General features: G+C 42.7%; 3 protein-coding genes across 3 annotated transcripts; 2 read left to right on the plus strand and 1 right to left on the minus strand.

The window, feature by feature from the left end:
- Positions 1 to 2346: 2346 nt before the first annotated feature.
- oaz1a (ornithine decarboxylase antizyme 1a) lies at positions 2347 to 27906 on the plus strand. The gene is given in 6 exon segments (XM_034180223.1): positions 2347 to 2551; positions 20868 to 20934; positions 20936 to 21022; positions 21271 to 21446; positions 23925 to 24010; positions 27768 to 27906. Coding segments are annotated over 6 exon segments (666 nt in total). The 5' UTR covers positions 2347 to 2432; the 3' UTR covers positions 27899 to 27906.
- Positions 27907 to 30546: 2640 nt separating this feature from the next.
- Positions 30547 to 37181, minus strand: peak3 (PEAK family member 3). Its single transcript, XM_034179185.1, has 4 exons — positions 36977 to 37181; positions 35261 to 35391; positions 34166 to 34692; positions 30547 to 31599 (listed from the first exon to the last, which is right to left on the minus strand). The coding sequence occupies exons 1-4, from the start codon at positions 37039 to 37041 to the stop codon at positions 30547 to 30549; spliced, it is 1776 nt and encodes a 591-aa protein (XP_034035076.1). The 5' UTR covers positions 37042 to 37181.
- Positions 37182 to 48964: 11783 nt separating this feature from the next.
- On the plus strand, positions 48965 to 70710 carry org (oogenesis-related gene). Its single transcript, XM_034179186.1, has 5 exons — positions 48965 to 49237; positions 51223 to 51442; positions 68867 to 69021; positions 70485 to 70592; positions 70675 to 70710. The coding sequence occupies exons 1-5, from the start codon at positions 48965 to 48967 to the stop codon at positions 70693 to 70695; spliced, it is 777 nt and encodes a 258-aa protein (XP_034035077.1). The 3' UTR covers positions 70696 to 70710.
- The last annotated feature ends 1379 nt before the right edge of the window (positions 70711 to 72089 follow it).

Below are 72089 nucleotides of genomic sequence, written 5' to 3' on the forward strand. Positions count from 1 at the left end.
CTCACCGTGTACTTCATTGATCCCAGAGCTCACAATCACTACGACCAGTGCCAGCACCAAGCATCGGTTCAAAGTAAATCCTTTCCATGGATTTGGAACATCACTTAGATTTTCAATAGAGAGAATCCGGTCATACGACACTATGGAAAACACAAAAAATAATCAGCTACACAAGGTGTGGTAATAATCATAAAAATTGCTCAGCAGTTTATTTAAGGTATGTCTTACTTATGATGCATTCAGATTTTATATCACCCAAAGTCCTGCAGACAGAAAACAGCAAACTTAATCTTTACATAAACATAAATTGGTAATTTGAGAAAAATATATTTTATCATGAATATAAACGGAAAATCATTTGCAATGTACATGTCATCGACTAATACAGTCAGCAAACATGGGCCTCTGCAGCTCGTTACAAAGTACCTGAAGAAGGATTAGAATAGTTGTTGGTGTAAGTGTGTAAAGAAGGAAAAACTAACGTACCCGTGTTGAGCTGTTGCAGTATGGATGTTGGTTTGTATTCTGCAGACAGTCTCTCTCTCTCTCTCTCTCTCTCTCTCTCTCTCTCTCTCTCTCTCTCTCTCTCTCTCTCTCTCTCTCTCTCACACACACACACACACACACACACCCTGGACCATGCTCCTTTGCTTCCTGAATGACAGGCACAGATGGGAAGAGTTGAAAAAAGAAAAATGACATCAGTGGTCAGTACATGTGGGGACTTACCAAAACTGCTCAAGGAAGAGAGGAAGTGCTGCATTCAGAGGTTTGCATACAGTCAGCATGGGCACAAATGTCAATGCAATATTGGGCAGTGTTGATTTTCTGAAGCAGAAAGAGTGTACAATGGAACTAATACAATAAAAATTTGAAATCTTCATTCATTGTCTGACCCTCTTATTCCAATAAAGGGTCACAATGGGGCTGGAGCCTCTTCCAGCATTCATAAGACGAGAGGCGGGGTTCACCCTGGACAGTCCGCCAGTCTGTCACAGGGCCAAACTCATTCACACCTACGGTCAATTTAGAGTCACCAGTTCATCTATCATGTGTATGTGGAGGTGAGAGGAACCTGGAACACCCAGAAGGAACTCACAACAAACACAGGGAGAACATCCAAACTCCTCACAGAAAGGACCAGCTTCTTACAGTGAGGCAGCAGTGCTAACCACTAAGCTACTGTGCCATTCTGAAATCAAGACAAGGTCAAAATTATTCATATGCCCATTTAAATTATTAGTTCAGTGGTGGTGAAAGTTACACAGCATAGTTTAACTTGAAAGGTTCTCTTAACATCTTATTAGTGATTATGATTGACTACTATGGAGCTAAATCCAGGCCAAAAGTTTTGTAATCTGAAAATAAAAAACCTGCTGGAACACCAGTATCACGGTGTACCATCTAACTGTATATCACTGTGGACTGAAAGGTTGCCATCCCAGAAAGAAGCGCCTGTTCCAAAAAGCAATACCTTCAAACTGGACTGAAGTTTGCAACTGACCACACAGACAAAGAAAAAACTTTCTGGAGGAAATTTTTATGGACAGTGGAAAAAATCCATCCATTTTCTATACCTGCTTACTCCAATTAAGGGCCACGAGATGCTGGAGCCTATCCCAGCAGTCATAGGGTATGAGGTGGGTTCACCCTGGACAGGATGCCAGTCTGTCACAGGGACACATGCAGACAAACACATTCACACACTTACGGGCAATTTAAAGTTTCCAGTCCACCTAACCTGCATGACGTTAGATGTGTTAGGAAGTCAACGCAAACACACAGAAAGGACCAGGTGGGAAATGATCCCACGACCTTCTTGCTCTGAGGGAACAGTGCCTAACCACGAAGCCACCGTGCGGCTACAGTGAAGAAAGTGTTTGTGCTTTTTTTGGCCATAATAACCAGATGTATGTTTGGAGGCGTAAAGGTGATGTTGTCAACCCTAAAGAACTCTGTACCAACTGTTAAGCAGGGTGGCAGCAGCATCATGCTCTGGGACTGTTTTGCTACCGGTAAAGTACCTCAGGATTCTCAGTTAAATAAGTCCCTTTCAGCTCCACCTACTTGTTTTTCCACTCGGGGTTGCAACCAAGCCCGCACACAAGGACAAAAGGAACCTCTGGTGGACTGCATGATGGGCTGGACAGGGGCGTAAACCCACAGGAACTGACACTAAATTCAGATGGTTCTTGTGAATTTTTGTTTAATTATACTTTGCTACCTCTACCAAGGATCGATCAAGATCTATCTAATTAAACCTGGTGAAAACGTAGTTTAAAATTGCCCTAAAGTGCAGGCATCGATGTGACATCATACTTTGAGTTGGTGATGTCAGAGCAGGCAGGACACGCCCTTCTGTCAGTGCTGCGGTTGGGCCAGTGGAGGAGCGCAGGACGACAGGGCGAGTTGTGGGTTTGGAGACTGGCCGGATGGTTAAATCTAACCTACAGACGATTTTGAATAGTCATTGTTTTGCTAGAGAAAAAGAGAGAAACTTAACCACGATGCCTGTCATTGAGCAAAGCAGCAATAAACCAGAGTGTGAAAGGTATGTTGTGACCGTTGTAAGCTAATGTAGCTAGCCGAGTTGACAAACAGCGGCCTAACGTAAACCAGCCGACTAATGTAGCCATACATTAGCACCGAGCTAATGTATGGTAGATTACGCTAGCGAAATAGCAAAACACAAATAAATGGAGAATTGCTCGAAAATATTTTAACGTAAGTTAAGCCTTTGGGTAGTTTATTCTCTAATTAGTTTATTTGTCCCTTCTTGGTGTAATTTCTTTATGGAAAGTCAACGCAGAGTTTTAACTCGCAAACATTATGTAATCTAACTAGCTCTACCACGCAGCCTGTTTATTTACAGTCGGCACGACATTTTACTTGAATTTAAAGCAGTTCCAATAATTAATCGTAAGCATCCGTTAATTTATTAGTGGGCGGCAGTTTATTCGATTATTTCTAAGTCTGTGAGGTTTGTTTTTCTTTACGCCCTTTAAGCTAAAGTGCTAACAGCTAACTTGCTTTAAGTCACCATGGAATCTCTTCAAACGTCTACTTTGGGTTGTTACATGGTGGTTATACGGATATTCGGTGTTTAAAGTAAGTCGTTTGGATTTAATAGTCAGTCTACCAAGTATTGGTAGACTGACTATTAAATGTTCAATTCTGACTAAATATGATTTTGTGTGTGTGTGTGGGGGGGGGGGGGGGGGGTGGATGTTGGGGGAGACTGGGGAAACTAAATTCATAATAAAAAAAAACCCATGGTCTGTCGTCGAGTTGTATCTTCATCACAACCGTGTTCTAACTTGAGGCTGTTTGTCTTGATTCGAAAGGAAATTTCCACTCTACGCTGAGTGGGCGGACCCACGGAGAGCCAGGAGTCCTTTCAGAAGCACACACAGTGGAACCTCGAGATACGAATTTAATTCGTTCTGTGACCAAGCTCGTAAGCCAGTCTGCTCGTATTACAAACGAATTTATCCCATTGAAAATAATTATAATTTTAATCCGTTCCAGCCTTGTAAAACATTCACAAACCACTCTAAATACATTTTACAAATAGACATGTATACTTTACCTGTGCATAATAAAATATATACAATAAAAGAAAAAAGTTTTATTAAGTGTTCTTACCTTAGAAACAGACAAATGCGGTTAACAGAGGTGGAGAAGGAAGGGAGGGAGGGAAGGAAGGGGGAATGTTTGCACACACTGTAAATATAAACTGTAGATCCTTTAAAAGATCATACAGATGTAACTTTAATTCTAAACTTACAGGTCTTTTGGATAAAAACCTATCCAAGGAGGTTTGCTTCTGCCTGCCTTTCAAAATGTTGCGGAAATGTGACAGACAACTGTCATTAAAAAGTGCTGAAGCACAACCAGTGGACACTTTTTCTGGGTGTTTCTTTTCAGTGACGCAGCCTCTTCTTCTCTGCTGTTATATACGTCCTCCATGGCATTTTTTTTCCCAGAATAATCCAGTTTCATCTAGGTTTCGGTATCGAGAACCGGTTCTTTTCGGGTATCGTTAAAGTAGACCTGCATTGAAATAAATGGTCAGATCTCAGAAAGAAATAGCTGATATGTATTTATAAGCCCCTTATGAATGCAGTAAAGTAAATCTGCAAGCCCAAATTTGTAATTCAGCGGAGAAATCTTCGTTTAAAAATTACAAATTTGCAGCTAAAATTTGGCCCTCCTTGAAAACTGTTTGTACATCCGGGACATTGCCGTGACGCCAGGGAGAAGATTTCTCCGTAGAATGACAGATCTGAGCTTGCAGATTTACTTTACTACATTCAGAAGGATCTTATGTGTAAATATAAGTCATTTTTTGGTCCAAAGATCTGACTGCATTTATTTCAATGCAGGTCTACTTTAAGAAATGATTCGATCCACCGATATCAGTAGCCTTTTTGCTTAACGATTCCCTTCTCAGTCCTTCAGAGCAGCCGTTGTTTTTGGGGGTGCTTGTCGGGAAAATGATGGTGTCTCTACGTTGATTACAGAACCCCTGCAGGGTAATCAATTGTTTCTGCAGTGCTGTTCTTCTTTGATGCTTGAAGCAATGATCCGACCCGCTGCTTCAATGGTTCTTTCTTTTATTTTGCTTTATCTTAATTTTTCCCCACTAAAACCCCAAAGAGCATATGTCTGTGAGTAATATTTACCTTTTTTATGTTAAACCAACCTGTTATGGTCTCCTGAAACCGTTGATAGATGTATTTTATAACTTAAAAACGGGACAGATGCTAACGCATTAGCATATCTATGGCATTTTCAATGTTAAAGTTAGCTTTAAGCTGTTCGCATCTCAGCACATTTATGTGCATTTGTTTTCTGTATAATAATAATAATTAATGGCTCAGCGTTTGTTGTCGTAAAAAGTCAAATGTGTTACAAATTGTAATATTTTTAAATTTATTTTGTTTATATAATAATAATAATAGCAACAACAATAAAAGTAATAATAACTAATAATGCTACAATACAGTTTTAGAGAAAGAGATGAAAAGAACCTGATTAAAAAAACCCAGAAAAAATATAAAACCAACTAACGATGAACATAAATGTTTCCTGTGAACACCTAGTAACTCTTACACCTCCACTTCATCCCTGTTTTATTTAAGTTTAATGACAGTTTGTTTCGGTCAAACCATATTTTCAATTTGTTCATTTTTTTTCAGTGATTTCCTCCAGAACTATTTGCCAAGCTAGAAAACTGCTGCATCCTAGTGAGGGCAGAATACTACTGGAATGAATTTGAATAAGGAAAGTTGGGGTTTTTTCCTCACCAAAATGGATGCTGCACTCACTGCAGTTTATTGTCTGGAAATGACCCAGCTTGCATTTCAGAGCTTCTAGAATTAATAAAAAAAAAAAACAGTTGTGCGGGTGCTGGTGGGGTGTAGTCTTGGGTTACAGCTTTTTTTTATTTTTCACCACCTTCATCCCCGAATATGTCAATCGTGAGTCACTTTTGTGAGGATTAAACTCACTAACTGGACTCCTGTCTTGTTGCGAGAAATAAACGAGAATCTTTTCCTCCCAAAATGAGATGTCCTGCGCTGACGTGCAGCAGTCCATTGAGCTCAGAGGTATGGAGAGACATTCATGCCAAAATGTCTGAAAGGTAATGCTTTTGACAAAAACTACAGATTTTGTTTTTATTTATGTCCAGAGATCAAGGATCCAGTGACCAATTTCATATTTATTTACTTTAATACTCAATAAAATGTTGCTGACATAGAAAACCTGTAAAGCCTACTTTTAATACACAGAAAACTCACATGAGGTATTGATAAGGAATCAGATCGATAAGCAGAATTGATAATGGCATCAATATCGATAAAATCTTATCAATACCCATCCCTAGTTTCGTCAGTTAAACACTTGTTGCGGGACATAGCCTTCCTTTGCCACAAGTGCAGGAAAACGTGTTACGTATTCTTCCACCGCCTTAACCGTCCGCAATAGAAGCTTCTCCTCCTGTAGTTTTCTCTGGGCCCCTCCCCAATCGGACCGGGAGTGACATGTTTAGCCGCATGTTCTCCTTGAATTGCTGTCTGTCTGAGTGGTGTCCAAAAAATGAGGTCGGCTTCATAGATAATTGGCAAAGCTTCTGGGGAAAACCTGGTTTTGTTAGGAGAGATGGCATCCATCCCACTTTAGATGGAGCAGCTCTCATCTCTAGAAATCTGGCCAATTTTATTAAACCCTCCAAACCGTGACTATCTAGGGTTGGGACCAGGAAGGAGAGTTGTAGTCTTACACACCTCTCTGCAGCTTCTCTCCCCCTGCCATCCCCCCAATACCCCATCCCTGTAGAGACGGTGCCTGCTCCCAGACCACCAACAACCAGTAAAAATCTATTTAAGCATAAAAAATCAAAAAGAAAAAATAATATAGCACCTTCAACTGTACCACAGACTAAAACAGTTAAATGTGGTCTATTAAACATTAGGTCTCTCTCTTCTAAGTCCCTGTTAGTAAATGATATAATAATTGATCAACATATTGATTTATTCTGCCTTACAGAAACCTGGTTACAGCAGGATGAATATGTTAGTTTAAATGAGTCAACACCCCCGAGTCACACTAACTGTCAGAATGCTTGTAGCACAGACAGAGGGGGAGGAGTAGCAGCAATCTTCCACTCCAGCTTATTAATTAATCAAAAACCCAGACAGAGCTTTAATTCATTTGAAAGCTTGACTCTTAGTCTTGTCCATCCAAATTGGAAGTCCCATAAACCAGTTTTATTTGTTATCTATCGTCCACCTGGTCGTTACTGTGAGTTTCTCTGTGAATTTTCAGACCTTTTGTCTGACTTAGTGCTTAGCTCAGATAAGATAATTATAGTGGGCGATTTTAACATCCACATAGATGCTGAGAATGACAGCTTCAACACTGCATTTAATCTATTATTAGACTCAATTGGCTTTGCTCAAAATGTAAATGAGTCCACCCACCACTTTAACCATACTTTAGATCTTGTTCTGACTTATGGTATGGAAATTGAAGACCTAACAGTATTCCCTGAAAACCCCCTTCTGTCTGATCATTTCTTAATAACATTTATTTTAATGGACTACCCAGCAGTGGAGAATAAGTTTCATTACACTAGAAGTCTTACGGAAAGCGCTGTAACTAGGTTTAAGGATATGATTCCTTCTTTATGTTCTCCAGTGCCATATACCAACACAGTGCAGAGTAGCTCCCTAAACTCTGTGAGTGAGATAGATTATCTCGTCAATATTTTTACATCCTCATTGAAGACAACTTTGGATGCTGTAGCTCCTCTGAAAAAGAGAGCCTTAAATCAGAAGTGCCTGACTCCGTGGTATAACTCACAAACTCGCAGCTTAAAGCAGATAACCCGTAAGTTGGAGAGGAAATGGCGTCTCACTAATTTAGAAGATCTTCACTTAGCCTGGAAAAAGAGTCTGTTGCTCTATAAAAAAGCCCTCCGTAAAGCTAGAACATCTTACTACTCATCACTAATTGAAGAAAATAAGAGCAACCCCAGGTTTCTTTTCAGCACTGTAGCCAGGCTGACAAAGAGTCAGAGCTCTATTGAGCCGAGTATTCCTTTAACTTTAACTAGTAATGACTTCATGACTTTCTTTGCTAATAAAATTTTAACTATTAGAGAAAAAAATACTCATAACCATCCCAAAGACATATCATTATCTTTGGCTGCTTTCAGTAATGCTGGTATTTGGTTAGACTCTTTCTCTCCGATTGTTCTGTCTGAGTTATTTTCATTAGTTACTTCCTCCAAACCATCAACATGTCTATTAGACCCCATTCCTACCAGGCTGCTCAAGGAAGCCCTAACCATTAATTAATGCGTCGATGTTAAATATGAACAATCTATCTTTATTAGTTTGCTATGTACCACAGGCTTTTAAGGTGGCAGTAATTAAACCATTACTTAAAAAGCCATCACTTGACCCAGCTATCTTAGGTAATTATAGGCCAATCTCCAACCTTCCTTTTCTCTCAAAAATTCTTGAAAGGGTAGTTGTAAAACAGCTAACTGATCATCTGCAGAGGAATGGTCTATTTGAAGAGTTTCAATCAGGTTTTAGAATTCATCATAGTACAGAAACAGCATTAGTGAAGGTTACAAATGATCTTCTTATGGCCTCAGACAGTGGACTCATCTCTGTGCTTGTCCTGTTAGACCTCATTGCAGCTTTTGATACTGTTGACCATAAAGTTTTATGACAGAGATTAGAGCATGCCATAGGTATTAAAGGCACTGCAGTGGTTTGAATTATATTTATCTAATAGATTACAATTTGTTCATGTAAATGGGGAGTCTTCTTCACAGACTAAGGTTAATTGTGGAGTTCCACAAGGTTCTGTGCTAGGACCAATTTTATTCACTTTATACATGCTTCCCTTAGGCAGTATTATTAGACAGCATTGCTTACATTTTCATTGTTACGCAGATGATACCCAGCTTTATCTATCCATGAAGCCAGAGGACACACACCAATTAGTTAAACTGCAGGAATGTCTTACAGACATAAAGACATGGATGACCTCTAATTTCCTGCTTTTAAATTCAGATAAAACTGAAGTTATTGTACTTGGCCCCACAAATCTTAGAAACATGGTGTCTAACCAGATTCTTACTCTGGATGGCATTACCCTGACCTCTAGTAATACTGTGAGAAATCTTGGAGTCATTTTTGATCAGGATATGTCCTTCAATGCGCATATTAAGCAAATATGTAGGACTGCTTTTTTGCATTTGCGCAATAATCTCTAAAATTAGAAAGGTCTTGTCTCAGAGTGATGCTGAAAAACTAATTCATGCATTTATTTCCTCTAGGCTGGACTATTGTAATTCATTATTATCAGGTTGTCCTAAAAGTTCCCTGAAAAGCCTTCAGTTAATTCAAAATGCTGCAGCTAGAGTACTGACAGGGACTAGAAGGAGAGAGCATATTTCACCCATATTGGCCTCTCTTCATTGGCTTCCTGTTAATTCTAGAATAGAATTTAAAATTCTTCTTCTTACTTATAAGGTTTTGAATAATCAGGTCCCATCTTATCTTAGGGACCTGATAGTACCATATCACCCCAATAGAGCGCTTCGCTCTCAGACTGCAGGCTTACTTGTAGTTCCTAGGGTTTGTAAGAGTCGAATGGGAGGCAGAGCCTTCAGCTTTCAGGCTTCTCTCCTGTGGAACCAGCTCCCAATTCGGATCAGGGAGACAGACACCCTCTCTACTTTTAAGATTAGGCTTAAAATGTTCCTTTTTGCTAAAGCTTATAGTTAGGGCTGGATCAGGTGACCCTGAACCATCCCTTAGTTATGCTGCTATAGACTTAGACTGCTGGGGGGTTCCCATGATGCACTGAGTGTTTCTTTCTCTTTTTGCTCTGTATGCACCACTCTGCATTTAATCATTAGTGATTGATCTCTGCTCCCCTCCACAGCATGTCTTTTTCCTGATTCTCTCCCCTCAGCCCCAACCAGTCCCAGCAGAAGACTGCCCCTCCCTGAGCCTGGTTCTGCTGGAGGTTTCTTCCTGTTAAAAGGGAGTTTTTCCTTCCCTCTGTCGCCAAGTGCTTGCTCACAGGGGGTCGTTTTGACCGTTGGGGTTTTTCTATAATTATTGTATGGCTTTTGCCTTACAATATAAAGCGCGTTGGGGCAACTGTTTGTTGTGATTTGGCGCTATATAAATAAAATTGATTTGATTTGATTTTTCTCTCTACTTTCCTCTTTGCTCTGGTGGCAGCCCGAAGCGTGACTCGTAACTCAGATTTCCGCTCTTATTCCAAACAACAATATGGACCAAGTGATGGCTCGTATTTCAAAAAACTTATATGTTGAGTCGCTCATATTTCGAGGCTTCACTGTACTAGAGTGCCTCGATTAGAGAGAATAGAGACGTGACGAGTCAAAAAAAATTGGTCATGTGACCCATGGTGCATCTTGGGTTCAAAATAGCATTTGCTGTTAATCTGTCTGCATGTAAATCTGGCTTTTTGAAAATTTATTTGCTGAAAATGATGGGTTGCTGTGCATTTGGATGCACAAATAGACACAGCAAGGGCTTCAACATGTACAGATTCCCTTCAGATACGAACAGAAGAAACATTTGGGAAAATAAAGTCAGCCGTGTGGGATGGAGGTCGACATCATCGTCCAGGCTCTGAGAGATAAATTTATTGTTCAGTCCCATGTACAGTAAAACTCACCTAAACCGTCATCGTAGAAACCAGATATTCATAGTCATCGGATAAAAAAGTCCCAAAGTTTTTGTATTGTTTTCCATGTAATAAACATCATATATAACTTTAGCAATTTTGTGTAACGGATTTTTCACTCGCATCCAAAAAAATGTCCCGTCTGATCGCAGTGTATTTCCATTAAACCCCTCGTATGTGGGACTGGAGTCTTTTCCATGATTAAAAGCCTGACCGTTCATTTTTTTCACACCACACCGCAGCCTGATGTGCACCTGTTAAATCAGACACAAAAGGCTGTGATTTGACACTTTTCAGTTTTTAATTCTTCATCTCCCATCATATTATAATAGTATTTATAGCGCGCATGCTGATAAATGGATCAGAACAGTCTGCACATTTATAGCACGAAGTCAGTAAAAGAGGAAAATGTTCATCTTACCTTTGAATTGGAGGTGATGATAGTAGAAAAAAAAAGCTCGTTGAGGGTCAAATTAGTCCAGAATAAAGTATAAACCAGAGATGGAGAACTTTAAAACCGTCACGCCTGTCATTGCATGACACGGAGTTACAGAGCTGCAGCTGCATAAATTAGGCTTTGAATTAATTAAATAAATCATTATAAATTGTAAATTCATATAAATTTGTTAGCTTAACTATTTTAACCCATTTTATAAAGGTGGCATCCAGTTGTCCACCTCCAAATTTTGGGGAGTACACTGGCCACACCAAAACTCTACAATCACCCTCAATCCCAGGTCTATTCACCACATCCCACCAGATTTCCGGTTATATCTTATGTTTTTCACCAAGTCTCGTTTGTGGTTGACAAGTATAGTAATTTAACTCAATTTGTTTCCATTTTGATTCATTTTCTGGTGAACACCAGTAGGCAATGTATCTTAGCTGAGCAGCCAGAAAATAATTTTTAAAATTTGGGAGGGCCAGCCCACCCTGTTTTTTCTCAAGTTGGAGTGTTTTTAAATTTAATCCTGGGCTTTGTTCCCCTCCAAATAAATCAACATACAAGTTTATCCCACTTGGCAAGTTGTTTATCTGGAATTTGAATTGGTAAGGAGATGAATAAATACAATAGGCGAGGCAGCACATTCATTTTTATGACCTCAATTCTAGAACTGAGATCCATAGTCAGTGTTGCCCATGTTGTCAGATCTTTTTGAATTACGACATTAATCTTATAATAATTCTCCTCATACAGTTGGTTTGGATACTCCAAGATAATTCAGTTTATCTAAGTCCCATTTTAGTTTATATTTTTGTCTGATTGAATCTCTAGGGCTGTATTTGATACATAGGATTTGAGTTTTTGAAATATTTAATTTGTACCCAGATTTCCTTCCAAAATATTTGAGAATTTTTAGCAGCTGGGGAAATGTATTATCAGGATTCTGGAGGAATACAATAACATCATCTGCAAATAGACCTATTCTTTGTTCTTCCCTCGAAACCCTAATTCCCTCCAGCTTACTGCTTTGTTGTATATGTTGAGCCAATGGTTCAATAAACAGTGCAAAGAGGGAGGGGCTTAAGCAACAGCCTTGCCTAGTGCCTCTAAATATTTCAAAGCTGCCCGTCAGATCTCCATTTGTTTTGATCCTGGCCAATGGTTTTTGATATAATGCCTGAATACACTCAACTATGGCGTCATTAAAAACAATTCTTTTTAGGACTGCAAAGAGGAATTTCCATGATACCCTATCAAAAGGTCCTTTTAATATAAGCAGATCTTAATTTAGGTAGTTTTTAAGCTGTGGTTTGATGTGGCTTTGAGCACTTTTATGAATGTGTCAGGTCTTTAGTTATGTCAGTGTTGTTCTTATATGTTTTAAGTTGGATGCTTTCTGTGATTGCAACACAAATCTACCTACGGGTATTATTAAAGTAACCTGAATATGTGACTTAGTATCATTCCTGCTGAGCACATAGCTGAAAGTAAAATGATTGACAGCACTCATTGTGCAACAACAGAAACATTGTCCTGTGGCAAAGAGCACAATGGTAGGTTTTGGACCAACCTGTTTGGTTTCCAGTATGTAGCTGTGACTGAGTATACTTTACTGCAAAGAATACAATAAAGTGCACTGGGGACTGGATGGAAAAAATGTTTGTGTGTATTTGAATGCAGTGCAGATGAAAGTGATGGCACAAAAGGCTTTATAAGAGAATTCACTTTTCTACATATTCTCACCATTCATGCTTCAAGTCGTCTTTGTATAACTGTTACTTGATCAGGCAATGGGTTAATTCTCGCATAGGGCGTGACCATCATTTCTTGTTTCTCACGTCGCTCCTCCACGTATACTGCAGCAGTTTGAGTTATGTAAGTGTTTGCGTCACTGTGGCAGCAGTTGTGCTGTTGCTCAAGGGGTTTGTTCCTGTGAGGAGCCCAGACAATAAAATGATGCTTAGAGCTGTAATTCTAATCCATTTACATTTTTTCCACAAATCTGATTCGTTAATCGTGTGAGATTTCAGACTTTATAATATCAAATCAAAAATCAAATCAATTTTATTTATATAGCACCAAATCACAACAAACAGTCGCCTCAAGGCGCTTTATATTCTAAGGCAAAAGCCATACAATAATTACAGAAAAACCCCAACGGTCAAAACAACCCCCTATGAGCAAGCACTTGGCGACAGTGGGAAGGAAAAACTCCCTTTTAACAGGAAGAAACCTCCAGCAGAACCAGGCTCAGCGAGGGGCAGTCTTCTGCTGGGACTGGTTGGGGCTGAGGGGAGAGAATCAGGAAAAAGACATGCAGTGGAAGAGAGCAGAGATCAATCACTAATGATTAAAAGCAGAGTGGTGCATACAGAGCAAAAGAGGTGAATAAAAAGAAACACTGGGTGCATCATGGGAAACCCCCCAGCAGTCTAAGTCTATAGCAGCATAACTAAGGAATGGTTCAGGGTCACCTGATCCAGCCCTAAATATAAGCTTTTTCCAAAAGGAAAGTTTTAAGCTTAATCTTAAAAGTAGAGAGGGTGTCTGTCTCCCTAATTCGAATTGGGAGCTGGTTCCACAGGAGAGGAGCCTGAAAGCTGAAGGCTCTGCCTCCCATTCTACTCTTACATCTTAATATTGGGGTAACTGTGGCAAAATATTTGACTGTTTCACATTTGAATGTGTTACGCTGCACCCTGACCAGTGTTCTGATGAGATACTATTCTTGTCGACAGGCCAGCCCTCCACGCAACTGCACATGCGTAGTATTGTCGAGACATGGAACTGTTGATTTGTGCGACGAGATGCACAATTTCTACAGAACACCAGCCACGAGTGCTGTTAGCTGTTAGCGCTGTTAGCTGAGAGCGAGAGAAAGTCGCGTACCGACGCTGCCACTGAAATGGGGGAATTTAAGCTACCATACGAAAGTATTGATGTGGATTCTGATGCAGAATTACAGTTTCACATTTGATGGATTACTCTGCGCCCTGACCGCTGTTGGAGCGTCGTGCCTCACGGTAAGCCTCGCCGACTGAATTACCTACAGAAAAATAAATTGTGCAAACGATGGAATTGAATTAGAATGAGAATAAAGCCCCTTTCACAGCGGGCCCACTTAGAGTTGTGTCGTGCAGCGTCATGGCAACGCCACGTGGAAGCAGCCCAGTGCTGAGGCGATGTAGCTCAACACCACAACAGCGTGAGGGACACAAAGGATGAAGCGAATTGGACGCCAAAAATTTAAACGTTTAATTTTTTGTGTACTGTGCTTGATTCAGAAATTAAGTGGTTTCAGCGCAAGTCAGGGCTACGCGGCGGCACTCAACGTGACTGGAAGCCACACCCTCACAATACAACATTACCTGATGCCAATTTATGATTCCTGCCATGTTCCATTGTTCCCGCAGTATAAATCACACAGGCTTGTTTTTAAACTGTGTACACAATGCAGTAAATCTACATGCTCAAAAAGAGCACAGGGGAAAAAAAATGCTGATTGCAACCTGACTGCTGCTGCAGCTACTTCTCTTAAATTCTCTCACAGCTGTGAGTTGTAAAAGTCCTGCTCACAGACTGATTGCCAGAGACAGGACATGTCCACATTTACACACGGACGGTTTGTTTGCGCGCGCAGCTCGCGATCAAAGGAAGAAAGATAAACTATAACAACTCAGAGCGCAGACCTGCACAAGAACAAATATAAACTAGAAGAGAACTCTGAGTGCACAGTCTGATTGCAGCCAAACTGTGCACTCTGATTTCTCTATACAGAGATCCTGCAGGCTGCGTCCTCACCTCCTCTCTGCCCCTCTGCTGCGCGCACCTGACGCAGACATTCCTGCATCTTCATGATGCCACATGAAGCAACTCGAAGCAGCCCCAATGTGAAAGGCGCTTAAATGTATGCAACTGCACACTCAGACCTAGGGATGGGTATCGATAAGATTTTATCGATACCATTATCGATCCGATTCCTTGTCGATACCTCTTGTGAATTTTCTGTGTACTAAAAGTAGGCTTTACAGGTTTTCTATGTCAACAACATTTTACTGAGTCTTAAAATAAATAAATATGAAATTGGTCACTGGATCCTTGATCTCTGGACATAAATAAATAAAATCTGTACAGTCACTGGATCCTTGATCTCTGGAAGTACAAACTCAACAGTTCTTGTTTAAAAAGATAAGCATATTTGCTTTTTCGGGAAGGATCCTTGATCTTTCAGGGCTGATTATGTCTCCAGTTGTAGAAAAGACCCTCTCAGATGGGGTTGAAGATGCCTGGACACATAGATAAGTAGCCAAAAGTGCTGAAAGCAACGGCATTGTTTCCCATTTTTGCTACCACCAGATAGTGGGGTTAGCAGACACAGATACTGGAGGTAGGGTTCTGTACAGCTGGACCTCATGCTCCACTCTGTCAAGGATTGACTGGTTGGTCTGCAGCTGTTGGACCTTCTGTTGCAGCTGCTGGTCCTCCGCTGCAAACAGCTCCTCCAAGACAGTCTTTGATTTCTTTACTGGTATGATCTGAAATTAATTTGACCATAACCAAATTAATTTTAATTTCATATACATGAACAGTGAATTGCTGTGACAGTGATTTGATACTATTGTCATAATGGACTGCGCTTACTTCCTCTTCCTCCTCCTCTTCATCATCACACCGTGGCCGTTGACTCTTCTCTTCTTGCGCAGGTGGCTTAAGGAGAAAATAACGATGAGTATCAGTGTATGGAACATGAGGAAATCTCACAATAGAAATGTGCCACAATTAAATCACTATCATACCTTTTGAACCACTGGACTATTTACTGCTACTGCTGCTGCCCTTATTTAATCGGTCCCAGATGTCATCCGTGTCCTTTTTTAATTTGAACCGTGGGTCTATTGCAGTAGCCTCCTCCAGGAAGGTGAGGACTTCAGCATCCTTCAAAAAAGAGAAAAGGGAGACACATCAGTACTCATGTTGCTGGGAACTAGTGCAGCAGATAAGTGAATATTTACTGAGGGATCCTTCAAATGGTGATGCAAGCACCAAATTTGGAACACATACTCCTTAGACATTACTCTTTTAAGAATGCCGGGTACCCACGTGAACTTTCAATAGGCGGCCAAGGAGGGGTCAATTGAAGTATTACACAGGGGTCAAAATTAAAAAATGCTCCAATCATATTGAAACGTATTCCATATTATTTGTCTGATCACAAAGATTCCAAAAAGGTATAGTTTGGACTATCTGTGACTGACTGTTCTGGAGTTATGGGGTAAAAACAGCAAGAACAGTGACAAAGGTCAATTTCAATTTGTACAGGGGTGAAAAGTTAAAGTTGCTCCAATTTTTGTAAAAAGTGATGCAAATTATTAGTTGGGTGAATACAGGTTTAAAAAGGAATAGTTTGCATCATGTATCATGCTTAGTTATCATGTTACAGGTAGCATATGTCACATGTCATAGAATCCAATGGATGCTGATATTGTTTAACCTTTACTTTGCAAACCAAGCACGCAACACAGTCAAAACTATTCCATTTATTAATCCTATTAGCTCAACCAGTAATTTGCACCACTTTTTACCAAAATTCGAGCAACTTTAACTTTTGACCCCTGTACAAACTGAAATTGACCTTTCTGTGTTCTTGCTGTTTTTACCCCATAACTCCAGACCATTCATTCACAGATAGTCCAAACTATACCTTTTTGGAATCTTTATGATCAGACAAATAATATGGAATACCTTTCAATATGATTGGAGCATTTTTAAATTTTGACCCCTGTGTAATACTTCAATTGACCCCTTCTTGGCCGCCTATTGAAAGTTCACATGGGTACCCGGCATTTTTAAAAGAGTAATGTCTAAGGAGTATGTGTGCCAAATTTGGTGCTTGCATCACCATTTGAAGCATTTTTTTCAGTTATCCGCTGCACTAAACCATGACTTTTAGTATTTGTGATAAATGTCATGTTGCACAATACCTGGTATCATGTGGAGAGATCGGTCCAGATCTTTTCCTTTATGTTTCTTGAAAATAAGAAAGTCCCGCACTCCGTCTTACCTGCTGTGTGGGGCCCCACCCTTTTTAAGATGGCTACCTGGAGCTCAGTCTTCATTTGCCTGATGAAGGCCACAGTGCCGAAATGTTGGTGCTACAGTCCTGAATAAATTTTTCTACAGCAAGTAAGACGGAGTGCGGGACTTTTTTATTTTGACGTTTAGCTGGGCTTGTCCCTTATCTCCTACGCACCCGTTTGAGGAGTCTGATGTGTCAAGTTTTCTCTCCCATGTTGCCTTTATGTTTCTTGAAAATGGAGAGTCCTCCCCCTGAACCATAAAGGTGCCCTCCACTTTTTCAAGAATAAGAAGTATCTGCCTGCAGGTTGGATTTGTGTCATTTGAGACACACAGGGTGGAGGACGCGCATCAGCTTCACAAATTCCTCTGCCTTACTGAAGTCCTCCCCATCCAACTTCTCCACCACTCTGAACATTCATATTTCATAATTAACACAATCCTTCCATTGCATAGGAATAATAGCCACACAACCCCATCCTTACTTCTCCTAGCCACTCAGCTTCTTCAGCCGCGGGTCCATAGATGCAGCCTGAATGGCAGGGAACTGCTCAGAAAATCTCTCCACCATTAAGTTCCATCGTGTCCTCACTTCCAGGAGGAGCATATGTTGGGGCAGGTCTGAAAAATAGAAAATAAGATAAGTTAAAAAAAAAAAACACACCTGTAGTGTAAGTAAAAGTGCATGTACATCACAGCCATAACACCACAAATAATATTACATAATAATCATTAGTTTGTTTACAATTCAAGCAATCTGGAGGAATTTCACCACCAGGGTGCGGCAGCCCAAATGTTTGCGTGTCACTGCCAAAAATGTTTAATGTCCCAGGCCAGGCCAGCATTAAGCACCAAAAACAGTTCTTTCACCTTCAGGTTCAAAAATGGCCATGTGTAATACATCCAAAATGTTATAGTACTACTACTATCATTGGCAATGATAGTAGTAGTAGTAGTAGTAGTAGTGAAATATGATTCTTACTGAGGAGTTGCTGCTTTTCTCTGAGGACAACTTTGGCCATGTGGGACCTCTTCGTCCACACCACGACTGCCTGGACTCTTGCCACCCAGTTTGACATTGTCTGTGCTGCCAGGTTCAGTCTGTGGGCAAAGCATCCAATCTTTAAGCCGTTTCAGTGCCACGTCCATGTTCCCCGCATTGTCCACCGTGGCTGCCACAACTTTGTCCCTGCCTTTGAAATGGTCTAGGATGTTGGTAATTTCCTCTGCCACTGCTGCGCTTGTCTGTGCTTCATAGACAGCTTTGGTTTGGAGGACCTTGCCTTTAACTACACCATCCTTAATGTAATGTAGTGTAACAGTCAGAATGTGGTCTTGATTAAGACTTGTCCACCCATCTGCTGTTATTGCTGCCTTTTTAACATCCTTTAGATCCTCTAGTAAATTGTCCTTTTCCACATTATACCATGCAGGGATCAGTTGGTTGGACAGGGTATCTCTTGATGGGGGGTTATAGCTGGGGCATAGTTTCTTTGTCATATCCCTACAAAATGTAAAACTGATATTATTTATCATTGTATATATTTTTATCTCATTCTCATAATTTGAGTATGATCACGACATTTTTCTTTTTGCAATATTGCTCAACAGAGATCCATTGCTACAGTTTTTAATAATTAATAATGTCTGTTACCTCAAATTGTTTTATAAATTATAACTGAAGACATAGGCTTAATAACATTTTATTATTTATGAGCCTTAACCTACCTGAATGCTGGCTCCTCCACCGTTGAGAAAGGGTGCAAACCTTTCACAATGACTTTGGTGAGTGGATGATGACATTCGTCGATCATGTCCTGTGATAACTTGCTTCTTGCGGCAAGTGTGAGCGGGGTCGGCTGGCTAAACGGAGGTGGAGAGGGGCTGGGATGTGAAGCTGGAGATGGTGGATCTCTGCAGGCAGCAGGGGTGCTTGGTCCACTGCTAATATCTAAAATGGATCAAACGACAGAATATTTGCTTTGTCTACGTCAAATAATGTTACAGACTAGGTCATTGAAATTGCTAATATTAACACAGACAGGAGAACAGAAAATAAGCAAAACTTACCCTGGCCATCTTTGCTCTCTGGCAGAGTTGCGGCGGCTGAACTTTTCCAAAACTTGTAGATCATGTGACATTCTTGATAGTTAACGCCATGTGTCGACAAATGTTTAAATATGTTTGAGGTGTTGCCACCCTTGCATGATATAACAGCGCTGCAAAAGTTGCACTTCACCCTGTTGGTGTCCTTTTTCTCAAAATGAAGCCACGCTTTAGACCGCTTCACTTGCTCTAGTCTCTCCGCCATTGTTTTGGAAAATTCTGCTGCTGTGCTGACGATGAGCGTGATTGGTGTGCGGCATGTCACGTGACGTCATGTCGACGTAAATTCCAGCCGAACCTCCGACTGAAGGACCAATAAGGGGATCGTTAAGCAGAATGGCTATTGATATCGGTGGATCGAATTATTTCTTATCGGTTCTTGACACCCATCTCTACTCAGACATCTGTGCAAACAAGTGCAAGTAATTCTCTAAAGCCCCTTTCACACTGGGGCTGCTTCAAGTTGCTTCCTGTGGCGTCATGACAACACAGGAATGTCTCTCTGCCGGCAGAGAGGAGGTGAGGACGCAGAGTCTGGCTGCAGGTCCTCTGCACAGAGAAATCAGATTGCACAGTTCGGCTGCAGTCAAACTGTGCACTCTGATTTCTTCTAGTTTATATTTGTTCTTGTGCTGAGCTGCAGGTCTGCGCTCTGAGTTCTGTTATAGTTTATCTTTCTTGATTTGACCGCGAGCTGCGTGCGCGCGTGAACGAACCGTCCATGTGTAAATGTGATGTCTGGAGTTGTACTTGATGTGGACATGTCCTGTCTCTGGCAATCAGTCTGTGAGCAGGACTTTTATGGACTTTACTTAAACACAGTTGTGAGAGAATTTAAGAGCGAGGAGCTGCAGCAGCAGACAGGCTGCAGTCAGCAGTTTTTTTTCCTGTGCTCTTTGAGCGTGTAGTTTTACTGCATTGTGTACACATTATGAAAACAATCCTGCGTGGAACACAGCAGGAATCATAAATTGGCATCGGGTAACGTTGTATTGTGAGGGTGTGGCTTCCAGTCACGTTGAGTACTGTTGCGTTGCTCTGTCTTGCGCTGAAACCACTTAATTTCTGCGTCCTGTGCTCGACGCATAAAAAATTAAACGTTTAATTTTTGGCATCCGATTTGCTTCGTCCTTTGCGTCCCATGGGCTTCTGACGTTGAGCTACATCGTCTCACCACTGGGTTGCTTCCACGTGGAGTCATCATGACGCCGCACGACGCAACTCGAAGTGGGCCCGGTGTGATTGATTGATTGATTTAAAATGACCAGCACAAGCTGTTGTAAGTTGGTGGAGGATTTAAGTAAGCTACTGGTTAGACAGACAGTCTTTCTTTAGAAGGTTTCTCTTGAGAGTCATATCATTTTTAAGGCTATTAGCTGTTAGAAAAGCGGAACACAAATGTAATGTAGGGTAGCAGCTATAGAGATATAGGTGCATTGCTTTGCCCTGACCAGCAGTTCGAAAACAAAACCCAAACTTATTTAGTAAATTGAATTTGTGAGTAAAAAGCAGGAAATCAGCGCAGTTGAGAAGCTGGAACCAGGAGATGATGATTCTGGCTTAACGGGTGTCAAAGTTTCTGCTGATTGTTAGTTTGAGGCAGAGATATGAAATTTTATAGACTAAGACATTTTTTTCCTTTGCTCTGCTGCTGTTAATTGTTTGATATAAATAAATCATTAGTGAACTTCTGGTGCAAGATAAAAAATTGTCCCAGTTAATCTTATTTGTTAGAATGAAGCACCATGTTGCAAACAGCTGTGTAAGATGAGGATGGTTAATGATTCACCTCTGATGTGCAGCGATGTATGCTGTTAGGTGTGCACCCTCTCAACTCAAGCTAATGTTTTACCGACTACTGGCTCATCCATGGCATGTGTCCTCAGACCGTGCAGTTATTTTGCGAGTTTGGTTTGTGTTTGACATCTGTATTTTCAGCGACTGTTCCAGTTGTAATGGCTCCATTTGTTTTTGTTTTTGCTTCTCCCTCTAGTATCTCCAGTCCCAGGAGGTGCTCTCACTGTTGCAGTAACCCGTGTCCGGGGCCTCTGTGGTGCTCCTGATGCCCCTCTCCCACCGCTGAAGATCCCAGGTGGGCGAGGGAATGACCAGCGGGATCGCAGTCTTTCAGCAAAGCTATTCTACTCTGTGAGTGAAGATTCTTTCAGCATTATGTTTTTTGTTTGTTTGTTTTTGATTTTTTGTTGTTGTTTTTTTGCCACTCACTTATACATAGGTGAAGTGATGGATGAGTGACAGCATGAAGCTAATTAAAGTAGATTTGTGGATTACTGGATAATGCTTAACAAATTTGTATCTGTACTTTATAATGTGTTAAATTTTATTCTTCTGGCTGAATGATTCTCTTCATTTGAATTTCTTCTTCTGCACTGCAGGATGCTCACTTGTTGGTTCTTGAGGAGCCTCAGCCTCTCAACAGCAGAGTGCGCTTCTTGCTCTTTGAGCCACGTCGCTCTGAAGGCAAGCACTGTGTCTGGAGGGCTGCCCTGAAGGGAGGGAACCTTTACGTTGAAATCCCTCCTGGAGCTTTGCCTGAAGGCAGCAAAGACAGGTCAGTTATCATGCTTTTTAATAATAGCCATCTTTAATATGAACATTCACCTTAAATTTTAGTTATGTGATTCCATAAGTAAATTACTAAGAAGAAGGGGCCCTCTGCGTCTTGCATGTTTGACACTGAATCATGCAAATTAAATCTTTGTGATTCATTGTTACCGGGCTACATGTGACTACATGCCCTCAGCATTTGATTAATTTTCTCCAAAACGGAACCACTGTGTTTATCCATATTTGCTCCAAACTGAGTTTTAGAAAAATATGACCTTGAAGCTCTAAAGGTCATGTAACCAAAAGAAAGATGTGAAGTTTTTAATGCCAACCATAGATGCACCTCTGACCAATTCCTCAAAGCAGCCATTCAAAATTTTTGACTTTTTAGTCACCCAATTTCATGTGACAAGTAGAAGGATGATATGACTTCATATAGGTGGTAGATAATAACCACTGGTGTTTTTGTTTATTTGTTTTTAATTAACCAAGTCCCCAAAACAGATATTCCAAATGAGTTTAACATTTCAAGATCAAAGATTGTGTGACCAATCAAAAAAGTAATGCATGAGTTCATATTAGTGTTTAATTGTAACTGTAGGTGTGTCTGTAACAAATTCCACAGAATGGGCATAATAAATGTCCACTCTATATAAGCAGTGTGCCCATATTTTGACCGTGGCCTGTGATGTGACTTTCAATTCTCAATATAAATTTACTTTTTCTTTGGCTGATTCTCAGACATTCTACAGAGTTTGTTCCAAATTGAATTTAAAAACTCTGACTTACAGTGCATCTGAAAAGTTTCACAGCGCTTCACTTTTTCTGCATTTTATATTACAGCCTTATTCCAAATTGGATTAAATTTTTTTTTTTTTGTCTTCGAAATTCTACATAGTTTTTTTTTGTTGTTGTTTTTTTCTTTTTCTTTTTTTTTGCATATTTACAACAAAACAAACAAACATGAAATCATAAGTACATAAGTATTCACAGCCTTTATCATGAAGCTCAAAATTGAGCTCAGGTGCCTCTGTTTCTATTGATCATCCTTGAGATGTTTCTGCAGCTTAACTGGAGTCCATCTGGGGTAAATTCAGTTGATTGGACATGATTTGGAAAGACACACACCTCTCTAGATATAAGGTCCCACAGTTGACAGTCAGAGCACAAACCAAGCATGAAGTCAAAGGAATTATCTGCAGACCTCTGAGACAGGATTGTTTCAAGGCAAGGAGGAGGGGAGGATACAGAAACATTTCTGCTGCTTTGAAGTTCCCACTGAGCTCAGTGGTGTCCATCATCTGTAAATGGAAGAAGTTCAGATCCACCAGGACTCTTCCTAGAGCTGGCCGCCTGTCTAAACTGAGCGATCGGGGAGAAGGACCTGAGTCAAGGAGGTGACCAAGAACCCGATGGTCATTCTGTCAGAGCTCCAGCATTCCTCTGGAGAGAGGAGAACCTTCCAGAAGGACAAACATCTCTGTAGCAATCCACCAGTTGGGCCTGTATGGTAGAGTGGCTAGACGGAAGCCACTCCTTAGTAAAAGGCACATGGCAGCCCGCCTGGAGTTTGACAAAAGGCACCTGAAGGACTCTCAGACCAGGAGAAACAAAATTCTCTGGTCTGATGAGACAAAGATCAATCTCTTTGGAGGAAACTAGGCACCATTCCTACAGTGAAGCATGGTGATGGCAGCATCATTGTCAGCAGCAGGAACTGGGAGACTAGTCAGGATTGAGGGAAAGATAAATGCAGCAATGTACAGAGACATCCTGGATGAAAACCTGCTCCAGAGCGCTCTTGACCTCAGAGTGGGGTGACAGTTCATCTTTCAGCAGGACAATGACTCTAAGCACACAGCCAAGATATCAAAGGAGTGGCTTCAGGACAACTCTGAGAATGTCTTTGAGTGGTCCAGCCAGAGCCCAGACCTGAATCCGAATGAACATCTTTGGAGAGACCTGAAAATGACTGCATCGATGCTCCCCATCCAACCTGATGGAGCTTGAGAGGTGCTGCAAAGAGAATGGACCAAACTGTCCAAAGATAGGTGCACCAAGCTTGTGGCATCATATTCAAGAAGACTTGAAGCAAATGCTGTGAATACTTATGTACACATATGATTTCTTTTTTTTTTTAAGCATGGGTTGTTTTGAGTAGAATTTCTAAAATGAATTTCATCCATTTTAGAATAAGGATGTAACAACAAAATGTGGAACAATTGAAGTGCTGTGATTACTTCTCGAATGCACCGTATTCTGTTGACAGTCACAACCAAAAACATTATCTCCACCTGTGCTACAACTGCATGCAAATGTAATCGACATGATGCCATGTGAGGGACTTAAATCAGTGCTTTACTGGATTTTGAGAGTGTTGATCCTTTTATGGTTTCATGATGGTTGAGAGAACTAATTGTTTCCTCAGTAATCCATTACCTTTCATTACACATTGACATTTTTTCCTGCTGTTGGTTCACAGTTTTGCTCTTCTCCTGGAATTTTCTGAAGAGCAGCTCCGGGTGGATCATGTATTCATCTGCTTTCACAAGAGCCGCGATGATAGAGGTGAGATTATATCGTGTTTGGGTTTAATTGTTAGTAAAAAGCTGGTTCAGCACTAGAAAGTTAAAACTGTCAGCAGTTTTCTTTGCAGTTATGTGGAATCAGATTTGGGTCTACAGAATCAAACAAGACTTATATCAATATATAGATTTAAAAATACAAATATCAGAGAAAAATAACTTGAGAGAATTGACTCAAAAACTCAATCATTGGGGATGTACCCCTGAAAAAACAGCTGCCTACTAGGGCTGAAACGATTAACCGAGTAACTGCAATAATTTGATTACAAAAATTGTTCGAGGCACATTCTTTGCCTCGAGGCTTTGTTTAAGGCTGTAGTACATACGCGAGGCCTGTATGTGGCACTGTAATGTTCCCACAAAAAAACGGAGAAGACCATAGAGCATGTGCATAACTAATGTAAGCGCTAATCAATGTAGCAGGTGACACTACAATTTTACGAAGCCATACGCTGAGTAAAATAAAGCCTTTTAAGAGAAAGTGGGTCAGCGCTGATCATCTGTAACGACTTATTGCACATTTAAAGTGAAGCAATATCTTTGTACCATAATTTCCAGACTATAAGCCGCTACTTTTTTCACACACTTGGAACACTGTGGTTTAAACAATGATGCAGCTAATTTATGGGTTTTTACAGGCTTTCTCATAAGTCGAAATAACATCAGTTGATGCTGTCCATTAATTGGCTGAACGCTGCGTCCTCATGCAGTGTAAATTCACACACACAATAAATATAAAGTCTTACCTGTTAGTTTTAGTGGATTCATCAACACGTCCTGAAGAAAAGTGTCTGAAAACACTTTCATTCCAGTCCGTCTGGCACTTTGCGCAACAGTTGCGTCTCCTTCAAATCAGCCAGCGGAGCGGATTCATGGAGTCAGTATGTGCTTCAGGAACCATTACGAACGCTGTCATGCTCTATCAAGGATCACTGCTAATCAAGATGGATCAACACCCTCAGTTGCGAGCTCCACGACATGAGGCGAAATGAGGGTGTTGCGTGACATTCGTGACATTTTTGACAGCCAAAAATGTCCTCCATGAATATTATGCACCGACACGCACTGTTAAGAAACCTATTCAGATGCCTTAAGTCACATTAATGTCAGGAATGTGTCACAAATGACAGAAAAATGACATTCGTAACGCGTCCTGCCTATGTGTAAACGTAGCATTACTCAGTTCTCCGTGTGGCATGGAGATGCCGCGAGACACCATGTAGGCACGCTGGTTGATGTGCTCAACAGAAAAAAAACAGTTATGGCATGTATTTAATTAAAAGTTAAAAAAATATTTCTGTCTAATATCTTTCTGTTTAAATATCTCGTGTTACAACGTAGAGATCTGTGGCTTATAGACAACCGGGGCCTCTTTATGTACATTTTCTTTTTAAAATTGGTGCATGCGGCTTATATTCAGGTGCACTCTATAGTCGGTAATTATGATTTTTTTTTTTAACACAGTTTGGTCCACTGCCTGTTCTGCACCTCTACAGATGAAGCGAAATGATGCGCACTTTAAGTGAATAATGTTTAACAATAAAAAAAAAAATGCCTTTATTCAAATGTGATGAGTTTTTATCAACAGGCTGTACAGTTGATTTATCAGTGCAGCTTTTGTGGAAATGCTGCACTCCACAGCCTTTTTTCAAAGGCTGTGTTATTCGCTAAGTATCCACAGAAAACAAGGAATTTGACTTAGATTTGAACTGCACTCTGTATGGCGCGTAATATACACTAAACACTGAATAAATCACTGTAATTAAAAGTGCAAATGAAATGTGCACTGAGAGAGGAAAAAAAAAAAAGAATGTCCTGTCCGCAGACTGAAGATTTGACAGACCGCCTGGGCTTATGGTTTGGCAAATCTCCAAAATTCTTTACAATGTGAAAAAAAAGTACCCAGGAAAGCAGAGAGAGCAAACACCCTAAACTTAAAAATCTGCATGATGGCACAGCGACATTGTGCCATTGCTTAGGGAGAGCCCTGCCACTATTGATATTGTTTAAAAACAAAAGTACTTTTTATCCGATTACTCGATTAATAGATAAAATAATCAATAGAATACTCAATTCCAAAAATATTTGATAGCTGCAGCCTTTCTGCCTACACTAGGGGGATTGTATCAGAACTACAAAAAAAAAAAAGTAAATCAGGTGGCTTCTGTATTCAGACACAAATTTGGTTCCATAGGTCATCAAGTGTGAGATTACACATTAAAAAGGGTCTTGTTGCACATAATATGGTTACACTTAAAATTATGCTTTTAATTGTATTCACTCTTTGGATTCTTGTATACAGATGTTCACCACTAACACCAGTCCCCCATAAAGGCTGTTAAATGGTTTTTGTGTCTGACAACTTCTTCATAGCATGAAGTTAGAGGGGATTACGCTCAGGAATCCATATCATGTTAAGATGTATTTAGAGCAGCTTTTCTCAAAGACCAGTAGTCTGCGAGTGACCCCTAGTGGTCCACGTGTATATTGATAAAATATCACATTTTAATATGTTCTTATTAAAGGTGTTTGTCCAACTGTTTTAAGAACAACTCCATTGATTAATAGATGGTAGCATCTATGTATTATTGTCATTATTAACATGTATGTAAGTCCAAAAATTTGAATTTAAATTTCCTGTTTGTGATGCTGTTATATACTGGTGGGGTAGTAAGCAGACATATTGTTTGGATATTTGTGCAGTAAGGTGGTCTGAATATATATATATATATATATATATATATATATATATATATAGTTAATTGGAGCATTTGGAGCATTTGGGGAGCTTGTCTGTTGAGACAAATATACAATGAATAATGATAAAAGGAGGGGTGGCAAGGTGGCCAAGAGGTTGGTGCAGTTGCTTTCAGGTTCCCAGTTCAAGACCACCCGAACTTCAGCCTTAACCCCCGGCTCCAAAACATCACGTAACAATAATGGTGGACTAGAGATTTGTGTTGATGCTGTAGAAGTTACTGAGCTTATTGTGGCTATGACAGAAAGATTTTCTACTCCTCTTCTTTGACAGCAAGCAGCAACCACCAACATACACTCATTATTATTATAATAATCCAGTGTGACTGAATGCACATTTTTGACTTTGCCGTCGTCCACACCAATGTTTCAGCCTTTGCTGTTGCTTTAGCATTCGTGTCTGCCATCTTCTTGGTGGTCTTCTTTGTTGGTATACAGCGCACAAGCTTTATGCATGTGCTCTGTCATCTGTGTTTTTATCCCCTGCTGGACAAAGGCCAGAAGGGGGGTGGTGTCGTGGTGATTTCTGTGTCCCTCCCTCCCAAAAAGGGTATAAACTAGGGGTGTCGGAAAAAATCGATTCACGTCCGAATCGCGATTCTTATTTATTACGATTCTGAATCGATCCAAGATGTCCAAGAATCGATTTTTTAAAAGCATTTTTTAAAACATTTTCTTGCGTACTCGCTGCGTGTAGTGTTTGTCAGGCAACGGCTTCCATACTACAGCATCCCCGCAAGGGGAGGGTCCGACGTGCTTCAAACATTCGTGAGCTACAGCTTTGCATGGCGGACGAAGAGCTAATTCAGCCAGAAAATGTAAAAAAAAAAAAATATATATATATATATATATATATATATATTGGGTTTTTTTTTTTTTGTTTTGTTTTGTGCTGTGGGACATTTGTTGTTTGTGTTCCACTGCTGTTACCATCTGTTTCACGATGACTCACTTTTTTCCCTCTCTCCTTATCTTGTCCTCAGCATCCCTTATGCGCACATTCAGTTTCCTGGGCTTTGAGATTGTGAGACCGGGTCATCCCCTCGTCCCCTCCCGTCCCGACGCATTCTTCATGGCTTACAGCATTGAGCGAGACTCCTCCGATGACGATTAAACAACGCTCAGCAGTTACAAATGTCTTTCCTTTATCTGTACACACACGTCTTGTATTACTTTTAGAAGTGAATAATCTTTCCATGTTCTGTGTGGTTGAGGTTTTCTCTTTGCTACCGTGTGTTGTATTTCAGAGATATTTGCACTACGGTAAGATGTTCATCTATCAGGAATGTAAATCACCTGCACAGTATCTGGTGCCTCCTCCTTACCTTCATCTACAGTGCTGACTTCTTAATCACCCCCACCCCCGAAAACCCCCGTGATAGCCTCCGCTGTAATATTTATGATAAAATTTAAATTCCTCTTACTCATGTAAGTAGATGTTTTTTTTTTTTCTTCATGGTAATTAAGTTTTTTTAATGTGTGTGCGCGTGTGTGATTTTCCTTTTTGTGTCTTTGTCACTTGATAGAAGTCTGCATGTTGTAACTGTGTTAAATAAATGTGCTCATCTTACAGAGTGATGTGTGTGTGTGTGTGTTACAGCCTGTGAGAATCAACAGAAACAACAGACTACAGCAACATACTGAATGTCTTGTCTTATAACGATTAACAGTGACACGGTTCAGTTTTTCCTTATTGCTGCATCCAGCAGTAGTTATGTTGATCAGTGTCCTTGTTTCCCAACCAGGAGTGTTAAACTGTTTAGCAGCAGTGGAAAGAGTACTTAAGTACTGTCTTATTTATGAAATAATAATCTTTTACATGTAAAAAGTGCTGGTGCTAAAGTACTTAAGTAAAAATACTCCTCAAAAGCTACACAGTACTACTTGTAGTTACTTTTTAGCCATTTAATGAATCACCACAGAATCAAATCTGAGATCCATGTTGAAACTAGCTCTCAAAACATTCTAAATGTGGATCAGTCTCACTCAGTTCGTGTTCAAAACAAACTGTTTTGTGAATGCTAAAAATATTTTTGAAACTATGCAAACGTATGAAGTTTTTAACAGAACTGAAATGTGTACACGAGTGTATTATAATTGACCAGAAATACCTTCAAAGTTGTGCCATTCCAGCGTTTGACGGGTTCTGGAGAATATTCTCATCCTGACATTTGACTATAAATCAAATGAATAATACAGAGCTGGGTGCTGCTGAGTTTCTGTGAGCGGCCGTGCATCAATTTTGTTCCCTGGATGAGGAACTGGTCTATTTTCAGTGTACTGTGTAATAAATTATGACTTTAAAATTAGTGAAATAGGTTACTGAAGTTAATATGCACTTAAGTAAAACTGAAGCACTGACCTCGTAGAGCGCAAACCTCTGCCTAAGAGTAGTTTCCAATTCCAAAAATTTTACTTTGGGAAAAAAATTTAAAGGTCAAAGTCCTGTTAGAAGTGGCTTTTCATAAGCTAAGCTATAATACAAAATATAGAGGACTTTTATATATAAAAGGATATTTAATATAAAAGGCTTTTCAATGTTAAAAATCAAATATCTACTAAATCCACAATACGGATCATACGCGGATCAAACTTAGTCTGTTCATTGAGAGTGCCAGTTTGCACCTCATTGTCACAAATGAGTGATTGAGGCACTTTTGAGATATAATGCAAAATGTACATTAAATAGGTTTTTCAATATAAATTTCATTTATTTATACATTGCCAAATCACAGCAAAACTGCCTCAAGGCGCTTCACACAAATAAACAGGTATCAGAAAGACAACACTACAATTTTTCAGGTTTAAGCAACAACAACAACAAAAATACGAATGTGATTGCCAGCCACCAGCCCCAAGCCTCACCAAAAGACCCAGACTTTAGATAAAAGTTGACTCTGCGGCCCACTCTATTTCCTAATAAAATTAAGAGTGAAAAGCATAGTATGCTAGCCACACAAAAGGGAAAATAAATGCGTCTTAAGTCTGGAATCTGTTTTATTGATGCAGGAACATCATTCCACAGAACAGGGGCAAAATAAGAGAAAGCTCTGTGACCTGCAGACTTTTTAAATTCAAATGTAAACAAAATCCATAATCCAGATCAGACCTGGATCAAACATTGTCAGATTTTTTTCCAAGAGTTTTCCAGGCTTTGCTTTTGACTTATGACCTTGAAAATGGAATCAGTTCTTGCCTATCAGGACATGAAATTTTCAGTAAAAATTTCATAATATGTGAAAAATTGTGGGTTACAGGCTGTTCACAAACACAAACGGGCAAAAATACTACCTCGGCCACAGACAATAACCAATTGAAAAGGACAAGTACCTGCAAAAGCAGTTAAGGTAAAGTGAGTAGTTGTATTGGTTACTTTCATCCCTGTTGTTTGGAACAGCTGACCGACCTTCAGTAGCCACAGCTACAAAACAGAACTATAGTTTGACTCCTCCCACAAAGCCACACACAGCTGAAGGTGATCATGGTGATGTCACAGTAACTCCGCCCCTCTGAAGTGTTTATCTGTACTGTTGGCTCTTCATGGACTGCGTTCGAGACCACCAGTTTGTTTATATGAGAGTCCTTTTGTCGCTGACACACATTCAACATGCAGGAATTCTGAGCCGGAATGTGCAGCATTTAGTCCGTCTTACATTTTGAGGATGCTTACACAATTTGTTGTTAAAGCTTGTGTTTTAACAGGAAATCTCTGATATTTAAATATTCTCAGACTTACTCAAATGCTGAGAAACAAAGCTGCGTTCAGCTGGTGAGCAAAAGCAAATTAACTGCCCTCATAACTGTTTCTGGATCAGTCAAGGACAGATACTGCAGACACAGGAAGTCATCCCAGTTGATGACTGGCTGATCTGGGATCAGGCCTTTCTCTGCCAGCTTCATCAGCAGTAAGGCCCTCCCGATGGTGAGCCAGCTGTGCACAGTGGCCTGGGCACAGCTGTGATGGAGGGGGATGTTGGGGCCCCACAGGAGGACCTGAAGCATGGCCACCATGTCTGCCACCTGCAGCCCGCTGCACTCCTGCATCAGCAGCGAGGCCAGACGCAGCAAACCCCTTCGGTACTGGGACCTAGTTCCCTCTGAGCACTGGGATTTCAGGCTGTGAGGTGGGTCCAGGCAGTACTGAATTATGGATTCAACCTGGGATCTGAAAGAGGTGCGGCTGTGAGGTGCAGAAAGGCCGTGTAAGACCACGCGAGGACAACCTTCTGTCCTCAACAGCATCTGGACTCTCTCTTTTCTCCAGTCAGTTTGCTCCTTTAATCTGTAACTTTGTTCTGTGTTTCTGGTCTTGACACCTCTCACGGCCTCTTTGATTTCAGAAGCAACCTGTTCAGTCTGGTTTCCTCCTGTTCTGGGCCACAACAGGAAGATGTCCTGGGGCCTGAGCTCAGTGCTGGTGTCACTGTTGTGCAGATGCTGTGAACCCATTAATATCTGCAGCAGCAGGAAACACACCTGTCTGTCATAGACCGCAGGTTCTGAGCCCCACATCTCCTCAACAAAGTCCTCCAGCGTGGCACAGGGCAGGTCTCGTTCAATGCTCACACAGTGACCTCCCTGCAGGAAAGACAGAACTGTGGACACGCTCTCAGTGCTGCCTCCATGTGGTGGTTCAGCAGCACGGCAGTCTGACTTTGAAGGAGAGGTCACCACAGTGCCTTTGGCCTGGAAGGTGACTGAGGCACTCTGTGAAAAACTGTTGTGTTGGAAATGTGCAATGACACTGTGCACGTTGACATGTGATGGCTGGTGTTTGGGGCACACCGATGGAGCCGCCTCATCCAGTTTCAGGACCTGGACAAAAAAGGAGAGAAGGTGCAAACTTCAAGTCTTCTTCAGAAAATTCTTCTCTGTTTCAGTTCAGCAAAAATCTGACTGGTGCAAGAAACCAAATCTGCACTATGCCTGGTGCCCCAGTCACAGCCACATAAGCCCGTACACTATTTCAGAGTCAGCTTGATATTCAAATGGCCATGTGTCCATCTGTCACTTGTCTAAAGAAAACTGGCTGTAAAAGTGATGCTTTGTATTGAAAAAAAACCCCTTGTATTTTCTTTGTCCAGTTACTTATGGTCTCTAGAATAGATCGATAGATAAATGAATGATCTCAACCCCGTCTTTTGCTATGTCTCCAGATTAAAGGGCAGATAATGATGATAAACTGATTTAAACTTATGTACCAGTTCAAAAAAGCAGTTGTTTTTTGTAATGCATTACCACACAAACCTGCCTGCCACCTGCTGGACGGTTGGTGGATGCTCAGTAAAAATAAGTCCTCTATAAGTACGTTGGTGTCAGTGTTGCTACAGAGCATGACGTGGATGAGAGTCTACATCTCACCCTGAATGGGAGTCCAGTCCATCACAGGTTACTTCCTCAGCCACAGGCCGGTCCCTGTTTCCAGCTGTGCGGACTGAGACAATGCAGATGAAGTGTTTTGTCCAAGGACACAGACGGGTTGGATGACCAGGACTCAAACTCAGTTCTACATCAATTGTAGCCCAATTCCTTATCCCACAGATCCACCTGCTCTGCATGCTGGATGAATGATGGAAATTAGGAGTAGGTGTGGCTGAAGTTACATGTACAATGCCAATTCCAATGAAGTTGAGATGTTGTGTAAAATGTATAAATAAATAAAAACAATACAATTTGAAATCCTCTTCAACCTATATTCAACTGAATACACCACAAAGACATATTTAATGTTCAAACTGATACACGTTATTGTTTTTGTGCAAATATTTGCTCATTTTGAAATGGATGTCTCCAACACGTTTCAAAAAAGCTGGGACAGTGGTATGTTTACCACTGTGTTACATCACCTTTCCTTCTAACAACACTCAATAAGCATTTGGGAACTGAGGACACTAATTGTTGAAGCTTTGTAGGTGGAATTCTTTCCCATTCTTGCTTGATGTACGACTTCAGTTGTTCAACAGTCCGGGGTCTCTGTTGTCATATTTTGCACTTCATAATGCACCACACATTTTCAATGGGCGACAGATCTGGACTGCAGGCAGGCCAGTCTAGAACCCACCTCTTTACTACAAAGCCACGCTGTTGTAACAAGTGCAGATTGTGGCTTGGCATTGTCTTACTGAAATAAGCAGGGACGTCCCTGAAAAAGATGTTGCTTGGATGGCAGCATGTGTTGCTCCAAAACCTGGATGTACCTTTCAGCATTGATGGTGCCATCACAGATGTGTAAGTTGCCCATGTCATTGGCACTAAGACACCCCCATACCATCACAGTTGCTGGCTTTTGAACTTTGCACTGGTAATAATCTGGATGGTCTTTTTTCTCTTTTGTCTGGAGGACACGATGTCCATGATTTCCAAAAACAATTTGAAACGTGGACTCATCAGACCACAGCACACTTTTCCACTTTGTGTCTGTCCATTTAAAATGAGGTTAGGCCCAGAGAAGGCGGCAGCATTTCTGGATGTTGTTGATGTATGGCTTTCAGTTTGCATGGGTAGAGTTTTAAATTGCACTTGTAGATGTAGCGACGAACTGTGTTAACTGACAATGGTTTTTTGAAGTGTTCCTGAGCCCACGCTGTAAGATCCTTTACACAATGATGGTTTATAATGCAGTGCTGCCTGAGGGATCAAAGGTCACGGGCATTCAATGTTGGTTTTTGGACTTGCTGCTTACATGTAGAAAGTTCTCCAGATTCTCTGAATCTTCTGGCTATATTATGGACTGTAGATGATGGAATCCCTAAATTCCTTGCAAATGAACTTTGAGAAACAATGTTCTTAAACTGTTGGACTATTTTTTTCATGCAGTTGTTCATAAAGTGGTGATCCTCGCCCCATCTTTGCTTGTGAATGGCTGATCCTTTTGGGGATGCTCCTTTTATACCCAATCATGACACTCACCTGTTTCCAATTAGGTGTTCTTTGAGCATTCATCAACTTTCCCAGTCTTTTGTTGCCCCGTCCCAACTTTTTTGAAATGTGTTGCAGGCATCCATTTCAAAATGAGCAAATATTTGCACAAAACAATCACGTTTATCAGTTTGAACATTAAATATCTTGTCTTTGTGGTGTATTCAGTTGAATATAGGTTGAAGAGGATTAGCAAATCATTGTATTCTGTTTTTACTACATTTTACACAACGTCCCAATTTCATTGGAATTGGGGTTGTAGCTTGAAATGAGGTTGACAGTTTCTTTCCTGTCCAAAGTCTAGATCTGGTGGCCAATCTGGCATGATTTGTTTAACCAAATAAGACCTTTAAATGTTGTGTTTGTATTTTGTTTGTACTGCTGTTGTGCATCCTGAGCCTTACAACAACACAACACATGTAAAGATCTGCACTGCTGAGAAAGACAAGTGTCAGCACGTTACCCTTAAACCAAGCACTCTGCCTGGAAACTTGGGGCTGCACAGGCTGTAATAAACTGCCTCTCCAATCTGCTTTGCCTCGTTGTCTTCACATAGCAGGAAATCCTGAGGCTGATAGCCAGCGTCCTTATCAGGGACCTCTTCCTGCAGCAGGATCCCAGCCTCCACACGCTGCACCACGCTCTTCAGAAAGAGTAGATGACGGCACTGAATCCCCTGTGAGACAACCCGCTGGTCCTCAAAGCTGCTGAAGAGGAGAGGCAGATGTTCATCTGGTGTGTCAAAGCACAGCTGGGAGAAAGACCAGAAGGCTGGTTTGACCTCTTTCTCCTCTGGAACACAGCCAGCAGATATGGGCGCCAGCATGTACAAAGGGTTGTCATAATTTTGAGGAGGTCTTTGCGGTGGGAGCAGAGGGGAGGATGGAGGTGCATTGTTGGCGGGGAGAGACAGGGTGCGAGCCGCCCTCTTCTTTGGAACAGGTGGTGGGGTTCCAGCTGAGAAAAACCTCAGCTGGTGAAGAGAATGATCTGAGTGACAGAGTGAGAGAAGCTTTCATTCAAGCTTGCAACATAACCGGTTTAGTAAAACAGCATCTGTAGAGGTGAAGTGCAAAACCTCATTAAAGTCAGGCTCAATAATGATCAGTGCGTGCAAACAATTTGCAAACTTATCTCTCTCACGTGTTACGTGTAGTACTTCCTCTTTTTCAGTTCTTGTGGGAAAAACAAAGTGAGACGAGTGAACCGTCCCCATTACAGCTTTCCATGTTGTGTGATTTGCATCAACAATTTCTTTTCTTGTTGTTTAAAAATATTTTTTCTGTCTTAGCTAATTCCCCTTTTCATGTCTGTGCACCACAAAAAAATGCAGAAAGTAAATAAATGGCATTTGTAGAGCATTTTTTTCAATCTGCTGTAGATGCTCAAAGTGTCTATACAGAGATGTCGGTGTGCTGCCATGCAAAGTGCTTTACTGCACACCGGGAACAGATTGGGGACCTTAAGGACCTCCCCCAAGGAACTTTGGTGGTTTTCTTGTTTGATGGGGAACCACACCGAGGAAGAAGCGCTGTAACCATGAGGCCCTATAACATACCGTAGCGCTGGTGGATGGGACACTGAGCCGCGTGGCAGTCAGTCGGTTCATTGAAGACATCGTTGTATGTGAGTCCTAAAGGGCTGAGTGGAACAAAGTCAGAGTCGCCGCTGAAGCCTCTGAAGGGACGTCTGTGGAAGAAAACACAATAAAATATTCACAGGAAATATTAATGCACAATTTTCCTTTCAAGACCTTGTAACTTTAGTTTGGAAAAGAGGAGTCTCAGAAAATCCAAAATATATTTTGCGTATTTTCCATTATACTCTAAGGGAAAGTTAGTTTGTGATAATTACATGTGAATAAAGGCTGAATTTTGCCTCCAGTTGCACCTTCTATTTGTGGCATTAAAATTAATCCACATATGCTGGGAGAAAGACCATTTTTGACTTTTACCTATGTTTGCGTATAAACAGTCTTAAAATAATGCAAGAAAAACACAGACTGTTATTAAAGAAAGATCATCCTAGGAATCAAGATGCTGCAGAAGAATCAGGACAGTTGGGACCAATCCGGTCCTGCTGTCTGACTGCTGTGCTTATTTTTATTAGTTTGCTGCCTCACAGTTTTCGCCTGCTTAGCTCTCAGCAGGGGGCCAGGTCAAGAATTTAGTAAAAATTAAGTCTTACACTAATTCAATTTCAATTTATTTTCATTTATATAGCGTGAAATCACAGTAAAGCTGCCTCAAGGCGCTTCACACAAGTAAGGTCGAACCTTACCAACCCCCAGAGCAAGAACACAGGCGACAGTGGTAAGAAAAAACTCCCTCTGAGGAAGAAACCTCAAGCAGACCAGACTCAAAGAGATGACCATCTGCTTGGGTCATACTAATAAAAACATTTTCAACAATACAGAGGAACATCACATTTGTGAGTATTATTAAGTCCAGGCAGATGTCCAGGACAGGACCAGTTGGTTGGGGAGGGGATGGCGGGGTAATTGGGTCTTCAGGTCCACTCTTTGATCATCGTTCATTTTGCAACTGCCGTAGTCGACCTTCATTTGCTCTTATGGGTGTAGCCACAAAGGTGTGAGTACCACAGGCAGGGTCATCCACGCCGTCAGTGGGCCTTTCATATGAAGACCGCAGCGTGCAGCACCCGCCTCAGGTCTCCCACCTCACAGTCTGTCCACTGATCAGCCATAACACTGTGACCAGCTGCCTAATATTGTGTCAGTCCCCCTTCTGCCACCAGCACAGTCATGAGACCTTTCTCTCAGAACCAACATTGACTTTGTCAGCAGTTTGTGATCTTCTGATGCATCAGACCAAACAGACCAGCCTTCGCTCCTCACCTGCGTCAGTGAGCTGTGGCCACCCGTAACTCCATCACCAGTCCACCAGTGTTCCTTCCTTGGCCAACTACAGACTGGGAACTTCCCACAGAGCTGAACTTCGGCCCTTAGAGTCACCCAAATCATTATGCATCGCATTTTTACAACACGTCAACGAGGAGGACAAAATGTTAACTTGCTGTTTGATATGTCCCACTGACCGGCGCTGTTGGAACATTAGTGTTATTCTCTTCAGCCTTGGTGACGGTGTTGTGGCTGATTGGTACATTTTTAATTGATGTAACCTCAGATTTTCCAGTGGATCACATTTCAGACATTAGCAGTGTTAAGTTTGAAGGTGCTGTGTTGATGTCTGTGTTCTCCTCCACGTCCTCGGACAGCAGGAACATTTGAATTCGTTCTCGGTGACGGTCTTACCTGTGCTGTTTGACAGGCAGCGATGGCGGCTGCTCTTCCTCTCTGCTGGTGATACCAGACGCCATGTGGGACCAGCGAAGGTGCAACACTCAGCAAAACTCCGTCACGGCCTCACTGCCGTGTTTTTATGCATGTAACATGTACAAGTGACTGTGTGAAGTTTCTCTTCCTTGTCTGTCTCGGTCTCATTATCTTGCTCTGAGACTCTGACTTTTTCGCGACTCTCTTCTTTTAATCTTTTGCACTCTGTGGTTGGTACCGGAAAACTCGTATCGTCTGAGTCAGAGCTGCTCTTCTCTGAGCTAAACTCAACCTAACGAAACAGGGAAGAACAGTTACAGCCCCCCCCGTAACCACATTTAGTTTGCACTCGTTTTTTTCATTCCATCACAGTTGATCTACATTCACCACGTGCTGCTTCAACATCGTTTCTTTTGAATGATGCCACTTTGTAGTTCTGTGTGGAGGGTTTGGTGAACAGCTGCTGTCAAACAGAAGAAGATACACTTACAGACTTGACTCTCGTTGTGGAAATGAATATCATAGCAACATGAGGATCTCAGTCATTTCTTTGAGCTGTTCATTTTTGGGGTGGAACAACTGTACAACAGATAGCTACAATATAGGTTACGTGTCCTCTTCCTGTTTTTTTTCATGGTCATTGTGAATTATTCTTAGTGTGGAATCTCACCTGAGACCAATTTTCCGTGAGAAACCCAACCAGACCACACAGCTCTGAGGTTCATAGGGGCACACAAACCTCCCGGAGAGGCAAACACTCATTGTACATTTCATATTGTGAAGTATAACTTCCATCTGTATTTATGTAAAATAAATGAATAAATACACAAATCTGAGCTCATCAGATGGGACATTTTTCTTAAATTTGAGAGGACATAATGGCTGAATATTTGATAGATGGAGGTGTCCATTGGGACTGACATTATAAGGTTTTGAATAAAGGAACAATTTAATTGAAACATAAAAAAAGTGACCTGCACAAGTTTGGAATTGCCACACAAATTGGCCGGTTTTTGCAAAATTCTGTGAACACATGCAGGACACATGGACTGACAATTCATAGTAGGAAACCTTTTTCCCATTTGAATTGGAGGAATGGTGCACAAACATATATGCCCGGGGTCGTAAATGGCAAGCTGAAAGATAGTTTACGTCATTACCACGACACAAGTTCTTATAAATTTCAATCACATGGTTTATTAGTTTTCATCAGCGACTCACTGGCGGTTGTGTTTTCAGCCTGAACGTGTCCTCTGATGGCAGACCGTCTCCGTGGGTGGGAGACTTGAGGTTGAATCTGAAGACCATCTGAAGAGGCTCTTCACTCAACCTCTTCATATGCTAAAAAGCTGTATGACAACACAACAGAATGGTGTGATAAAAAAGAAATAAAAAATCACTTTCCAATTTTGAAAACAAATGTAGTGTCCATGTGCTTTTCCTTTGTTCATCAGTAGGTCACCAGAAAAAGCAAAGTGCAAATGTTCTTATTCTAACAAGAATCAGATGTGAGCTCAGTATCATATTATACGACTTTAATGCTTTAAATGGAAAGAAGCTACTGATCTGCACACAACCTCCTCAGCCACAAACTGTGGGCGTCTCAATGAGGAAGCCCACATCTAGATCAGGATTCCTGACATCTGATGAACTCCTCCTACATGCATTTTTCAATGCCCCCCCCCACCTCTAAATATGTTTAAGGCCTTTAATCTTACAGCAGGTGACCTGTGGGACACCGAGGCTGTTCAACACGGAACAACACCCACATTTAACTGAAAAACAAATAAATACAAATAAAGACAAAGACACCTGCATTGTTGTGTGGGCCGCCAGAAGAGGAGGTACTGCTGGCCCACCACCAGAGGGCGCCCTCTCTGGAGTGCGGGCTCCAGGCACCAGAGGGCGCAGCCGTCTCACAGGAGCAGCCAGGGTGACAGCTGTCACGCATCACCTGCAACAGCTGTTACCAATCACCTGATCAGCAGGGGTACATCAGCAGGATGACGTCCCCACCTCTTTGCCGAGATATCGTTCTACCTGGAAGGTAACATTCTCAGCTGACCGTGAGATCTTTTCAGTAACCTTTTGTGACTTTTGTGCATTATATAGCAGACTCTTTCCAACGAGAGGTGGAGGTAGTTTTCCTGCCGTGTGGATTGCTGGGTGTAAACGCGCCCACATTTAATTGTTTTTTTTTTGTTCCTCCCCAGCAGTACCAGGTCCGACACGCGGAGGCAGTGGCCACCTGGGAGTTCGGGACTTGGCGGCTCCAGTATTCCCGGGGTCTGGTGGCGGAGGAAATCGTGTGGTTCCGGTTCTGCTTTGGACAGACGTCTTCTATCTTCGAGCCTGCCCACACGACACCTTCTGTGATTTGACTTGTTGTCTATTGTTGTAATCTGTTGTGTTGTGTCCATTCACAACAGTAAAGTGTTGTTATTTGACTTCCTCCATTGTCCGTTCATTTGCCCCCCCTGTTGTGGGTCCGTGTACCTACACTTTCCCAACAGGATATCTCGGCCAACGTCATGGACCCCGAGGGGCGTCGACCGGCCGTTGAACGGCCAATGGAAGAGCAGGGCGTACAGGCGTCTGCAGGAGGAATGATCGGTGAGTTGCAGTGAATCCTCACCGCTTTTATGGCTCGGCTGGATCTGATGACCGAGCAGAACGTCCTCCTTAACCGCAGGGTGGAGGCTCTCGCCGCGCAGGTGGAAGCGCACCCTCAGGGCGCTGCTGCGGCTCCCCCTCCTGTCGATCCTGTGCGCAATAGTGACGTTCCACAGGTCGTTCAACGACCCCTCCCACCTTCCCCTGAAGCATACATAAGCCCTCCAGAACCGTACGGGGGTTGTGTGGAGACATGCGCGGACTTTCTTATGCAGTGTTCGCTCGTCTTCGCACAACGTCCCGTCATGTACGCGACTGATGCTAGTAAGATAGCTTATGTGATTAATCTGCTTCGCGGCAAGGCACGCGCTTGGGCTACAGCGCTCTGGGAGCAAAATTCACGGCTCCTTCTGACATATGATGGGTTTGTGAGAGAGTTCAGAACAGTGTTCGATCACCCAAATAGAGGAGAGACCGCTTCAGCCATGCTGCTGTCAATGAGACAGGGGCGCCGGAGCGCAGCTGCTTATGCAGTCGACTTCCGCATCGCGGCTGCGAGGTCCGGCTGGAATAGCACTGCCCTCCCCGCCGCCTTCGTAAACGGACTATCGTTGGTCCTGAAGGAGCACCTGGTGGCTAAGGACGAACCGCGGGATTTGGACGGGCTTATTGATCTCGTTATACGATTAGACAATCGGTTAGAGGAACGCCGTCGGGAGCGAGGCGAAGGACGTGACCGGATACGCGCCGCCCCTCTCCCTTCCGGGTTCGAAAAGGGGCCGCCCTCCCCACGCTCCACAGCCGCAGCGCTTTGTGGGGCAACAGCTCCCCCTGTTGACGTTGTTAGGGAAACGCACAGGGCCAAAATGGGGAGGCTGATCCGTGGAGAGTGTTTTCTCTGCAGCTCAACAGAGCACACACAGAGAGACTGCCCCAAACGGCCAAGACGTCAACACTCGCCCTTAGAGACTGGGCTAAGGGGGGGTCAAGACATTCAAGTGAGACACACACAAATTGCCACACGACTCCCAGTCACAATCCTGAGTTGGGATTTAACCCTTCAAGCCCGAGCACTGGTGGACACGGGGTCAGAAGGGAATCTGCTAGACAGCGGATGGGCAAAGGAGGCAGGGCTCCCTCTGGTGGTGCTTCCTTCGCCATTGCAGGTGCGGGCACTAGATGGCACCCTCCTCCCTTTACTCACACACAAGACACAACCAGTAACTCTGGTGGTGTCTGGAAACCACCGGGAGGAGATTGAGTTTTTTGTAACTCCTTCTACCTCCCGCGTGATTTTGGGCATCCCATGGATGTTAAAGCACAATCCCCGGATCGATTGGCCGTCTGGGGTGGTGGTTCAGTGGAGCGAAACCTGCCATCGGGTGTGTTTAGGATCCTCGGTTCCTCCCGGTTCCCAGGCTAAGGAGGAGGTCAAAGTCCCTCCCAATCTGACGGCAGTGCCGGTTGAGTACCACGATCTTGCTGACGTCTTCAGCAAGGATCTGGCACTCACCCTTCCCCCGCACCGTCCGTACGATTGTGCCATTGATTTGGTTCCAGGCGCTGAGTTCCCGTCCAGCAGGCTGTACAACCTCTCACGACCTGAGCGCGAATCAATGGAGACCTACATCCGGGACTCATTAGCTGCCGGGCTGATCCGGAACTCCACCTCCCCGATGGGGGCAGGTTTCTTTTTTGTGGGCAAGAAAGATGGCGGACTTCGTCCATGTATTGATTACAGGGGGCTGAATGAGATTACGGTTCGCAACCGATACCCGTTGCCATTATTAGATTCCGTGTTCACCCCCCTGCATGGAGCCAAAATCTTTACTAAGCTGGATCTTAGAAATGCGTATCACCTGGTTCGGATCCGGAAGGGAGACGAATGGAAGACGGCATTCAACACCCCATTAGGTCACTTTGAGTACCTGGTCATGCCGTTCGGCCTCACAAACGCCCCCGCGACGTTCCAAGCATTAGTTAATGATGTCTTGCGGGATTTCCTGCACCGATTCGTCTTCGTATATCTAGACGATATACTCATCTTTTCTCCGGATCCTGAGACTCATGTCCGGCATGTACGTCAGGTCCTGCAGCGGTTGTTGGAGAACCGGCTGTTTGTGAAGGGCGAGAAGTGTGAGTTTCACCGCACATCTTTGTCCTTCCTGGGGTTTATCATCTCCCCCAACTCCGTCGCTCCTGATCCGGCCAAGGTTGCGGCGGTGAGAGACTGGCCCCAACCCACTAGCCGTAAGAAGCTGCAACAGTTTCTCGGCTTTGCAAATTTCTACAGGAGGTTCATTAAGGGCTACAGTCAGGTAGTTAGCCCCCTGACAGCCCTGACCTCACCAAAAGTCCCCTTCACCTGGTCGGATCATTGCGATGCCGAATTCAAGGAGTTGAAACGGCGCTTCTCGTCTGCACCCGTTCTGGTGCAGCCCGATCCTAGTCGCCAGTTAGTGGTTGAAGTGGACACCTCGGACTCAGGGATAGGAGCTGTGCTTTCCCAGAGCGGGAAGACCGATAAGGTCCTTCACCCGTGTGCCTATTTTTCCCGCAGGTTGACCCCGGCCGAACGGAACTATGACGTCGGCAATCGAGAACTCCTTGCGGTGAAAGAGGCTCTTGAAGAGTGGAGACATCTGTTGGAGGGAACGTCCGTGCCATTCACGGTTTTCACTGACCACCGGAACCTGGAGTATATCAGGACCGCCAAGCGGCTGAACCCCAGGCAAGCCCGCTGGTCACTGTTCTTCGGCCGTTTTGACTTTCGGATCACCTACCGTCCCGGGACCAAAAACCAGAGATCGGATGCCTTGTCCCGGGTACATGAAGATGAAGTCAAAGCGGAGTTGTCGGATCCACCGGAACCCATCATCCCGGAGTCCACTATCGTGGCCACCCTCACCTGGGACGTAGAGAGAACCGTCCGGGAGGCCCTGGCACGAAGCCCGGACCCCGGAACTGGGCCGAAGAACAAACTATACGTCCCACCAGAAGCTAGGGCTGCAGTCCTGGACTTCTGTCACGGCTCCAAGCTCTCCTGTCATCCAGGGGTGCGAAGAACCGTGGCAGTTGTCCGGCAGCGCTTCTGGTGGGCGTCCCTAGAGGCCGACGTCCGGGATTATATCCAGGCCTGCACCACCTGCGCCAGGGGCAAGGCTGACCATCGCAGGGCATCAGGACTACTGCAGCCGCTGCCTGTGCCTCATCGCCCCTGGTCCCACATCGGCCTGGATTTTGTCACGGGCCTCCCGCCGTCCCAGGGTAACACCACCATCCTCACGATAGTGGACCGATTCTCCAAGGCGGCCCACTTCGTGGCCCTCCCGAAGCTCCCAACAGCCCAGGAGACAGCGGACCTCCTGGTCCACCACGTCGTCCGGCTGCATGGGATTCCAACAGACATTGTCTCCGATCGCGGTCCCCAGTTCTCCTCGCAAGTCTGGAGGAGCTTCTGCCGGGAACTGGGGGCCACGGTGAGTCTCTCGTCCGGGTACCACCCTCAGACCAACAGGCAAGCAGAACGGGTAAACCAGGAGGTGGAACAGGCCTTGCGCTGCGTGACTGCCGCGCACCCGGCGGCCTGGAGTACCCATTTGGCCTGGATCGAGTATGCCCATAACAGCCAGGTGTCTTCAGACACCGGCCTCTCCCCTTTTGAGGTGTGTCTGGGGTATCAGCTCCCGTTGTTTCCGGTGGTTGAGGGAGAGGTCGGTGTGCCCTCGGTCCAGGCCCACCTACGGAAGTGCCGTCGGGTGTGGCGTGCCGCCCGTTCTGCTTTGCTAAAGGCCCGGACGAGGGCAAAAGCCCATGCAGACCGTCGGCGGACCCCGGCCCCTGCGTATCGGCCAGGGCAGGAGGTGTGGTTATCCACAAAGGACATTCCCCTCAAAGTGGACTCCCCCAAGCTACAGGACCGTTATATCGGCCCATTCAAGATCCTTAAGGTCATCAGTCCAGCCGCAGTGAGGCTTCAGCTTCCGGCCTCACTGCGGATCCATCCTGTGTTTCATGTATCCCGTGTCAAACCGCATCACACCTCACCCCTCTGTACTCTGGGTCTGGCACCGCCTCCTGCCCGGATCATCGGTGGCGAGCCGGCTTGGACTGTACGCCGGCTCTTGGATGTCCGTAGGATGGGCCGGGGCTTCCAGTATTTGGTGGACTGGGAGGGGTACGGTCCCGAAGAACGCTCCTGGGTGAAGAGGAGCTTCATCCTGGACCCGGCCCTCCTGGCCGATTTCTACCGCCGCCACCCGGACAAGCCTGGTTGGGCGCCAGGAGGCGCCCGTTGAGGGGGGGGGTCCTGTTGTGTGGGCCGCCAGAAGAGGAGGTACTGCTGGCCCACCACCAGAGGGCGCCCTGTCTGGAGTGCGGGCTCCAGGCACCAGAGGGCGCAGCCGCCTCACAGGAGCAGCCAGGATGACAGCTGTCACGCATCACCTGCAACAGCTGTTACCAATCACCTGATCAGCAGGGGTACATCAGCAGGACGACGTCCCCACCTCTTTGCCGAGATATCGTTCTACCTGGAAGGTAATGTTCTCAGCTGACCGTGAGATCTTTTCAGTAACCTTTTGTGACTTTTGTGCATTATATAGCAGACTCTTTCCAACGAGAGGTGGAGGTAGTTTTCCTGCCATGTGGATTGCTGGGTGTAAACGCGCCCACATTTAATTGTTTTTTTTTTGTTCCTCGCCAGCAGTACCAGGTCCGACACGCGGAGGCAGTGGCCACCTGGGAGTTCGGGACTTGGCGGCTCCAGTATTCCCGGGGTCTGGTGGCGGAGGAAATCGTGTGGTTCCGGTTCTGCTTTGGACAGACGTCTTCTATCTTCGAGCCTGCCCACACGACACCTTCTGTGATTTGACTTGTTGTCTATTGTTGTAATCTGTTGTGTTTGTTGTGTCCATTCACAACAGTAAAGTGTTGTTATTTGACTTCCTCCATTGTCCGTTCATTTGCGCCCCCTGTTGTGGGTCCGTGTACCTACACTTTCCCAACATGCATGTCTGCTTAGTTTCCAAAGAAAACCACTGAAACAACGTCAAACTACTTCCAGAGGTGCTTTTGATCAAATTCAGTAGAGGATTTTTTTTATATATGTTCTAATTTGTTGTGTAATTTTATTTTATTTTAGAAAGTGCAGAAGACCAATTAAAAGAAATGATGTCATTTTATGACATGAAAAACTTTCTTTTTAAAAGGTGAAATGTGCTCACATTTTATTTACAAGCATATAACCAATTTAGCAGTTTAATTTTTTTTTAAGTATTAGGCACATGAACTGAATCTAAAGAAAACAGACAGGAATTTATTGACTAATTCATCATCTTACAACTGCAACACCAATTGTGTTTGAAAATACGACAAACAGAAGTTTAACTTGAAAGATGCCCCCCCACCCCCAAACAAACACAATCTGACTGAGCAGCAGGTCACATGAACACATGTTCAGTGTCAGTCTTTGTTCATATTTCTGTGCTGTGAGCTTCCAGGAGTCAGTCTGTAAGAGTCGAGAGTCACGTTTTGGTTTCTAACTGTGGGAGGTGAAGTGTTTCCTCATAATCGCACAGAGCTGCCGTTTAACGTCACCGTCTGAGGTTTGTCTTTGGTTAAAAGATAGAGACTTGGAGGAGGTGGAGGAAGCTGGCCTCCTTCCTTTGGTCTTTGAATCGTTGGATGGACCTGCTGCAGACAGACGAGAGGAGTCGGCTTTGATGTCTTCGGTCCTTGTTCCTGGAGTTCTGCTCAGAGGACACGAGGCCTCTCTGTCCTTGCTGACACAGTGCAGCCCGGCTTGGCGGAGCAGAGCCTCCTCGCTGACCATCTGGGGGCTCTGGCTCAAGGTGATGAAGCCGTACGGTGTGGTGACTTTGTTGAGGTGGGGTAGGGAGAAAGCGACTTCGCTGGCGGGGTCCAGGCCGGGCTGGAACTCACCGTGAAAAAGGGGGGAGGAACCCTCCCTTTGAAGCAAACACCTCTTCTGGGATAAGGGGTCAGAGCTGCTCCGCTCAGCTTTACGAGTGGACAGAACAGGGTTGGTGACTGAGGATGATGATGTCAGCTTGGTGTAAGGCAGCGAAACAGATGATCCCCACATGATCCCCACTTGGTCCCGGAACCCCCAAAACTTTCTTCTGACTCTTTTGCCTTCAGATATCTTAAGCCTGTCTGGACAGTCAACTTAGGAATAGTAAACTCTGGGATGCGATCAGGCGTCAGAACATTTGTTAAGATGTTGTCCCGGCTTGTCTGGGTGTCTGACTCCACTGAACACCCCACAGACTTTGTGCTGATTCCTCCGACGCTGCGGTGCTTGTGTGCTGCTGAGAGATCATCTGGAGGAACAGATCTGGTCCCAACGCAGCACATTCCCATGCTGAATACGTGTGACTGTGTTCTTCTCCATTGTTGAAGGTCTTCCACGCGCCTTGATTAAAGTCGACAGAAAATTTGTGAGATGAAAGCTGACTGGAACCTTTTTATACTTTACGATTCCACTTTGTGCTCTGCATCAACGGATATGTAAATCTGACAACAGCGGGAGATGGAAACACCAGTTTGGGCATTTTGAAAGAATGGGACCCTAATGATGTGGGCCTCTCAGAAACCTCTTCATATGCTAAGGAGACGCCAGCAGGAGCAGTATCACCATCGTACTGCTACCTGAAAGAAATGCATCACATGTTGTCAGAAGGCACATGACAGTCTTCAGACTAGATCTGACCACTTTTCTTGTAACAAATCTCTTCTCTGTTCCACTCGATCATGCTACTGTTCAACTGACCTTTCACATTTTGGTAAATACACTCATACAAATCAGTTCATTTGTATATTTCTAAGCATGTTTAAAATATGTCATTAAAAATCAAGGTACCAAGATTGCTTGTTGTGTGGGCCGGCAGAAGAGGAGGTACTGCTGGCCCACCACCAGAGGGCGCCCTGCCTGAAGTGCGGGCTTCAGGCACGAGAGGGCGCTGCCACCTCAGGAACAAGCCGTGGTGACAGCTGTCACCCATCATCCGTGACAGCTGTCACTAATCATCCGATCCACATCTGGAATAAAAGCAGGAAGACACCTCCACCACACTGCCGAGATATCATCTTCTACCAGAGGTAATATCCTCAGCCTTTTTGTGGTATTTTGTAAACAATTTATTGTGAGTGTTTGCAGGAGTACCGGTCCTTTTTGTGGAGGCTGTGCAAGACGGCGCTCTTTTTCCTCTGAGGGATCGCTGCAACGTATTGAGTGAGAGGTGGAGGTGGAATTCCCACCAGGATTGTTACTGGGTGTTCACACACCCACCCTTAACTCTCTTTGCTTTCTGCCAGCAGTACCAGATCCGACACGCCGTGACGGTGGCCACCTGGGGACTTCGGGACTTGGCGGCTCCAGTATTCCTCGGGTTCGGTGGCAGTGGAAATCGTGTGGTTCCGGTTTGTTTCCAGACGGGCGTCTCCTATCGTCGAGCCTGCCCACACGACACCTTATTGATTGACTTTTGCACATTCTGTAATCTGCTGTGTTTGGTTGTGTCATTCACAACAGTTAAGTGTTATAATTTGACTCCTTCTATTGTCCGTTCATTTATGCCCCCTGTTGTGGGTCCGTGTCACTACACTTTCCCAACATTGCTGACATGATCGAGGTGTAGGAAAAGGGGAACAATGATCATCCGATTTTCATTTGGTCACAATGGTCAGACTGCAGTTCTCCACTTTATAGGGAGCCATGAGAATGATGTAAAAAAAATGGGAAATATTTCACATTTGCATACTGTGCAACCCAAGCATACACAGAGGCCAATTAGCTTTTAATATATATAGATAATTTACTGCCCCCTGCTGGAATGGCTTGTGAGTCCAGAATTGAATTATCAGTGCCTGTGGTTCAGTGTCTGTAGTGTCAGTGTATTGTGCTTTGTTGGGGTTCCATGGTGGAATGGTTAGCACTCTGGACTCTGAATCTAGCAATCCAAGTTCAAATCTTGGTAGAACCTGATCTTTGGCAGCACGGTGGCTTAGTGGTTTGCACTGTTGCCTCACAGCAAGAAGGTTATGGGTTGATTCCCACCTGTGGGCTTTCTGCGTGGTTTGCATGTTCTCCCCGTGGTTGTGTGGGTTTCCTCCCAGACTTAAAGTCATGCAGGTGAGGTGGATTAGAAACTTTATAACTGTCCAGGTCTCCCTTGCAAAAGAGATCTTGATCTTGATGGGACTAACCTGGTTAAATAAAGGTTATATTAAAATGTTGCTACCTTATGTCCCCAATTTCTCCAAAAATATTTGTCCTATCAATGGTCTGTTTTGGTGGTGTTCATCCTTGACCTCAAATACATAAACATACCAAACGGCAAATGTCAGCTCTCCCTAGTTTCTCTGTGATTGAAGTCATACGCACGCACACACACAAGACACCACTTGGCTTTTAATATACACATATATGTTGACTGGAAAACAGCCAAGGTGCTGAAACAGGTAATTTATGTTGTTTTATGTTAAGAAACACCTCTGAATGTGCAGTGAAGTGGAAAACAAAACATTGCAATGTAATTTTCTTTTTCTTGCAATAGATTGAAAAAAAAGTATCATTCAGGTACTGATACTGAAGGTATCAGCACTGGTGGAGGTATTGAAAACTTTTTGAACCATACTCAGCCCTAACCTGGTTGCTCCAAAACACAAATCCATCGGTCACATGACCTTTAATTTTAAAGGTCAGATACAGCTCTGAAACAGCTTGGAGCATTGGTTAAACATAGCGGAAGGGTTGTACGTTTAAGAAAATGGGTCAGTTTTGGACAGTGATCAAATGTTAAGGACACACAGAACCATATATTACAGTGACAGTGAGTTAAAGAGAATGGATTAACTTGACTGTGTCAGAGATGTAAGGGACAGGTGTTCCGCTTACTCCAAGTTTCCCCACAAATCTGCTTGCGTCAATACAGCTAGTAATACTATTTTATTTATTTATTTGTCAAACGTCCTCTGAATTTATTCATATTAATACAGTCCCACGTGGGTGTTCCTGCGTTTGGTGTCTCGTGCCCACCCACGACCACTCCACCCTTTCTGCTCCGTCTGCTTTTTTCTTCTTCTTCTCTACTTTTTCCATTTACATCATCGTCTCTTGCCGTTGTAACCGAACAGTCTCAAGCTGTCCAGCGGAGCCCGCCTCGCGGCTTAATTAGTGGTCTTCGTTCATTGGCTCGTGTGCATCACGCCAGGTGCGTCTCTCGCCGCTGATTGGCTACAGGGTGAAAAGTCGAGTACATTTAACCTCCGAGATTCGGAACCGAGACGATCGTAATCCTGTTATTTAGTCCGTCTGCAACACGCGGCAGCATGAGCACCGAACACAGCGTCAGCTACGTCACGGAGCACGAGACGGACCAACACGCCAGTGACGTCACGGAGCGCGAGACAGACCAAACCGGCCAGGTGAGGGTGAACCAGCGCGCCGACAGGGAGCAGTCCGGAGCTCTGACAGCGGCCTTCAACAACGTGTTTCTGTGTGTTTTTGTTGTTTTGAAGTGGCAGGACGGAGTGGTGGAGAGGGAAGGCGTTTTTCGCTCCGCGCTTCGTCACCTGTTTGAGTTTTGGCCGCTCAGGATGGCGGTGAGTCACAGCTTCGGCAAACTCTTAGTGGAGTTTTCGTGGACTTCAATCAACCAATCAATCAAGTTTTATTTCTATAGCACTTTACAGCAGTTTTCACTGAACCAAAGTGCTTTCCAATAGCACCAACTAAAGATCAAATAAAAAAGAACAGTACGAAAAACACACATGAAAGCATAAGAGCATCCAAATACAATAAAAATAGACAAGTGTCAAAGCAATTATGTGCAAAAAGCTGCCCTGAACAAGTACGTTTTTAACTTAGCTTTTAGCAGTTCAGGAGGTATTCCACAACTTAGGACCTGCTACTGCAAAAGAACGGTCACCCCATTGTTTGAACCTAGACCTGGGAACTTCCAGAAAGTTTTGGTCAGCAGACCAAAGTGCTCTGACAGGGTTGTGTGTTTTTAACAGATCACATAAATAAAAAGGTGCAATGCCATTTACAGCTTTAAAAACAAACATTAACAGTTTAAAATCAACTCTAAAATGGACTGGAAGCCAGTGCATGGAATGAAGTACAGGAGTGATGTGGCTGTGCTTCCTGGTATTGGTTAACAGGCGAGCAGCAGCATTCTGGACCAGTTGGAGTCGGTTTAGGGAGCCTAGAGTGATACCAACATAGAGTGCATTGCAATAGTTAATCCGGGAGCTGATAAAAGCATGCATAGCCTTTTCAAGGTCTTTTTGGCTTAGAAAGGGTTTGACTTTTGCCAAGAATCTCTGGAAAAAACTGGCTCTTACCACACTGTCAATTTGTTTCTCAAACAGCACACCAAACAGAATACTCTGTTTTGGCTTCATTAAGGTGCAGAAAATTCTGAGCCAGTCCTTAATATCCTTAAGAGTTATGTATGGAGTCCAAAGCACTTGTATTATTAGGCACAACTGGCATATAAATCTGAAGGTCATCAGCATAAAAATGAAACAGAAGATTGTATTTAGTGATGACTGAACTCAGTGGAAGCATGTACAAACAGAACAAAAGCAGTCCAAGGATACTGCCCTGGGGCACACCAGTGGTCAGTGGTCTTTTCTTATTTGCTTCAATATACGTGTTTGTATAAAGGCTAATTAAACTCAAAAATGCTTTCTTGGGAAACTCGTCCTAGTATGAATGAGAACATGTTGAAGTTGTTTATATTTGTTTTTTAAATTCAACAGATTTATAGACAACGGGACAGTTAAATGCGTTTAATGGTGTATGTCAACAGAATCCTGTTTATATTTTTGTAAATTGGACTGGATCTGGTTTGTTAGCTACTTAAAAGTATTACTTTAATTCGTGAACTTTAAAACCAGTTGGGGTTGTATCATCAAATACTATAGATGTTCAGACCAATGGAGCCTCCCTGTTTTCACATTTGTATGGGTTAAGCAAGTATACAAAGTCAACATAACTCGTTTAAATATGTAGTAAGTTGGGAATTTAAGGTCTGACCATACTTTAAGATTTATGGAAAATTCTGTTTTTGTAAGTCAGTTTGGTGGGAAATAACTGATCTAAGGTTGGTATTATTACATAACGGTTTTAAAAATGAAGTGGTTCCACCAGCTGTAATGCAAAGTCTTGGCACTGTTCTTATTGCAGCTGCTGTAATTATTATTCTGACTGTGTGTGTGTGTCTTGCTAGCTCCTTGTAAGTATCCCTGACTGTCATAGGGGAGACTGGTTCAAATCTGACCAAAGCTCCCCCCCAACTCCCTTCATATCAACATGCATTTTTTTTTTTGGTTCATGTATCTCTGTAAGATTAGGGCTGTGAGGGTTAGGGTATCATGTCACCACCATAATAACAACAAACCTACCAACACACTGTAACGGTATCCACAGCCTTTTTAAAAGTACTTGTTGTGACAGAAACGGCTGTGTGGTGGTACCTACAGCTGTTCAAGATGGCAAATTGGCTCACAAATGTGCAGTGACGCAGCTTTTACCTCGGGGTATGTCTGTGTGTGACCCCCAACATCCCACTCTCCCACAGGGTCGTGCTTTCCAAGGCTTCCTGTGGCTCTTGGGTTTCCGGACACAGAAAGAGACTGCTCCAGATGCTGCCAGCGTCTCGTCTCCTGCTCGTCAGAGCCTCAGCGGCCGGAAGCGGCTGCACCCGGTGACCCGGCTACTGCTGTCTGTGCTGCCCCGCTGGGCACAGAGCACGCTGGGTTACCCGGTGTCCAGCAGTATCGGCCGCACCCTGTCTCCAGGTGAGAGGACAGAATAATGCCCACCATCACTTGTATGCTGAACAGTTGGTCAAAGGAAGCTGAATGTATGTGAATGAAACTTGCGGAAATATCATTGCAGGTAAAGATTTACTGCTTTAAAGCTGCATGTGACTTATGATAAAATCCTGTTTGCTATTCAGGCTCCAGAGATAAAATGTTGGCCTGGCACGTTTCAAACGAGTATACATGTAACTACAAAAAAACGTATAACGCAATGCTAAAATACCCTCAGCCTTATGAGCATAAACAATGTGACCTTTTGACCTCTTAAAATAGTTCAAGGTTAGCCCTCTTTGAACTTGCTCAAGAATGTTCCCTGTGAATTTGAAGACTCTGGCTGTAATAGGACTGGACTTAATGCTGAGCACAAACGGACAGACGCAATACCTGATGGCCCGTATTTCAGCCTGAGGTAACAATTGCAGAATGTTGCACAATGACTCCGGCAACTGACAAAAGGTCTTTCTGCGTGCTGCTGCAGAGACGTGTACACAGCAAAAGCTGAAGGTAAACTACAACTGCAGCCTGTATGAAAGGTCATCAGTTTGTAATGTTGGACACCAAAACGTGACCTTTTACTTAAAAATGTGCTTTAAAAAACATGCATGCCATAAGTTTTTTTTTTTTTGCTTATGCAAAGCATTAAAATGTGAGCTACAACACTGAGCTTTGAAACGGATCAAATTAAATAATGGTCTGAAAGTATCATTTGACGACGCACAAAAGCAGATGAACTGTTGCAGTCTAATTAGTTTCTATATATCTTTCTGGCTTTAATTAAAAAAAACAAAACAAAAACTGACCATTCAATATTTGGTTTCTGCTGAGGGTTTGGGTTGATTCTCCTGGATCAATACAAAGATTCATGCTTTCAGTAACTTCCTGGCCATCAGAAGTGTATCTGTATGTAGTTGATGTGGCAGTGGTTGAGACATTCTCAGCCTTTGAGATCCAGAGGTGTCTAGTAAGAGATTATCTGGTTACAAAAATGGCATTTTTATATGAAAGTACTTATTTCTTGCTAACTTTTACAGGAATGAGAAACAGAATCTTATAGAAACACAGCTGTTTTGGAGCGTATTCGTCAGACTTGGATTTAAAAAAAAAAACCTCCTCTACAACCAGTAGATGTCGCACTACCTATTCAGACACTGTTGCTTTGGTCAGTATTTGCTAAAACAGACTTGTGTGTATTTTGGCCCTGCCTTGCTGGTGGCAGACAGGCTGCCTCTTGCTACTGCAAAACACACTCTGAAAGTGAATGGCCAAGTCATTGCTTTGCTGCTGTCACTTGTTGCTTTAAGCCTGGATCCCACCAAATAATGAAGGAAGAAGGAGCCACGCGAGGGCGTGTCAGCGATTATTTGAAGAATGACCCACGTTGTCATCTTTCACGTATCCGCTATGAAGGTGCCTCTCTGTACCCTGCATGTGCCATGTAGCAGCCTCTAGTGAGCCACGACCGACCGGTCATTAGAGCCTCGAATGGCTTGCATCAGTCACACTAAGCCACGTAGTGCCATGATAGCACCATGATAACGCCATGTTGGCACACATTTAGGCATGGGTTTGGTCCAAACCTCCAGCCCTCCCACACCTGGTCCCTTTAAAGTGTGGGTTTTCAATTCACAGCAGCATTTAAAGATGTCCTTTTTTTTTTTTAAATGCAGTCTAAAAATAGACACTCCAGCACAGTTCCGCGGCTGTGCGCCAGGCTGCTGTCCACCTGTAATGCACCAGACCAGCTAGAACTGAACCAGCTGGCTCCGCGGCTCGCTGGCTTTTCTTCTGCGGCTTTAAACACACAACTTTGTTTGTCCATTTATTTCTGCAAAATTGCTCTTTTACGTGCACGCTGCTGTTGTCCTTTCATAGACTGCTGCCTCTGTGCTCTTTCTAAGTGGCTTCCTTTCCATCTGTGGCTTGCTGGCTTTGTGTCCCCTGGCTTTAAAGTCATTTTTACACCGTGATTCCACTTTTAACTTTGTGTTTGTCCGTTTATTTCTGCAAAAGTGCTCTTTTGCGCACGGTGCTGTTCTGCATACATAATGAGGTGGCTGCTTTAATTACATACCTGTGGATCATTTTCCAAAAAAAAAAAAATTCTTCCGCAGCTTACAAGTCACCGTGATACAACTTTTAACTTTGTATTATGTCTTCAAAATCGGTCTTTTGCGCGCTTTCCTTCTGTGTTGCTGCACAACTTCTGCTCTGCTTTTAGCGGCTTCACTGGAGTTATTTCTTCCGTGGCTACACATCCACTTTCACACAGTCACCCAAATTTTAACTTTGTGTTCGTCCACTGTTGGCTGAAAAATTACTTTTGTGACCTGGCGTTCTGCCTAAATGTTTGTTTGAAGCGTGATGAGTCATTGCGTCAGTGCGCGCACACAGCGGAGCTCATGTGATCCATTAACAAGATATTAAATCAACATACTTATCCAACTAGGAACTGTTTTATCAAGCTATAAAACATTAAAAATAGTTACCTTAAGCTGTTCCACATGGAGCAGGAAAGAGGAAAAAAGCGTCCAGAAGAAATAGTCCTGTTATTCCAGAAGTGATTAGAGGTGTCTTCAGCATCCAAGGTTTGGCAGAAAATGATTAATCCGCTACAAAATAATCATTTTAGAGTCCAGCGCACAGAGCAGGTGGAATTGTGTGCGCAAGAGGAGAGCCGCTCCAAAAATAGCCTCTCAGGGCTGTGTAACTACCAGGCGCACGGTAATGGGCTTTTAGCAGACTCATAAGCACCACGCAAATGCCTCTAAGCCGTCGCACTAACTCGTACACAAACTACACCACAGTTGCTTGTTTTGAACTTCTTGAAATTGGCGCCACGCTCAGAAGAGCCTTGTTAACTGAAGATAATGCCTCTGAGCCATGAAACTCCCACGATAGTTGAAGAAACCCTCTCGTAGCAAAGAAAACTCCTTCTTCATCCTTATTCGGTGGGACCCAGGCTTTAGGGTCCTTGTGTTTGCTGTAGGGAGACTGACACTAACCAGTGATTGAAGGTAACTGCTGGCTGTATTTGGTGCTGTAGTCCATGAGCCTGTCATGAATTTTGACATAATTGGTACCATTTAAGGAGGAAAAAGACACTTGGAATCCAGCCTCGTTGTATGATAGCCAGCCCAGGGTGGTAGCTGTAGCCAGGTAGGGATCAATGAAGGATTACAAGGTCTGTGAGAAAAGTATCCGACCTTTTTATTTTTATCAAAAACCATATGGATTTGAATCACGTGTGATTGCATCAGCCAAGCTTGAACCTTCGTCCGCATGTGAGTTTTTTCACGCCTGTCGGTTGTCATTCGCCTGTGAGCAGGCTTTGTGTGAGCAGTGGTCCACCCCTCTCGTCGTTTTTATTGCGAGTAAATGTCTGAACAATTTGGAGCTTTGCTGCATCAGTTTTTTTCCAGAAACTGAGACCCCCAGGTGGACACGTTCAGAAAATTATGGCTTTCAGGGACGATTTTGTGGGTATTACAGATTAAGGAGTGTTACTGCCATGCGGTAGAGCCGCATGGTGCAAAGCAACGCCGTGATGAAGCCTCACAGAACATGTTGGGGCATGTCCAGCTCATGCTCAATTTCTCGGATAATCACACGACTGAAAAGCAGCCGACAGCTGTCTGAAATCCACCTGAAAGCCGTCCTGAGACCAACACAGAGGTGGTTTTGTGCCGCGTCCCTCCACTTTTCTTTCCATGAAAAAAAACTCCTGTAACAGTGGAATGTGCCGAAAAAGTGCTGATGTCCATGCCTTCTGCCTTTTTGTGAAAGTCACATGTCCCGGATCAACAAAGCCTTCACGTTGGAAATGATCTGGTTGTTTCAGCGGGGTTTGAGCCTGTCAATCGGCGCTCGGAGCGCGGCGCGCTCTGACGCTGTGGGCCGTCCTTAAAGCGGCAGTAACACTCCTTAATCTGTGTAATCCCCACAAAATCATCACTGAAAGCCATATTAATTTTCCGAATGGTGTCTTCCTGGAGGTCTCTCAGTTTCTGGAAAAAAATTGATGCAGAAAAGCTCCAAATCATTCAGACATTTATTCGCAATAAAAAAACGACGAGAGGGGTGGACCAGTGCTCACACAAAGCCTGCTCACAGGCGAATGACGCAACCGAGAGGCGTGAAAAAACTCACGCATGCGCACGAAGGTTCAAGCTTGGCTGATGCAATCACACATGATTCAAATCCATATGGTTTTTGAAAAAAATTAAAAGGTTGGATACTTTTCTCACAGACCTCGTACAGAGGTCAAACTTTAAAAATGCTCCAGTCATGTTGAAATCTGTATCACATTATGTCTGAACATAACATTTCCAAAAAGGTATAGTTTGGACTATCTATGATTAAATGTTATGGGGTAAAAACAGCAAAAATGGTGACAAAGATCAATTTCAGTTTATACAGGGGTCAAAAGTTAAAGTTGCTCCAGTTAAAGCAAAAAATAATGCAAATTATTGGTTGAAATAAAAGAACCAATAAATGGAATAATTTTGACTGTGTTGAATGCTTTGTCTCCAAAGTAAAGGTCAAACAAGGTCAACATCCATTGAATTCTGACATGTAACATAACTAAGCATGACAGATGGTGCAAACTATTCCTTTTTAGAACCCTATTAACCCAAACAATAATTTGCAGAATTTTTTACTGAAATTGGAGCAGCTTTAATATTTGACCCCTGTACAAACTGAAATTGACCTTTGTCACCATTTTTGCTGTTTTGACTCCGTAACTCCAGAACATTCCGTCATAGATGGTCAAAACTATACTTTTTTTTGGAATCGTTATGAACAGACAAGTAATGTGATATAGTTTTGAACATGATTGGAGCATTTTTAAAGTTTGTCTGTAATTCTTCATGGATCCCTATCTGGCTACAGCTACCACCCTGGGATGGCTATTATACATTTTTGTGTAGGCCATGATGCACTGAGACTTAATTCTAAGTATCATTATTTATTTTATTTTTTTTCCTTCCCTTAAGTGGTACTGAAAACCTGCTTGGCCCATGGACTACTAGGACTCTAAAGAGGATCTGCATGGATTGCTGGAATGGTTCTGTATCAAATAAATGGCCACTTGGAGACTAAAATAAGGAATGAATATGTGGTGCATGATCCTGCATATAGGTGTTGCAGTTTTGAGGATGCCTGTGACTGGGGAAGGTCAAGGGGTTAAGTTTCTCCTGGCTGTGGCAGATAGTGGGTGGATTGTCTGGCTGCTATCAGGGACCAAAGGTATGCTTTGGTGTGGTGGATGCAGCACCGTCAGTGGTGTCTTTGAACTACAACCCCTGGCAAAAATTATGGAATCACAGGCCTCGGAGGATGTACATTCAGTTGTTTAATTTTGTAGAAAAAAAAGCAGATCACAGACATGACACAAAACTAAAGTCATTTGAAATGGCAACTTTCTGGCTTTAAGAAACACTAAAAAATCAGGAAAAAAAAATTGTGGCAGTCAGTAATGGTTACTTTTTTAGACCAAGCAGAGGGAAAAAAAATATGGAATCACTCAATTCTGAGGAAAAAATTATGGAATCATGAAAAACAAAAGAATGCTCTAACACATCACTAGTATTTTGTTGCACCACCTCTGGCTTTTATAACAGCTTGCAGTCTCTGAGGCATGGACTTAATGAGTGAAACAGTACTCTTCATCAGTCTGGCTCCGACTTTCTCTGATTGCTGTTGGCAGATCAGCTTTGCAGGTTGGAGCCTTGTCATGGACCATTTTCCTCAACTTCCACCAAAGATTTTCAATTGGAATAAGATCTGGACTATTTGCAGGCCATGACATTGACCCTATGTGTCTTTTTGCAAGGAATGTTTTCAGTTTTTGCTCTGTCAAGATGCATTATCATCTTGAAAAAATGATTTCATCATCCCCAAACATCCTTTCAATTGATGGGATAAGAAAAGTGTCCAAAATATCAACGTAAACTTGTGCATTTATTGATGATGTAATGACAGCCATCTCGCTAGTGCCTTTACCTGACATGCAGCCCCATATCATCAATGACTGGAAATTTACATGTTCTCTTCAGGCAGTCATCTTTATAAATCTCATTGGAACGGCACCAAACAAGTTCCAGCATCATCACCTTGCCCAATGCAGATTCGAGATTCATCACTGAATGACTTTCATCCAGTCATCCACAGTCCACGATTGCTTTTCCTTAGCCCATTGTAACCTTGTTTTTTTTTCCTGTTTAGGTGTTAATGATGGCTTTCGTTTAGCTGTTATGTATGTAAATCCCATTTCCTTTAAGCAGTTTCTTACAGTTCGGTCACAGACGTTGACTCCAGTTTCCTCCCATTCGTTCCTCATTTGTTTTGCATTTTCGATTTTTGACATTGCTTTAAGTTTTCTGTCTTGACGCTTTGTCTTCCTTGGTCTACCAGTATGTTTGCCTTTAACAACTTTCCCATGTTTGTATTTGGTCCAGAGTTTAGACATAGCAGTGAACAACCAACATCTTTTGCAGCATTGCGTGATTTATCCTCTTAAGAGTTTGATAATCCTCTCCTTTGTTTCAATTGACATCTCTTGTGTTGGAGCCATGATTCATGTCAGTCCACTTGGTGCAACAGCTCTCCAAGGTGTGATCACAGCTTTTTAGATGCAGACTAACGAGCAGATCTGATTTGATGCAGGTGTTAGTTTTGGGGATGAAAATTTACAGGGTGATTCCATAATTTTTTCCTCAGAATTGAGTGAGTCCATATTTTTTCCCTCTGCTTGGACTAAAAGTAACCATTACTGACTGCCACATTTTTTTCCTGATTTCTTAGTGTTTCTTAAAGCCAGAAAGTTGCCATTTGAAATGACTTTAGTTTTGTCATGTCTGTGATCTGCTTTTTTCTACAAAATTAAACTGAATGAACATCCTCTGAGGCCGGTGATTCCATAATTCTTGCCAGGGGTTGTACAAAGTCTCAGTCAAGTTGCTGCTCCCCTCCCATTATACTTGAGTATCTGAGTTCTGATCCAGTACTTGCACTCTATACTTGATCTATATATTAATAGCCAAGTGGCCTCTGTATGTGTACATGTATGGCTTTGATCATGGAGAAACTGGGGGAGAGCTGACATTTCCTGTCTGGTATGTTTAGGTCTTTGGGTTGAGGATGAATGGCACCAAAATGAAACATTGATGGGATGAATAGTTTTGGAGAAATTGGACATTACATAACAGTGAACAATGGTAATTGCACTGTGGACTTGCACACCATTCCAAATCATGATAGAAACTTTGGACATTTTATTACCACCTTTGAAAAATGTCAGCTACCTATTTTATAAATGCTACCCAAACTAAAGCCCATGGATCCCCACAGGCAACACGGTAATTGGATAATATGCTTGCACAGGTCACACTTTAATGACATTGAAGTTACAGTTTAATATATTTATTAATTTTCAAAATGCAATACAAAAATAGGGGGGGGGGGGGGGGGGGGCGGAAACCCACCCAACAAAAACACCCCTGTTCACTGTCAGAGAAAATTGATTTCACATCAATACAGAATAAGACCTGTCATAACAGTCAAGTCGGTAACACCAAACCATCAGTGTTAACCCCAAATAAAAGTAAAAGTGGACTGGGTTATTTTCTTACCTGAAATATGCAAGAAAACGCCTCCCCAAAACTGCTGTATCTTGGGACAAAACCAAAACATATGGATCAAAGTGGCCTCTGTCAATTTACAGCTTTCACAAGTTGGTGTTTTCACTGCTCAACCATAAACATGGCAGGCTTATCAGCCTCTGAAGGACAAAACGCCCCGTTTTCCTCCAGAAGAATTTCTATGGCCTTGGTGAACCATTCGGCTGCCTTCTTTCTTACCTGCAACGCCAGCACACATGGACAAACTGACAAACTTAACTCATTTGCCACTCACACATGGATAGAGACTGATACGCATGCTCCGATGCCACTCCCTTCCCCCTCCATGGTGCAGCGCAGCTTTAGCTGCTGTAGCTCCCTGTTCCCCCCCCAAGCTGGCAGCCGCGTGACCAAATATTGCTGTGGCCCCCCCACACTCATTGCCTCAATTTGGATAACGGACTGTTTTGAAGTTTAGTGCACATAAACAATGTCAAATGTGTTGTCTTTAATTTTGATGTGTGCCATTATTGGATTAAATAATTGTGGATTAATTACTGTATCTTGTCTGTGGTAATTGGAGTGTGGATGTAATCTCGTTGTTGTACTCGTGTAATGACAATAAATCTCATATCCATCCAAGTTCCAGAATGGAGGGAATGGCTACCTCTGCCCTTATGCAAACAGGAGATCGGCATAGAGTTTATGTTCAATGCCATTTATAGAGTGGTTGCCTCTTATAGCTATTGCCAACTGCTCAATAGCTAATACAAAAAGGAGGGGGCTGAGGGGACAGCCCTGTCGGGGTCCACAATGTAGATGGAATGGCTGAATAATTACTATTGGTGAGCACCATAGCTGAGGGGCAGGCGTGAAGTAGTTTCACTCAGGATAGAATATCTCCAACCCCAAACCTACGCAGAGCCTCAAACAAGTAGTCCCACTCTATTCTATCGAATGCCCTTTCCGCGTCCATGAAAAGAAGGCACTCAGTCTGCTTGGCTGGGGGTGTACATTATATTAAAAAGATAGCGAATACTAAAGAGTCTGATCAGAGGAAATGTTAGGCAAAATTCTTTCCAGTCGGTTGGCTAACATTTGCTAATATTTCATAGTTTGTATTAGTGAGATTGGCCTATAGGACCCGCACTCTAGGGTTTTTTTTTTTGTCCTTTTTTGGGAGTAGTATTCTACAGGCTCGATTTAAACTATTGGGAAGAACACCTCTGGTAAGAGTCTGTATATAATGTACTTAAAACGGGGGTGAATTTTTCAGCGAATGTGGCATAACACTGGGAAGACCATCGGGGCCTGGTGAGTGGCAAGGTTGTAATGATTTTATTGCTGCCATGATTTCCTGCTGTTGTAAGGGTGCATCCAAGGCAGAGCTCTCATCTGGAGACAATATTAGAATCTGTCTCTAAAGAAATCAGAAGATTAAGATCACTGGCATTTTCAGAGTTATACAAACTATAATAGTGCTGGAAAGCATCATTTAGCCCCTGCTGCTCCGTAACAGTCCCTCCATCCTGGGACATAACCCCATTAAGTTTGCTTGGCCCTTGCACATTTCAGTTGCCTTGCTAAAGCCTCCCCAGCTTTATCTCTGTGTTCATAAGTGTCACTCTGGTTTTTAACAATATTCTATAGAACGTGAGATAAGCATGTCATATTCCACACCCTAAATCTATTTGCTTTTCCAAATCTTTTTGTTTAGAGAGACATTTTTTTGCTGTGAAGGATATTGCCTGACCACAGATAAGCCTTCAGAGCCTCCCAGACAGATGAAATTGTGACATCTGGTGTCATGTTAACTTCTAAAAACAAGGAAATTTGATCAGAAATGAACTCTGTAAAATTCTCGTCACTTAACAAAAGATAATTAAATCTCCAGAGGTCTGGGAGACTCAACACCAGGTGTGTTCAGTGTCAGTAATAGAGGCGCATGGTCAGATACTACAATAGGTTGATAATCACACGACTTAACATGACATAATTTATCAGTAAAAATAGTCTATTCTGCTGTAGTTTTGAGCATTTGAGGGGAAAAAGTACTGTCTTGCGGGTGTTTATATTAAAAAAAGGCCAGATGTCTGAAATGCCATAGGTTGAAAGAAAAGCCTGTAAATAGGAAGCTGATTTTGTAATTGAATATCCAGTCTTTACAGATGTATCCATCCTAGGGTCCAAGCATAGATTAAAGTCACCTCCCATAATAACTAAATGGGAATCCAAACAGGGCAGGAAGCCAGGTGTGTGTGTGTGTGGGGGGGGGGGACTGGTCATCACAATTTGGGGCATATATATCAACTAATGTAACATTAAGATTGAGAAGTGAACCTGCTACTATAGCATAACAGCTGTGAGAATCAGCCAGGGTTGAATGAGTAAAAAACCCTTTTGTTCATCAATATGTCAACACCTCTAGCCTTCCCTGTAAAAGTGGAATAAAAAGCTGCCACCCAACCAGATTTCAAACTGGCATTATCTACATCTTTTAGATGAGTTTCTTGAATAAAGGCTACCAGCACCCATATTTTTCAAATGAGTGAGAACCTTTCTTTTAACAGGATGGTTCAGGCCTTTAACATTCCAGGTGACTAAATCAGCCGAAGTAGCCATTGCAATCATGTAAAAAAAATATAATAAATTGGAAAACACACCAAAGCTGTGTCCATTATCTCTAATATTGACTGACTGATCAAATAAAATAAACACAATGTTTCGCATAACGTTGACAGTAGAACACGTGAACCCCCAGGTGACACTAGCTGTTGGAACAGATGGCACACCTACCCTCTAACTGAAACACTTCCTTAGCTATCCTGCCTCAAGCTCCTTAAGGCAGCATAATGCCAAGGTAAAATAAATACCACCAGCAGTGTTAAACTAGTTAACCCCATCATTCAGAATATGTGCAAATACTTACATCAGCACACCAGAAACATGGCTGTGTATGTATGTGTGTGTGTATATATGTATGTTAGGTGATTAGCATAGGAAATGATATACCACTGTCATCAAAAATAGTCCCACACTTCACCCACTTCAAAACAGTTAAGTCTGCCTTTGAATCTTCCACAAACTTTTCTGCCTTAGTCCCAGAGCCGAACGTAAGGCACACGCCATCAGCTTTAGTGATGCGTAGCTGCGCTGGGTACTGGAGCGAAGGTTTCAGACCCATCTTGTACAAGTCCAACATTACTGACCTGTACTCTCTCTGTTGGTTAACCACCTCAGGGCTGTAGTCTTCATAAATCCGGAATAGTTTGTCCATATACTTCAGATCGCTTCTCCTCCTGGCCTCTTGTATCAGCAGCTCTTTGTTTTGGTAGCAGTTGAAGCAGACAATGACAGGCCAAGGCCTGCCTCCAGGAGCTGGTTTGGGGGCCAAAATATGGTGTGCATGGTCCAGTGCAGGAGAAGGGAAAATATCCCTCCCAAAAACATCTTGCAACAACTGAGAAGAACTTGGAGGGTTATGAACCCTCAATACCCTCTTGTGATAGTGGGCATTACTCTGCTTGTTCCTCAACTCAGTATTTGATAGCTTAGCCTTTAACTTCTCATTAGCAGTCCGTAGTGACTCAGTTATCCTCCACTTTAGCAAGGCACTCATGAAGGGTTTCCGCATTTTCTTCCAGAGATTCCAGGCACTCTCCATGGCTATCTGATGCCTTCTGAAGTCCATCCAGTTTTTTATGCACATCATGAAAAGCTGTGTTTTAGCTCTGCCAATAAAGCCGTTCTGTATTCGGCTAGCAATGCTGTAATATTAGCTTAGCTAACATTAGCAGGAGTGCTAGCAGCCTCAAACTCTGCTGTTTTCTCACTCAACTTGGCAGACTTAGGGGGCATGACGGGATATTTAGTGATTTAGTGTTCAAAACACAAAACATCACCAAAGACATTTGGCTTGAAAGATACATTAGGTGGTCTTGTTCAAATAGCTAAGCCACGGGAGCTAAAGAAAAGCATGACTGCCTTATGCTCGCCAAACCAGAAGTCCCACATGACATTCAAGTTAATCCAGTGTACATGTCTGACAATTAAACAGCTCTGTATTGTCTTCAGGAAACCCTACAGCAAAGTTCCTCATCTTTGTTTTAATTTGTGCAGAATGACAAACATTCTCTCTAGCACATCAGTTCGACTTGGTGAGGTGTTCTAGTGGTAAAATGCAGCTCCAGCACTCAATATTGAAATGGGTGACTTATTTACAGATGGATAGCTTCAAATGTAGACCTCGACCTCAAAGTGCAGGGGAAAGTATCCAAAGCATAGAAAGTTTATCTTACTCTTCTGTAAACAACTTTGTTTTACGCATCCTATGCAACAGACTCAAGAGAATTTTATTTGGTCTCCATGCAGTATAAAATGACAGTCAATGCAGTGCAGATTAGCACTGTGCTGTTTAACACTACACCCCTGTACACAAGTTAGAAAAATTCTAGCTACAACAGCAGCAGAGAATAAACCATCAGGCACATGAACAGCTGTATATTTAAGTTGGCTAAAAGGGAAATGGTAAATGCAGTGGATTCAGCATTTCCATATCTTTATGTTGCAACCTTATTCCAAAATGGATGCAATTTTTTTTCTCATCAAAATTCTACACACACCCCATAATGACTCTTTTTTTTTTGAGACTTTTGCATTTATTTTTAAATAAAAATTAAAGAATCACATCTACATAAGTATTCACAGGCTTTGCCATGAAGCTCAAATTGAGCTCAGGTGCCTCCTGTTTCCACTGATTATCCTTGAGATGTTTCTACAGCTTAATTGGAGTCCACCTGGAACTCAGCCACATGGGGTGTTCAGCCAGTCCATTCTGAGTGCCGGTCCCAAGCCCGGATAAATGAGGGTTGCGTCAGGAAGGGCATCTGGCGTAAAACAAGCCAACCCAACCATATAGACTAAGAATCGAATTTCCATACCGGATCGGTCGCAGCCTGGGTTAACGTCCGCCACCGGTGCTGTTGCCCAACAGGGTGCCAGTGGAAATTGGGCTACTGCTGGGCAAAGACGAAGAAGAGAATGTTTCCACAAACAGCGGGAGAAGAAGAAAACTAGAAGGGTGGAAATGAGTAGGGACTTTGAATGTTGATAGTATGACTGGTAAAGGGAGAGAGCTGGCTGATATGATGGAGAGGATAAGGGTAGACATACTGTGTGCAAGAGACCAAGTGGAAGGGAAGCAAGAGCAGGAGCATCGGCAGTGGGTACAAGTTGTTGTACCATGGTGAGGACAGGAAGAGAAATGGTGTTGGGGTCATTTTAAAGGAAGAGTGTGTTAAGTGTGTTGGAGGTTAAGCGAGTGTCTGACAGGGTGATGAGTGTGAAGTTGAAAATTAAAGGGGTGATGATGAATATCATCAGTGCATATTCCCCACAGGTAGGTTGTGAGATGGAGAAAGATTTCTGGAGTGTTAGATGAGGTGGTGGAGAGTGTGCCCAAGCATGAGAGAGTGGTGATAGGAGCGGACTTCAATGGGTATGTTGGTGAAGGGAACAGAGGTGATGAGGAAGTAATGGGTAGATATGGTATCAAGGATAGGAATGGGGAAGGAAAGATGGTGGTTGATTTTGCAAAAAGGATGGAAATGGCTATGGTGAATACCTAATTTAAGAAAATGGAGCACAGGGTAACATAAGAGTCGAGGAAGGTGCACACAGGTGGACTACATTCTTTATAGGAGGTGCAAGCTAAAAGAAATCAGACTGTAAGGTGGTGGCAGGAGAGAGTGTTAGACAGCATAGGATAGTTGTTTGTATGTGCTGAGGGAGGACATGCATGTGGTTGGTGTGACAGAGGACAGGGCGAGATGGAAACGATTGATCTGCTGTGGTGACCCCTAACGGGAACAGCCGAAAGACAGAATTGGAGTCCACCCGGGATAAATTCAGTTGATTGGACATGATTTGGAAAGACATACACTGTCTACATATAAGGTCCCACTGTGGAGAGAGAACCTTCCAGAAGGACAATGTCTGCAGCAATTCACCATTCAGGCTTGTATTATAGAGTGGCCAGATGGAAGCCATTCCTTAGTAAAAGGCACATGGTAGCCCACCTGGAGTTGACAAGGCACCTGGAAGACTCTCAGACAATGAGAAACAAAATTCTGAGACAAAGCTTGAACTCTGTGGTGTCCTGTTTAGAGGAAACCAGGCACCATCCCTACAGTGAAGCATGGTGGTGGCAGCATCATGCTGTGGGGATGTTTTTCAGCAGCAGGAACTGGGAGACTTGTCAGGATTGAGGGAACGATAAATGCAGCAATGTACAGACATCCTGGATGAAAACCTGCTCCAGAGCACTCTTGACGTCAGACTGGGGTAACAGTTCATCTTTCAGCAGGACAATGACCCTAAGCACACAGCCAAGATAGCAAGAGTGGCTTCAGGACAACTGTGAATGTCCTTGAGTGGCCCAGCCAGAGCCCAGACCTGAATCCGATGACCATCTCTGGAGAGATTTGAAAATGACTGTGCACGGACGCTCCCCAACCTGGAGGTTGAGGTGCTGCAAGAGGAATGGGCCAAACTGCCCAAAGATGGGTGCATCAACAAAGTATTGCGCAAAGCCTGTGAATACTTGTGTACATGCGATTTCTTAATTTATTTTTAATAAATTAAAAAAAAATCTAAGACATTATTGGTGTTGTAGAATTTTGCTGGGAAATTTTTTTTCTGTTTTGGAATAAGGTTGTAACATAAAACATGGAAAAAGCGAAGTGCTGTGAATACTTTCCACTGTACTTAAAAACATTGGGCCTTGATGCACAATTTTATCATATTGGTAATCCTTGTTGCTTGCTACTGATCAGCTTTTTTCACTCATACATGTAGGTTTCTCTGTTAGGGGTCAACTGATTGTCCTCACCGCTATTTAGTATTTCTACAGATATCTGCTGTTTACAACTGCCACTGTAATGGCTTATTTTTGCAGTGTCTCAGTGGTTGCAAAGTTCTTCCTTCACACTTAAAAAAAAACAAAAAAAAAAAAAAAAAACTTTAGTGTTCTGTGATGCCAGAGCATAGCTCTCTGAGCTGCAGAAGATGGCTGAAAGCATCAGTTGAGTGAAGGGGGGTGGCGGCACAAAGAAACTAATCAGTCCTTCCCTTAAGTGATCCAGAGTTCCACCTGTCTGTAGCTAGTTAAATTAAGAAATTAATGGTTTATTTTATAATTTAAAGGCTTCATGTTTCCAAAAAGCTCTGTTTGCTCAAAGAAAACTGCAGACAGGGTTTCAAGCTGAACAGGGAGTTCACTCATTAACATGAAAACAAGTTAGTCTACAAATGATCACAGGATTTGTCAACCACAAACTTTAGCACTAAATGTTCATTAAAGCAACGCAGCAATTTAACAATATTCTTCAGCACACAGCCTCACTTAATGAAATTGGAATGTGTGGAAAAAGTGATTCAGAAAATTTCCATCCAGGCTTCATCCTTAAGAGCAGGTTGGACAAGAAAAATGAGTCCAGGTTCAGGTTTTGTTCGAATAAGGCAAAGGGTTTATATTTTTAAAGGTAATGCAATCCCACTTCAATGTTGAAAGAAAAAGCAAACCATCAAGATGACAGAAACTGCATCACTGGATTAAATTCTGTTTTAAGTGTCAAATTAAAGAACTTCTTGAAATGTCTTGCAACATGTGTAATTCACAGAACCTTCCAATGTGACAATGCAGTAAGTTAGAAGTAGCATTACAAAAATATTAATAATCGGCACACAGGTCCAGTCTGTAAGACTGGCTTTCATTATTGATGGGCTGAACTTAAGTCAAATCAGTGCTGAGGACAGGACTCTGCTGAAACTCAGAAAGCAGTGACTATGCTTTAAAAGGGTGGCTAACGTGCCAGTAAAACTCAATTTGCGACTATAAAATCAAGCATGACTGTCCGCAAATGATCAGACACAACAGGGTTATTCTCATTCTAACCCAGTTCCATTGTTTGCACGGCTTATGTTTCTGTAAGTAATTCATTCAGTGATGGGTCGGCTCATCAAAGCTTGCTGTAGCAACGTGTTCATGCCAAACTGGAAATTCTGTGAGCAGACCCACAGATGTCTCCATCTCATCAGCTGCATTGAGTTAAATGCATCAATCCAGTTAAATCCACGCATTTCGGCATCGTCATTCCTGCACTAGTTTGTCACTCAGCTGACAGCGCTATTAGTGACCCCTGCGCTGTAACATGGTCAGTGGGCGGAGTAACACATCAAATGTGAAAGTTTTAATATTTTGCCACTGTCCATATATTTTATGGTCTGATTTGCAGAACAAAAATCTAATTGAATTAGAAGGGGCAGTTTTCACTGTATGATGGAGCCTTCTCAGACATCAAAGGGCCTATACGAAACAGAATACTTATAAGTTGTATTATAAATCTAAGGGCCACAACTTGAGCATTTTAAACTAAATATGATGTAGATTTATTTATTTATTTTGTCATTTGATGTTATACATGGGCCAAAATATTAGATGAACATAGAATTAGCTCCCTTCATGAAATTCTTAAGGTACCCTGACACTTGCAAGCACATTGTCATGATGATCCCACCCTCTGTGTTCCCAGCTGGATGCCGTGTTTTGTTCCATTGGCTGCCTTGTGTTGTGCACTGGGCTCTGTGCATATAAAATTTTGTAGTGAATTAATCACTTTGTCTGAGTTGGCTGTTGAAAGCACCTCTAATTGCTTCCAGAATCAGCTTCTCTTGCATGTGCTTAATGAGGTGGAGAACATATTTGGAGCAGTCTTAAAAGGTAACTATTTGTCATGTTTACATTGTAATGGCTTCTTGTGTACAGCTGTAAAATTATATTTATGATAGATTTAACATTTCATTATAATCACTCAGACAAGCTCTGATGCAGGTGTGCTGACGCAATCACTTGTACGCAGTGTTTTTGAATCGTTTACGTAATGTTCACGTAATTAATGCGTGATGGAGATTTTGAACGCTTCAGAATTTTCTTTGCGCACTTGCACAAAGCCGCGCACAATTTACAACAGGATCAAAGTTGTGCAAGTGTCAGGGGGCCTTTATGCAGTAGCTTTAATCTAGTGAGCAAAGAGCTCCCATCAGGCAGTCTTTCTGTTGTCTGACAGTGTAAATGTATTGCCCCCCCCCCCCCCCCCGGCCCAATATATTTTGAATTAGATTAAATCTAGTTGGTCCTGTTGGATGGCCTTACTAGCTAATTTATTTGCGCAGATGACTGAATCTCATAAAACATCACTGTGCATATTTAAAATAATCCTATTCAACAAACATTCAGTCTGTGAAATCTTACCAAGTCTTATAAAACACCGGCTTTTGTAATTGGCTTGGGTGTATAATCGTCACCTCCTCTGCTGGTGGCACTAAGAGGGACTGATCATACAGGGACAATGGCTCACACATGTAGATCAGTAGGTTTTGGCTTTATTTTAGAAGAAAAGTTGTGATGGATAAACATGAATCACTGGAAAGTAGCAACTGCAGCTGAATCAGTGCCAAAGTAGTGCATTTTAAAATGAAACAGTCTTACTGGCTTCTTCAATTGTGTTGATTTATAATCTCAATGTAGTCCTGCAAATCTTAACCAATTACCAGAGCAGATAGTCAACATTTTAGTCTTTAACTTTCAGAGCACTTTAGAGTTCAGTGTAAATCTACATTTCTGAGTCACAAGTGTGGTGATGCGGTTTGAACCTTGCCTGCATGGAGTGGTGTTTCAAGCTTGACTGAAAGTTAAAATTTGACTTTTTTATCCACACAACAGAAGTCGGAACATCTCCCACCAAACCCTGTGGGAAGGGCAGCAAGAGAAAACAAGATGAACTGGATGATGATGAAGAGGAGCAGCAGACCTGGGTGGAGGTTCTCACTCAAGAGCTTCCAGACAAGGACAATCCAGAGGAGGATCCAGATTATGAGGTTTGTGCTAAAACGGTTTAAAGGTACACTTCAAAAATGAGAATATTGCCAATATTTAATGTTTCAGAAAAGTGTAACATTTTAGATTCAAGACTCTAACTCTTGTTCACCTCTAAAATCATCTTACAAAATCTGATGCTGACACTATGACCTGCCACCACCTTATCTCAAGTTTCATTTAGGTTGCAGCTCCTACAAATGTAGCCCACCTGTGTGCATCTTCCTTCACTCTTGTGCCACTGCATTGTTTTCTCCTTCTAGCGCTCTCCCTTTACAAGGCATACTACCAACATTCAAAGTCTCACTTTCACCCTTCTAGTTTCCCTCTATCTGGAGATATACTCCTCTTCTTTGCCCAGCAATCACCCAGTGTCCACCGGCTCCCTGTTGGGTGACTGCACCGGTGGCTGTCCTTAATTCATCAAGCCTCAACCGATCCGGTGGGGAAGTTCGATTTCTCATCTGCATTGTTGTAGGCTTTTTAGACCAGATGCCATTTTTGATGCAACCCTCATTGATCTGTGCTTGGGACCAGCATGCAGAGTGTATTGGCCCCATGTGGGTGAGTTGGTCAATTTACAGCCTCCAGCTCCAAAAATCTCACTTTCTAAAATCAATCCAAAATAGGATTTATAATACAGAAATGTACTTGGTTGGTTCTCCCTTTGAATGAATTACTGCATCAATAGTGTGGCACTGCTGAGGTCTTATAGAAGCCCAGGTTCCTCTGATAGCGACCTTTGTCTTGTCTTATCGGTTTAGTTGGGTCTGGTGTCTTGACAGTGCTTTGTAGAATCTCTATGGGGTTGAGGTCTTGGAAGCTGGCTGACAAAATACAGTAATGCAGGGTCAAAACTGGTTACAAATAGTCTTGGCAATGGAAGGGTACAAAATCCTGCATGGGAAAAAATCTTAATCGCCACAAAGCCTGTTGGCAGATAGAAAGCATAGTGCTCTTAAAATGTAGAAGGCTGCATTGACTGTATTACAGGTGACCTGGCACTCCAAATCCTCCCTGGCCCAGTTTACGTGCACCCTAAAAAAACAAAAATTGCTATCTGAGTAAATGGCAAAATCAAATATACTTTATCTGAACCGTTATCAGATTAACACACCTGGATTTGTCAAATACATAGGTTTCTTCATTACATGTATGTCCCTAATTTATTTAGTTCCTTTACATTTGCACATGTATAAAAGCAATTTTAATATTGAGTTTAGTTTTTCTTGAGCTGTAGGCTATAATTAAAATAAATGCTTAATACTATGTAAGGAGTCCAGAATGTAAAATTATCACTTTCTGAAAACTGACAAATTGAACTCTTTGCCCATGATATTTGTGTGTAGATGAGTTGCAGGTGTATTTTCAGAGTGCAGAGTCTGTTGCTGTATCCACTCTTGTCCTTTTTTAATGTAAATGTATGTAATGTTTTATGTAATGTGTAATGTGAATAACCTTTCAGCCCAGTACTATAGAGACAGAGAGTGAAGAGTACAGATCACACAATGACACAGAAAGTGACCTTGAAGTTTCTGCAAAGGGCTCAGTGTTTATTGAAGATGTGGACACGGTAAAATTGACATTGTAATGCTCATGTCATGAAGTGTCTCTAATGCTGCATAATTTATTTTTAAACTTTTTTTAATTCACAGAATGAGCCTGTTCCAGTGTAGATGTTGCCTTCCTGCTGCAGTTTAGTGTTTCATTGTCATATTGACTGTTTTTGTAAGTTTGTTCAATAAAAGTTTTTTTGCCTGAATTGGTGTCTTACCACTAGATGGCGATAACAATGCACTTATGTAATGTCATTAGCTGGAGGCAGTGCTGTTGGCAGTCTGACCTGTTTGAAATGTCAGTATTTGAATATGGCTTCATGAACTGGAAGTTTTATGCAGCACATGTGGAAGTTTCAGTGGTTCTACTGACACCAGGCAGACGTAGACTTGAACTCAATTTAATTCATCAACCCTTTCTGAAAATAGTCAGCTTTTGGCTTGTGAGGGTTAATGTATGCAAATGGCATGTCTTGCTGCTCACACTTGACACTACATGCCTTTGCTTAAATGCTTGCATCCCATTAAAGCTTATGGTTGTACTTGATTGGAACCTATTAATATTTGAGGTGGCCACAGTTTGAAGGCTGGCTTTACTAAATGCTGGATTGGAACTTTGTTTGCAAAGGAAGTTTAATTTCTTGAACATTAATCTTAAATGTAGTTTTCATGTTTGCAGTCACAATTTGAATTATTGAAGGTCTGACTCCCAAGAATGGTAGTAGTTGAGGGGTGGTGTGCAGGTGTCTTGACATGTTCATACAGAGCCTTCTTACCTGGACATATTGCAGGTAAAATAAGTAGTGGATATGTCACTAGCTTTCTCAGTAAGTGGGAGATCCAAAGGTGCTGTGACATGAATTTTTCACCAGATGTCTAACAACCAAAGAAATCAAAACCACAGATGTCTACAAATTAATGTGAAATGATCGGCGAAAGTATTGAATACCTGAAAAGTGCAAAAAGCATGGAAAGTACAGACCTGTTGAAATAGATTTAAAAGCAATCTTGGTCAGTACAAATTAACAGCTGGTTGAGTCCTAATTGATGGCCCTGTAAAAAGGTTTCATTACCAAGGTGTCACAAATGTCTCATGATGGGCAAAAGCAAGTCACTTGTTTCTGGTGTAATCAACATCTGCCATGAATGCTCCCCACACATGGATTATGTTATCCAAATTTTTTTCCCCTCTTCATTCGTGCAATGGAAAGAATATTTCATGAGGTGAAAGATGGAATGTTTTATTCAGTGAGACTGCTAACCTACAACCCCCCCATAGAAATGCTGTTAAAGGGAAACTCTGGTATAGTTTGATTGTAGGAAGACACCTGAAGCAGGTCAGACTCTGGGCTGACCATCTGCTTTGGTCTTAGTACTGTTCACTTTGTTTGCGATGCTAGAACACTGACAAGTCTAAAAAATGCAAATAAGTCTGCAGGGAGAAGAGACCTTTCAGACCTTAAGAAGAAAATGTGGCTCATTGGAAAGTGACATTATTCAAAAAGGAGTTCTAC

The sequence above is a fragment of the Thalassophryne amazonica genome, chromosome 10 (assembly GCF_902500255.1).
Source record: "Thalassophryne amazonica chromosome 10, fThaAma1.1, whole genome shotgun sequence".
Lineage (NCBI taxonomy): Eukaryota > Metazoa > Chordata > Actinopteri > Batrachoidiformes > Batrachoididae > Thalassophryne > Thalassophryne amazonica.

Bases quoted from the DNA above. Each gene is read 5' to 3' on its own strand.
- peak3 (XM_034179185.1), bottom strand. From the start codon at position 37,041: ATGGCGTCTGGTATCACCAGCAGAGAGGAAGAGCAGCCGCCATCGCTG. The intron at 35,392-36,976 runs GTAAGACCGTCA...TTTCTTCCACAG, and splicing joins CTGCCTGTCAAACAGCACAG to ACGTCCCTTCAGAGGCTTCA. The intron at 31,600-34,165 runs GTAACGTGCTGA...TTTTTTGTCCAG, and splicing joins GCAGAGTGCTTGGTTTAAGG to GTCCTGAAACTGGATGAGGC.
- org (XM_034179186.1), top strand. From the start codon at position 48,965: ATGAGCACCGAACACAGCGTCAGCTACGTCACGGAGCACGAGACGGAC. The intron at 49,238-51,222 runs GTGAGTCACAGC...ACTCTCCCACAG, and splicing joins TTTGGCCGCTCAGGATGGCG to GGTCGTGCTTTCCAAGGCTT. The intron at 51,443-68,866 runs GTGAGAGGACAG...TCCACACAACAG, and splicing joins CGGCCGCACCCTGTCTCCAG to AAGTCGGAACATCTCCCACC.